The sequence below is a fragment of the Chiloscyllium plagiosum genome, unplaced genomic scaffold, assembly GCF_037043375.1.
Source record: "Chiloscyllium plagiosum isolate Xiang-an unplaced genomic scaffold, Cpla_swu_hap1 HiC_scaffold_6, whole genome shotgun sequence".
NCBI lineage: Eukaryota > Metazoa > Chordata > Chondrichthyes > Orectolobiformes > Hemiscylliidae > Chiloscyllium > Chiloscyllium plagiosum.
The window spans coordinates 64,942,813-65,003,760 of record NW_028270144.1 but is presented as its reverse complement, the minus strand read 5'-3'; the positions used below and the strand labels follow the sequence as shown (position 1 = coordinate 65,003,760).

The following is a 60,948-nucleotide window of genomic DNA, read 5'->3' as shown; positions in this document are numbered from 1 at the left end:
GTGGCAATCAGTCTGGGAGGGGTCTGTCAGCAGTTCTATGTAAGGGACAGTATCAGAGAATGGAAAGTGAAAGGTGTGAAAAGGGAATTTTTTTGCAATAATTATTCTATCATTCAGGTAAAAAGCTGAAAATTTTGGCTGGAATAAATAGTGTTGAACAGACTTGTTGGGTGGCTTAAGACAGAGTGAAATAAAATGTTGTGAAATGTTAAAATCAAGACTTAAATATTTAAGAAAGAACTGGCTGGTTCAATAGTATATTGATACAGAGACACCTGGTGGACAGGAAAGCATTACTAATGTTTCTCAAAATTTTAACCCAGAAAATCCCATTATTGTAACACTTTTACATAGAGTATACACAGAGACAAGCCATTTGGCCCGTGGACCAACAAAGTACATTGAAAACCCATGTCAACTGATTTCATATTTGTCCATGACTGTCATGTTTGTGGTAATCTGGGGAGGTATTGGCCCAGTGGTACTATCGCTAGACTATTCACCCAGAAACTCAACTAATGTTCAAGGGAATGCAAATTCCAATCACACCATGGCAGATGGTAGAATTTGAGTGGTCTATTGACAACTATGAGACCATTGTCAATTGTCAGAAAAACCTAATTCCCTAGAATCCTTGAGGGAAGAAAATCTGTCATCCTTAATAAAAACTGAAAGAACTGTGGATGCTGGAAATCAGAAACCAAACAAATTGCTGGAAAAGCTCTAACATCTGTGGAGAGAAATCAGAGCGGACATTTCAGTCTGAGCCCTGAGGAAGGGTCACTGGACCAGAAATGTTAACTCTGATTTCTCTCTCCAGATGCTCCCAGGCCTGCTGAACTTTTCCAGTAATTTGTTTTTGAATCGGTCATCCTTTCCTGGTTTAGCATACGTGTAACTCCAGACCCATGGTCCTGTGGTTTACTCTTAACTGTTCTCTGGGCAATTAGGGTCGAGCAATAAATGCTGGCCTAGCCAGTGAAGCCCTCATCCTGTGACCGAATAGAAAAAAAATCGAATGGATATATGTTGTGAAGGGAATTGCAAGAGTTTTAGAAATATTTTATTGGTGGACGGGATTTGGTTTTGCATGGGTAGGGTTGATTGAGGATTAATGCCTAAATGCCACTGGAATAAATGTAAAACTAATCTTTAAATATGTTTTGGAATTTGATTCTGGCAATGATGTCCATCTTCCCAGACTGAATAAAGAGTTGCATCAGAAAGCAAGTATGACTCAACTAGAAAATCCTTGGCACAATTTAGGTGTCTTTATATCTCCTATGACTGCGCAAGGAAAGATGATCAAATGTCAATTTTACAGGGAAAATATGGTTAGAGGGAAGGGAATAATTAATTAGGCTCTGCAGCATAATCCAGACTCTGATTTAAAATCTTAAATTTGCCTTAACTTTGTATTGCTGTTTTCAAATGTCTACATCTATACCTGGATCTAGTTGTTATATTGGACCAAATAATAGACAATGCATAAAATAAAGTGGTCTAAATATAGTGAACAGTAAATATACTGATCATTGTTGCCTTGGCCATGATTATGTGGTACTTAAACTGGAGCCAAATACTTTCTTTCACTGATCATACTTTGATCTACAAGTGACATTTTAACAATTGAAAATAAATTCTTGTTACTGAAGTAGCAAATGCTGCTGATACATAAAGTGCAAACATGATCATCAGCTTTAAAGCTAACTTGCACAGGCGTAAAGCAATGAACAAATTCCCTTTAAGGCATTCTGTATGATGACTGATGGTAGTTTGCACCACTTACAAAGTACAAATCAACTTCACTCTATGCATGCTACAGCAAGCAGATATTTTCCTTGTTCACTTCTCACAATGATGCATATGTGGCAAGTCAATAATTTTGTGACAATCTACACATCTGTAAATGCAAATCTAAATTCAAAGTCATATTTGTACTTGAATGACGTAGATGGTTGGTCTGTGCATTCAGAGCTATTTAAGAAAAGTTTGTGTATCTATAGAAACAAATTAGAGCTGTTGCTCACTTTTTTCTGTTTGTTTTTACAGTAAATGTGCATGAAAATAACATGAAAATGGTGTGGAGCTATGATTGTGAGAAAAGGGAACAGATGAGATTACAGAGAGATCATGTAGGGTAGAAGCTGGTATTGAATTAACCTGAGCTATCTTTCTCATATCTGAGTCCGAGTCCATCACACAGGAAATTGGTAGAAGACCAAAGGGGCAGTAGTCACTTTCAGATTTTCATTGCTTAAGACTGGCTTGTGCAAGATCCTTAAACAGATTGAACACACTACACATATAGATGGGAATTGATGCTAAAACGACAACTTTCTTTAATTTTTATGAATATATAATACAAATATTCCTTTTCAAAAAGGAATATTATCTTTGTGACAACGTTCTCATCTGATGTGATCTTTCAAAATTGACTTTACTTGGTGATTTTCTTTATACCAGGTGACTTTTAGAAATTGTTATTAATTGTTTATCCTTTAATTTTCCAGAGAATAAATGGTTTAATTGCTACCATTTTTCAGCACAAACAGTAACAGAAATATGTGGACGAAATAGTTGGCTATCTAGTTCCTCATATCACTTTACATAATTACCTGGACACTTGCCACATCCATCACTTCCAACTTTCATCAATTTCAATCAATATTGCAAGTAAAAAAAAGTTCTGTTCAAGATTACATTATTTGCTGAACAACCAAGCAACAGCATAACAAACTCAGCTGTACAACACTCCAGAGGCCAGAAACAGAGCCTTAAAGCAGCACGAAATGCTGAATATCACAACACATTCCATGTGCATAAAGAAGCTGTTGAAGGTTAGTTTTGCACCATGATCCCACTCTCACCAGCAATGGGTTAAGAACAGCCAAAGTCAGTTCGTATGAGAATGTTACAACAAATAAAGAATAGAATTGTGTTTCAACTCACTATCCAGTTTTTGGAATCATTTGTAAACACAATTAACATTAATGGAACATAACTGACTTTCCTAAAAACATAGCAGATCAACAATCATTCTTTCCAGAAAAATCCCAATTTTTTTAATGGAATTATCTTCAAGATAGTTAAGTTCCACTAAGTTGCTTGTTGCTGAAGATCATCTTTCATTTGCTATTTTTGCCACAATCGATAAAATCCTAAGGCTATTGCTAGGCAACTGAACACCGATGCTGTAGAACGATAAAGCAGAAAATAGAATTAGATAAATGCTGACTTTTCTAAAATGCTGAACTTGTTTCTCAAGTTTAACGACCCCACTTTCACAATCTTACCTGCAAGATACCTCATTGTTTCTAGTTTAAGTGATTCCAACATGGTCTTAAGTGAAGCCACATCGGTGTCAATTTTTTTGTTTGTTTCGGTGATGGCACGGTCTGTGTCTGAGTTCTGAAAAAGTGAACAAAAATCACAAATCAATCTGCAAGGAACAATTATATTGCATTTAGAGGATGTTGTATTTCTGTGCCCAAGAGATAGGTAATAGTAGACAATGGTAGACCACTAAGATAGACGAGTGAGTCATTAGCTTATTGTGGTTGATGGGATCTTGATTTGTTAGCATTTGCTGATAGGTTTTACAACTTTTATGTTTCAAAACTTAATTAACAGTAAATAATTTGAGGTCTGATGTTGTGAAAGGGGAGTTATAAATGCAAATCCTTTTATCATTGACATTTTCAGGTGGTTCTACTTTTGCTGACACTGTACTTGCAGAAAAAAAATGCAGAATTCCTGAGTTGGAAGAAGGAATTGTTTAATGTTAGGTGGGAATTAGGGCTTACATAGGGAAGGGGAGACTGTGAACACAGTTGGTGTGGGGACTAACATTTTCTGCAGATGTACTAGCAGCAGCAGCCAAACTCTGAATAGAGGAGGTACTGAGAAAGAAGGAACATGTAATAGCTTCTGTGAAACCTAGAAGCAATTTGTTTTCCTCAGATGATTGTTAGCTTATGACATTTTCCTCCCTTAATGTAGTGGAAATGGCATATTTTAAATTTATTCAGGGCTGAGTTAGATTGATAACAAGGGAGTTCAGAGTTATGGGACCAAACAGAAAAGTGGAGATGAGAGCACAACAAGATTAGCCACACTCTTAATTAAAGGTATAGGAGGCTGAAAGGCACGGATTTGGATTCTCAGTATTGGTGTAGACTTGGACTCAGTGTGGATGTGGTGAGGCATCCTCTTACCTTGATGTCATGGTCTCTTGGCCTGGTGTGGCCTCACCTTGGACTTCCGGCCTGGGGATGATTCCAGGCCTGGCATTGATGAGAGGCTAGATGCCAGTGTGGACTGGATTGGAAGGACTGTTATTCTGAGCTTTTTATTTCTCTGATGTGTAATGCTGGATTTTATATTTCTTTATTTTTCTAATTTTTGTTTTCCCTAGGAACGTGTACTGAAGAATCTGTACCTAGGTATCTTGTATCTAAGATGGCACTACAGGTGGCAGCTTGTAAACTTTTCACTATACTCAATTTAATATACGTGACAATAAAGCTTATTCAATTCAATTCAATTGAAAGGCCAAATGGTGGACTCCTGTTCCAAAGTTCTCTTGTCCTATAAATGTGGGCACATGATGAAAGGGCGTTTCACTGGTGATAGGAATACATAGAGACTGAGTATTTTTACTGGAAGGATCTTAAATGGAGTGTTGTTATTTCTAATATAAAGATACAGGTAAAGACTAGAGGATTTAAATTGGAATCCTGTAGGTTAAACATTTAAAAAGAAGAAGGAACATAAAAAGCAGAAGAAATTGACATTACAGCCACTGAGGACCAAATGGCCTTCTCTGATTTTGCTACTTCTATCATATGGAAACTATGTGCTGGAGCCCAAGATATGATTAGAAGTCCTGTGATCAGCTCATGTGGTCAGATCTCCAGGAAAGCCTTTAACCAAAATTAGCAATCCTCTTCCTAACAAATAAACTATCACTCTCTCCTCCTTTTGCTGCTCTTTCAGACTGGTCATTAGATTTCATAAATTAAAATAATTACTTTCACATAAGTCAAATAATTTTAATGTACTTCTATATCATATGAGTAGCCACTTGAGTCAACATTTAAAAACATTGGAACATTGCCCTTATGTTCTTACAGCAAATGTTGCTGAGAATTAAGATATTGCAGATCATCAGAATCTAGTCATCAAGCTCCAGAAAATATTTAAGACCTTCTTCTATCACAAGATAAAGAGCATGTTTAGAACCTTTAGTCCAGCTGAATAAGATAGCTTTCACTTGGCACCTTCAGCAATTTAAAATTGGAGACCAAATTACTTTCACATATGTGCTGTTGTTATTTTCCTGTGGTGGTTTACATCAATAGTGATGGCATCATATGTTTAAAAAACAAAGAACTTAGGATGCTGGAAATCTGAAACAAGCACAGAAACAGCTGGAGGTCTGGCAGCATCTATGGAGAGAAAGCAGAGTCAATGTTTCAGGTACAGTGAAGAGAAGCACAGTTGCTCAGTGGTTAGCACTGCTGTCTCATAGCACTGGGGACCCGGGTTCAATTCCAACCTTGGGTGACTGTCTGTGTGGAGTTTTGCACATCCTCCCTGTGCCTGTGTAGGTTTCCTCGGCCAGGTGGATTAGCCTTGGGAAACGCGGGGTCACAGCGATAGGGTGCAGGTCAGTCTAGGTGGTACGGACTTTAGAGGGTCAGTGCAGACTAGATGGGCTACATGGCCTCTTTCTGCACTGTAGGGATTCAATGAATTGATGCCTTGAAGAAAGGTCACTGAACCTAAAACACTGACTCTGCTTTCTCTCCAAAGGCAATTAAACTGAATCACTAGTCAACCTTCTGTTGCACATTTAATGGGCAATTAACATGCAGGTGCAGGATCTCCACTGGGAGAATTAAGGTGGGATTCTGTTAAAAACATTATTTTTAAATAACCTGCTCAGACATGTCATGTTACACCTCTAGGGAAGGTGGGAATTGAACACAAGCTTATGGTCCCGAGGTAGAACTGCACGACTCCTAAAATTTGTTTTTCTGAAAACAACGCAAGCTGTTCAGTCAGCTCGTTTGGACACGTTCTGACACACCTCCATGGCAGGTAGGGCTCAAACCCAGACCTTGCAGCCCAGGGGTAGGAGCAATACCACATTGCCACAATAATCCTAACATTTTTTTTTGGTTTAAGAAATGTGTTTGAACATGTTATAACACTTTCTGCACAGCACTGTTCCCAACAGGTTACATCTGCAGCCATTTTAAAGTCCCACACACAGTCATTGGCGTGCTGACATGAATCACAGCAATAACTTCTGGTTCTGAAAGATCCTGACCTCTGAAGTCCATACAGAAAAAAAGGAATGTTAGAGGAAACACTGCAGCACAGATTCGATTTGAATAGAGACCTTCTGGCTGTACACACTACTACTTGGCCATATAACCAAGTGGGTGGCACAGTGGTTAGCACTGCTGCCTCACAGCGCCTGAGACCCGGGTTCAATTCCCGCCTCAGGCGACTGACTGTGTGGAGTTTGCACGTTATCCCCGTGTCTGCGTGGGTTTCCTCCGGGTGCTCCGGTTTCCTCCCACCGTCCAAAGATGTGCAGGTCAGGTGAATTGGCCATGCTAAATTGCCCGTAGCGTTAGGTAAGGGGTAAATGTAGGGGAATGGGTGGGTTGCGCTTCGGCGGGTCGGTGTGGACTTGTTGGGCCGAAGGGCCTGTTTCCACACTGTAATGTAATCTAAAACCCTTATTATTCTGTTACCATTAAGCTAATGGTGGATCAGCTCAAATTGGCTGTTAGACTATAGTAAAAAACAATTCACTGTGCGTCCCCTTGTCACAAGTTCCTACCTACTTGCACATTAATTCGTACACCATGCTTTTCAATAAATTCTGGACTATCATTACTTTATTTTACAAATCATTCTTTGGACAGCAGTGATTTTAGTTACTGAGGAGAAGAAAAGACCATTGAAAATGCTTCAAAAAAGGTGATTTTTTTGATTAGAAAGACTTTTTTTTTCTAGCTAGGTTCTCCTGACTGACCTTTCTGGAATGGCTATTTCTATAATTCTTCAATAGTTTCTTGTTAGCTTTCTTATCACTTTCCTTATTTCTGTTTTGTATGTTTTCTGTTAAATCACTTTGGATTTGCAACAATTTTAATTTGTACAATTGAGTATAGCGTGATAAAAGGAAAAGTTCTGTGATTACTCCAAGTGCGAGAACATTCACACCAAATATTGCAGCATCAGCGTTATAGATTTTGAGTGATAATTCACATTTCTTTGCCAGAATCTAAAACCTGGCATATATATGGATTAATAATGTTATAAATACTTACCAGTTCAGTAAATTCATTTCTAGATGTCATTAACAACTTCTCTTGCTCTCTAAACTGATAAAAAATTAAATTATTATAGATGTGAAGTATTAATACTTGCTTAATAAAAAGATCTGTTAAGCTGGTTACATTTGTTTAGATAACTCCATTATATATCAAAACATTTATTGAGGGAGCTCAGTAGATTTGTTCCATTTCAAAATGTTTAGAAGGTTATTATCCCTCAAAATATTTTTCATCCCAATTATGCTTGTACAGAATATCCTGTAAAATAAATGTTAAAGAGGCAGGTGACACAGGGATAGATGGTTTCAATATTAACTGTTTTATTATCATTACTTACTGAGACAATTGGTTGCATGTTTTAGTGGTAGTATAGTCATTAGGTGGTTCCTGGGCAAATTTTTCATTTCAGTTGATGTCTGAACAGATGTATTTTTGCGATCACATTAAGTGAGAGTGATCAAATTGCATTATTTTAAAATTCCTTTTCTTGATCTGAAAACTTTTCAACTTCAATTAAATCTTTCCTTGGTTTTTGGAATATGGTCTCTTTTTGTGTCTTAAGTGAATTTTTGATTTGTGAAACATTTTAAACTTCAAATTCAGTACCCAGACCAAAGCCCATTTTTGATTTGCTCATTATCCACAACAGAACATTTCATCTTCCATCAATGGAATTTCAAAAACACTTTGAACTTATGACCACTGAAGACTGCTCAGGAGATGACCTCTGCCAAACATAATATTCTTTGCCATGGTTTCCTCCCATTGACGTATTTTACTACAATTGTCCCTGGCCAATATTAGATTAGATTACAGTGTGGAAACAGGCCCTTCGGCCCAACAAGTCCACACCGACCCGCCGAAGCGAAACCCACCCATACCCCTACATTTACCCCTTACCTAACACTACGGGCAATTTAGTATGGCCAATTCACCTAACCTGCACATCTTTGGACTGTGGGAGGAAACCGGAGCACCCGGAGGAAACCCACGCAGACACGGGGAGAACGTGCAAACTCCACACAGTCAGTCGCCTGAGTCGGGAATTGAACCCGGGTCTCTGGCGCTGCGAGGCAGCAGTGCTAACCACTTTGCCACCGTGCCGCCCACGAATATGTTTCCATAATATGTTTCACACCTGCAGCTAATTGGTTCTTCTCTCACAGTTGTTTTACCCACAGTTAGTTACCCTGCTTCCTTCTTCCCTCTGCCCAACTTCTTACTCTTGCCTTCATTCAGTTCTCTCTCCACCTCCAACTCTATTGTAGTTTGCCCACATGCCATCTATGAAAAATGGATCAGTAAAATTTGAAGGAACTTCAAGCAAAGTTGATAGCACATAAACAGTAGAATAGCAACAGCATAACTGAAGTATCAATGATGCTTTACCGTATCCATAATTCTGCTCTTCTCTAAGTTCATGTCCAGCTTTGTATCGTTTCTGATTTTCTTAACTTCATCCTGCAAAACCAAGAGTACATCTCAGCTCAAATTAAATTTGGGGAAAGTGTTAAAGAAACAGACAAATAAAAAGAAAATATTGCAGATGATGGAAATCTAAAGCAAACACAGCATTCTGGAGAAGCTCAGTAGGTCTGGCAGCATCTGGAGACAGAATACCAGAGTTAATGTTTCAAGTCTGCTCCAGATGGCTGCATCCTTTTCTCTCCTTTGTGTCTTTCTCTTTTCTTGCTTCATCTTCAAGGCCAGAGCAGGTTTGGCAGGCCAGTGGCTACAATGTGAATCGGAACTCCTGGTGGCGGTAGGCCTGAAGCCTGGACTTGTAGTGGTGCCTGGAAGGGCAAGACCTGGCTGCAAGGACTCTCGGCAGCGGTGGGGATCGGGTTTGGCTGGGTCTCCTGGGGCACTGGTATTGTCACTGCTGTAGCTGGAATGGGGACCCCTCGAGTCCCAGAACACCTTACAGAAGCCGCAGAGCTGTGTTTAAGACCCATATTGTATGGAAGATGAACTCTATTTAAGTGATTTCTTTTTAGTCTTTTTCGCAACTCAAAATGGTGCCAGATTGTGGTGACAAAACACTTTTCATTGTACTTTCCTAGATATATGTGATAATAAAAATCATTCCATCTTCTTTAGAACTTAGATGGTTCTGAATAAATGTCATATTGGACTCAAAACATTATCTCTGTTTCTCTCTCCACAGATACTGATCAACTTGTTGAGTTTCTCCAGCATTCCGTTGGTTTAAAAAACAGAGTGATTATTGTGATTATTCAAGATCAATCCATGTAACAACTTACCAAAAGCTGTAGTTTTAGGTGCTCCAATTCAATTTTTATTTTCTAGTAAAAGAACAAAGAACTGAGTTGAAATGAAATATACTTTTAGCATTTCAAAGTAAAAGAATTATTTAGGTATAAAGAAACTATTTGTTTCATTTAAATGATATATAATTGGTGGCATGCTGATATTCGGTTAGAAAGAACAAACACACAATTAAATCAATATTTGATCTTTTTAGTTGCTGGGAACACATTATTTATCAGATTAGAATAATATATTTTAACACTACTCATTCACACATTTTGTAACCAAATTAGGAAAGTGGGATTAGCTAGAGGAATGCCAGAAAAAAATAATCTGATGATGCCACAGAATATCTGACATCCTTTTATGCAGACAATTGGTCAATGACTCATCTGATAGCACAGCTTTCCAATGTAGCATATCCTCAGACTTTCAGATTGTAGCATAACATGTTTTGAAATATTCAACTTCTGAAGTGCAACAGTAATGTTAACTGAGGGAAGTTTGGGATTTAGATTAGATTAGATTACTTCGTGTAGAAACAGGCCCTTCGGCCCAACAAGTCCACACCAACCCTCCGAAGCGCCACCCACCCAGACCCATTCCTCTACATTTACCCCTTCACCTAACACTATGGGCAATTTAGCATGGCCAATTCACCTAACCTGCACATTTTTTGGACTGTGGGAGGAACCCCATGCAGACACGGGGAGAATGTGCAAACTCCACACAGACAGTTGCCTGAGGTGGGAATTGAACCCAGGTCTCTGGTGCTGTGAGGCAGCAGTGCTAACCACTGTGCCACCGTGCCGCCCAAATTTAGTACTGAACCACCTCAAATTAATTCTGAGATTTTAATCTCCAACATTAACATCCTGCTTTATATAATTAGACATCTGGGAATGTTGGGAAAACAGTCCACTGACTGGAGTTGTAATAAACACAAAAGGACATCACTGCAGGAGCTTGTCAAGAGTTCCGACCATCTTCAGCTGTGGCTCATAACTGCACAATGTTCAATTCCACTCACAATTTCACAGATACTGAAGTAGTCTATGCCAACATACATCAAGACTTGGACAACATTCAAGGTTTGGCTGGTAAATAGTTAGCGACATCCATATGCCAAACATGTACCAGGCAATGATCACTTACGAGAGAGAATCCAACCATCTCCCCTGTCATTTAATGGTGTTATCAAATCCCCCATCAATATCCCAACAGTCAACAGTGACTAGAAGCTTAACTGGACCAGTCACATTAACAATGTGATTACTAAAACAGGTCAGGCTTTGTATCCTGCAATCTGTAATTCAGTCCAGACTCCGGAAAATCTGTCCATCATCTGCAATGACAGCAGCGTGATAGAGTATACTCTATGTGCCTGGATGATTGAAGCTCCAATGATACTTAAAATGGTTGACATTTCCATACTGAAGCAGGTGACTTTATTGGTACCCAATTCCCTATCTTAATTAGTTGCTCCCTCCACCGTTGGTGTACAGTAGTAGTAGTGTACCATGAAGATACACTGCAGCAACTCAACCAGGATTCTTGGACAACACCTTCCAAACCTGTGACCATGCAATGTAGAAAGTCAATGGGAAAAAGCAAATGGAAACACTCTAAACTATAAATTCACCTCCAAGTTACCATCTGATTTGGAAATATGTCACCTTTCTTTATTTGTTGTTGGGTCAAAATCCCGGAATTTAAAAGCACGGAGTTTGTAGCTACATCCGTGGACTGCAATGGTTCAAGAAGGTAATTTTCCAAACCTTCTCATGGACTATTAGAGATGGGCAATATAACCTGGTTCCAAAGAATGAATTTTTAAAAAGGAAATAAGTTGGTTGCTTTAATTAGCTTGTAATATTGCCTCAACATTTATTTATTCAAGATCTCATTTGACAAAAACCATGCAGTGTTCCTTTATTGCCACTGGAGGTCACCGAAATCAGTATAACACAAAAGCCAGCAAACTAGGCAGTCTTACAATCCTAAATAGGTTCCACAGTAAACTCGACTTCTTTTTGCCTGCAAAATGTTACCAATCCAATAAATGGTTTGCCATATTGATGGGAAAATAACACAATGAGACAAATAATCCTACAATTTGTTTCAGTGACATTGCTCGATTGGATATATAGAGGTTGATGATGGTCACTGGTGAGAAATGTCCTATTTTTAAAATATAATGTTACAGAATGTTTTTACATTCAATGGGCAAGGTTTATCTTTAACATCTCATTTAAAAATCTGCACTTTTGAAGTTCAGCATTCCCACAAGACCATGTGGAAGTATCAGCATAGATGTTTTCATTTCAAGAGGACTTGAACCCATAACCTTTTGACTTAAAAACAAGTTACAACTGACTGATGGCCGAGACTAAGAAATGGGCTGAGCGTAGGATCACTAGAAATATTTTAACACTAATAGATTGATCATACTATAGGTAGCATAGCTGAAAATGTGTTGCTGGAAAAGCGCAGCAGGTCAGGCAGCATCCAGGGAACAGGAGAATCAACGTTTCGGGCACAAGCATTTCTTCCTGAAGAAGGGCTTATGCCCGAAACGTCGATTCTCCTGTTCCCTGGATGCTGCCTGACCTGCTGCGCTTTTCCAGCAACACATTTTCAGCTCTGATCTCCAGCATCTGCAGACCTCAATTTCTCCTATAGGTAACATATGTAATGCTGTTGGACTACTCTCTCTGAGTCACACCAAATGTGTTGAAAGCACTGCTTTGAGCAAACTGAATGAGGCAGTAACAATATTTAAAAATTAAACTTAGCAGCAATGGTCTCATGGCTGGACAAAATAAAAAATCATGGATAATATTGTTTGCACTTGGGAGGTGAATTGCCCTGGACACTATTTGGTGCAGCTGCTAGTACACAGAGTAAATCTCATTCCCATTCTAAGATAACATAGAAGAGGACTCCTTAGCCTGGGGCTTGTTCGCTCCATCTGCTTTTCCTTTCATTCTGTCTTTTTTACCTCTTGTACCTACCTCCTGTGAAGAGCTCGGTCATGGCGACAACATCGACAACCGAGACAGCCCAGCATGGACTCAACTGAGCCCAGTGTGGATTTGAGTGAGCCAACACAAAAGATCTTCATAGTAAACAAATTCGGAGGGGCAAGCATGGGACCCAGCACTGATATCAGCAGCTGCTACAGCGGCGAGGTAGGCTCAGTGGCGAAGGATGGCTGATGATTGCTGACTTCACTGTTAGTTGGGTCCAGTGCTGGTGGTGGAATGGCCATCACAGTGACATCGGCGGAGAAGACGGCATGTGCAGTTGGCATTGAAATTGGAGATGTTGGCCTTCAGCTGCGGTAGGCCCAATTGGTATTCCTGGAATGGACCTTGATGTGGAGGCATTAGTGGGCCTGCAGCCCATTGTGGAGACTCTCTCCCTGCCACCGGATGTTGAGTGCAGCACAAGTGAGGAGGATGAACTCTGTTTTTACTTATTTTTAAATCATGTTTTATTTCAGACGTATAACTTAATATCTGCAATAGGTTAAATTGGCGCTGGAGCATGGTGGCATATTACACTTTTCATTGATTTATTGTCACTTGTATTTAACAAACAAATTGAATTTAACAAATTCAATTCATATCTTTGCTTAAATGTGGAGGGCGGACAAATTGTGTTGTCAGTCAGTGGTAGCGTTTTGGAGCTGAAAACGCTAACCTTGTACAGAATAGCAGCACATTCTTGTATATTCAACAGCCCACAGAATCATAGAATCCCTACAGAGTGGAAGCAGGCCATTCAGCCCATCAAGTCCACACCAATCCTTGGAAAAGCATGCCACCCAGACCCATCCCCCTAACCTATCACTGTATTTTCCATGACTATCTCACCTAACACTATGGGACAAATTAGCATGGCCAATCCACCTGACTTACACATCTTTGGATTGTGGGAGCACCTGAAGAAACCCATGCAGACACAGTTGCTCAAGGCTGGAACTGAGGCAGTAGTGCTAACCACTGAGCCACCCCTGGCTGGAATACGAACCAGCACCTACTTAGAAGGGAGAATCATCTGCTCCTAGGTTGTTGTTAGCTCACTTCTCCCATCTGATGCTACAATTCTACAAATGTCTGAAGGGAACGGTGTGGCTAGGCACTCAAACTATTTTTACTTCAAGCCAATTTTGGTCACACACTTATAGAACATAGAAAAATACAGCGCAGTACAGGCCCTTTGGCCCTCAATGTTGCGCCGATCCAAGCCCACCTAACCTACATTAGCCCACTATCCTCCATATACCTATCCAATGCCTGTTTAAATGCCCATGAGGGAGAGTCCACCACTGCTACTGGCAGGGCATTCCATGAACTCACCACTCGCTGAGTAAAGAATCTACCCCTAACATCTGTCCTATACCTACCACCCCTTAATTTAAAGCTATGCCCCCTCGTAATAGCTGACTCCATACGTGGAAAAAGGTTCTCATGGTCAACCCTATCTAAACCCCTAATCATCTTGTACACCTCTATCAAGTCACCCCTAAACCTTCTTTTCTCCAATGAAAACAGCCCCAAGTGCCTCAGCCTTTCCTCATACGATCTTCCTACCATACCAGGCAACATCCTGGTAAACCTCCTCTGCACTCGTTCCAGTGCCTCCACATCCTTCCTATAGTAAGGCGACCAAAACTGCACACAATACTCCAGATGCGGCCGCAGCAGAGTCTTATACAACTGCAACATGACCTCAGGGCTCCGGAACTCAATTCCTCTACCAATAAAAGCCAGTACGCCATATGCCTTCTTCACCGCACTATTTACCTGGGTGGCAACTTTCAGAGATCTGTGTACATGGACACCAAGATCCCTCTGCTCATCACTTATATACTAGTAAACATTCGCCTAGGAATGCAGCTTGATTGGAGAATGAACAGAGGCTAATAGAGTAGGAGAAGGTGTGGTAAATGACAGAAGAAGGGGGAAGAAAGGCGCGTGCCAGGAGGCCTTATATCCCAAGGGTTGTTCAAGATGATCAACTCATGAAGAGTCCTGCAGCACAGATTTATGGTGGTCTGCTGCTTGTTGCATAACCTGACCAAGTTCAGGGAAAAAAACCTTTGCCATCAGCTAGATGGTGGGTGTCTTTTGTGCATGAAAAGGAAAAGAAGCATCGGGAACATAAGTAATAGAAAATTCATGAAGGAGGGTACATAGTCCATTGTGTCAGTCCTGGCCGAAAAAAAACTTAATCCTACTTTCCAGCTCTTGGTCCATAGCTCTGTAGTTTAGGAAACATCAGGTGTGTATCCGAGTAAGTACAACAAGGGTTTCTACAGTTTTTTTTTCTTTCAGTTTCCAACATTCAACATCTGCTGGGTGAAAGAATTTCTCAATTCTTTTTCTAATTTTTCTGCCAATTCCTTTACATCTATGCCCCTGCTTATCGAACACACTACTGAGAGAAACAAGTCCTTTCTTTTCACACTATCGCAGCCCTTTATGATTTTATACATTTCAATTAAACCTTCCCATTGATCACAGTTGTCTAATTAAAACCACCCTAGCCTATCTAAATCTTTGCTCAATGTTAAAATTTTCCACTCATGGCAACATCCCCATAAATGCTCTCTGTACTAAAGAGAGTACAATCATACTCTTTCTATAATGTAGTGACGAGTATTGTACACAATGCACTAGTTACGGTCTAAGTGGTGTTTAGCTGTAGCATAGCTATTCTTTGACTAATGTAAAAAAAATCCTGAATGTTTTCTTCACCAACAGATCTACTTATCCTGTGAATTTCAGGGGTGTGTCCAAATATGTTTGAATAGGTCTCCTATACTTCAGTTTCCAGTTTCTTATCATGTAATACCTGAGTGGGAGTTGAAGCATGTGAACATTTGGAATGAATTCTGAGAGATTGTTGCTAAGTGCGTAATAGTAATAGGAAAATGAGAGGTGCCTGTAGGTGGTAGTAGAATGGGTTAAGATGTGGCATTTGTAAACCTTGTCCATTCACGTAAGATCTTTGACTATCTGGCCACACTAATGGACTTCCACATTCATTTGCTTGCACTGCCTTTTGAGTACGTCTGGAGGGTCTCCTGATACACTTCGATCCTTTCTAACTCCTTCCTCAGTGTGGAAAGTCCTTGAGCCTGCCTTCCCTCCCCTGATATTCATTGTGCTTCATTGTGCTCAAGCTCAAAAGAGGTCCTGTATGATCCAGTGCCTCAAAAAATGAGCAATCCTAGCATGATGATTTTGGACCCCCTGCTCATGTATGCAGCTATTGATCTATATAGTTAACAAAAAAGTGCTTTTGACAAAAGGTATTATTTCACAGGATATGGGCATCACTGGCTGGGCTATCTTTTATTGTCCAATCCAAATTGTCTTGGAGGTGTTGCCTTCTTGAACTGAAACAGTCTTTGGGGAGCAGGGACACCCAGAGTGCTGTTTGAAAGGGACCTAGTAAGAGTGAAGGAATGGTGATATAGATCCGAGTCAGGATGTTTTTGTTTGTGGCTTGGGAAGGAATGTGCAAGCGGTGATTCTCTCATGTATCTGTTGTTCTTATCTTTTGAGGTGGTAGCGATCGTGATTTTAGAAGTTGTTTTTAAAATACCCTGGGTGAGCTTCTTCATTTCAATAGTGTTGAGCTTCTTTGGTGTTCTTGGAGCTGCACCCATCCAAGTGAATGGCGAATATTCTATCAAACTCTTGTCTTGTACTATGTAGACAGTGACAGACTTTAGATCTTCAGGAGGTTAGTCACTTGCTGCAAAATTCTTAGCCTTTGACCTGTTCCTGTAGCTACAGTATTAAAGCTGGAGCAATTCAGCTTTTGGTAAATGATAATCCCCAGGATACAGGTAGTGGGCAGTTCAGTGACGGTAACCTTATTGACAGCATCAAGAGGTGATGGTTAAATTCTCTCCTACTGGAGATGGTTATTACCTGGCTTCTGTGTGCCATGAATATTCCTTGTCATTCTCATCTGAAGTAGGAATGTTGTCCAGTTTTTGCTGAATATAACAGGCTGCTTATAATCAGGCTGCCTCACAGCGCCAGAGACCTGGGTTCAATTCCCGCCTCAGGTGACTGACTGTGTGGAGTTTGCACATTCTCCTGGTGTCTGTGTGGGTTTCCTCCCACAGTCCAAAAACGTGCAGGCTAGGTGAATTGGCCATGCTAAATTGCCCATAGTGTTAGGTGAAAGGGTAAATGTAGAGGAATGGGTCTGGGTGGGTTGTGCTTCGGCAGGTCAGTGTGGACTTGTTGGGCCGAAGGGCCTGTTTCCATACTGCAAGTAATCTTAAAAAAAATATCGGAGGAGTCATGAATGATGCTGAATATTGCTCACTGATGACTGCCTATTGCTTATTTGGAACTTAGGTTGGATGAAAAGTCACTGGTGAGGCAGCTCAAGATGGTTAGACCCAGGGCCGTACCCTGAGGAACTCTTGACTGAGATGAATGTCCTCCAACAATCACAACCATTTTCCCCTGAACTAATGACAACTTAAAAAGTGGAAAGCCTCCTCCTCACGAATTCCCAACAACATTGGTTTTTCTAGGGCTTCTGATGCACTTCGTCAAATGTTACCTTGACTGCCTTTGACATCATTTTCACCTTACTTCACCTCTTGAATTCAGCTCTTTTGTCCATGTTTGGATGAAGACTGTAATGCGGTCAGGATCGGGAAGAACCTGGTGTTGACTGCAAACGTACTAACCTTGCCTTTCATATTCTCATTCAAATCATTTATATAAATGACAAACAAAAGAGGACCCAGAACTGATCCCGGTGGTACACTGCTGACGACAGGTTTCCAGTCTGAAAAGCAGCCTTCTACTACCACTGTCTGTCTCCTGCCATTAAGCCAATTAAGTATCCAATTGGCAAACTCATCCCAAATCCCATATGACCTAAATTTACTAATTTGTCTTCCATGCAAAATCTTGTCAAAGGTTTTACTGAAGTCCAACAAAATGTCCACTACTCTGCCCTCAAACGTTTTGGTAACCTACTCAAAAACTCAAGCAAGTTTGAGAGACAACTTTTCTCACACAAAACCATGCTGACTATCCCTAATCAATTTTTTGCCTCTCTAAGGCTTTATAAATGCAGTCTTTTAGAATCACCTCCAACAACTTACCCACAACTGAAATCAGGCTCACAGGTCTATAGTTCCATAGTTTCTCCTTGTAATCCTTCTTAAAGGTATAACATTGGCCACCCTCCAATCATCTGGCACCTCACCCACAGTTATAGATACTGCAATATTTATGCAAAGGATGCTGCAATTTTCTCCCTTACTTTTTACAACATTTTGGGATACATTAGATAAGGTCCCAGAGATTTATCCACCTTTATAATGTCCAAGAATGCCAGAACTTCCTCTTCTATAACATGAACGGTTTTTAAACAATGATATTTATTTCCCTGATTTTTCAAGCCACCATTTCTTCCTCCATAATAAACATTGACGTGAATATTTATTTAATATCTTTCCCATCTCTAGGGGTTCAATATAAAGAAAACTATCCAGTTTCGTTGCTTTTATTTTTAACCAGTTTGATTCAACAGAGCAGTTTGCCCCACCATTTCAGAAGGCAGTGAAAAGGCAACCATTTTGTTGAGGTCTGAAGTCACGTGTGAAGACAGCAAAATCCTTTCCCCGAAACACATTCACGTTCCAGCTGGGTATTTATGACAATTGACAAAGGTTTCATGATCACCCTGATCAAGAATAGCTTGTAATTCCAGGGAAAGTTTCCACCACAGCTGACCACACATTCAGCATGCAGCAATCTTTCTATTGCACAACTGTTAAGGAGTTGCCATGCAGTCTGTTTTTACATTGAACGGGCATGAGTTAATCTCACAATGCAACCACTGTGCCCATATTGGGAGCTCTTCAATCCAACCCTCAAAGCTGTTAATTTCATTAGCTACTCGTATTTTATGTATTTTGGAGTCATACCTCATTTTCCATCCTCAGGTTAGAAAATTCACTTTTCTCCAGAATAACCATATCCTTTCTTATGGAGTCTAAATGGGCCATGATTTGTTGCAGCATTATTTCCTGAAAGAAACAGACATTAGATGATCCAAAAAAATAACATTATGTAGTTTTTAAATTCTATACAATGAGAACAATCTTCTTGTTTTTCCACTCTGCTTTGTCCTGTGCAATTTAGTCAGCCCTGCCAATAATTGAAAGCATTTATTGGCAGTGAGGAGCAATAGAAAGCAATTCAACATCATTGATTCCTTTTTTTAAGAAAAATCCCAGTTGGCTGGATGATTGGTTTCCGATACAGAGTGATGCCAAAAGCATGCGTTCAATTCCCACACCAGCTGAGATTACCATGAAGGACTCTCCTTCTCAACCTCTCCCCTCGCCTGAGGCATGGTGACCTCAGGTTAAACCACCACTGGTTGTCTCTCTTGGGTGACAGAGCAGACTACGGTGGTAAGACAATGGTAATTTTCCCTTTTCAGAAAATGTTCCTGTTGCCATCTAACGCTAACAACCTTCTGCTACTAGCCTTCACGTTTATTTACAGGCAGCTACCCCTCTCAATTGGCCTACTGAAAATTGCTTCATAGGGGAGGGGCTGGATGACTGAGGCCTCCTCCCAAACGTTAGTATAAGAATGAAAGGAGTGCTAGTAACAATGGTGTGGGCTTCACTCTACAGAAGACATCAGAATGGAATATCAGAGGAGAGGAACATTACGTAGCCCTTATCATCATGGCAGCATCCAACTGAGTATGCTGCCCTATTAGTGAATACAGAAATGGAATAGAGAAAATGAACCTGTTGCTGAAGAGATAGTGTAGGATGGAGGCCTTTAAAGTTCTGGGGTACTAGAATTGGGTCTGGGACATAGAACCTGTACAAGGAAGACAGGATTTACCTTGGTAGGAGAAAGTGAGGACTGAAGATGCTAGAGATCAGAGTTAAAGAATGTGGTTCTGGAAAAGCACAGCTGGTCAGGTAGCATCAGAGGAGTAGGCGAGTCAACATTTCGGGCATAAGCTCTTCATCAGGAATAAGGCTTGTGGGCCAAGATGGCGGAGAGATAAATGGGAAGTGGGTGGGGAAGTGGGTGGGGAAGTGGGTGGGGAAGTGGGTGGGGAAGTGGGTGGGGAAGTGGGTGGGGAAGTGGGTGGGGAAGTGGGTGGGGAAGTGGGTGGGGAAGTGGGTGGGGAAGTGGGTGGGGAAGTGGGTGGGGAAGTGGGTGGGGAAGTGGGTGGGGAAGTGGGTGGGGAAGGCAGCTGGGAATGTGATAGGTAGATGAAGGTGGAGGCGAAAGTGATAGGTCAGAGGGGAGGATGGAGCAGATGGGTGGGAAGGAAGATGGACAGGTAGGATCGTTCAACTGGGCAGTGCCAAGTTGGGAGATTAGGACTGGGATAAAGGGGGGGTTGGGGGGGATGGGATGGGACAATGGGGAAACTGATAAAATCCACATTAATCCCATGTGATTGGAGGGTCCCAAGACAGGTGGTTAGGGTTTGGCAATGGGGGAGGCCCAGGACCTGCATGTCCTTGGCGGAGTGGGAGGGGGGTTAAATTGTTCAGCTACAGGGCAGTGGAGTTGGTTGGTGCGGGTGTGCCAGAGATGTTCTCTGAAACGATCTGCAAGTTGACGTCCCACCCATCTCGGCCTGCGTCTCATTCCTGATGAAGGGCTTATGCCTGAAACATAGACTTTTCCAGCACCACACTCTTTGACATTTACCTTGGTAGCACCATTATCATTACAGGGAGATTTGCTAGTGCTGTTGGGCAGAGTTTAAGCTTGGCATAGGAATAGGAAGCTAAAATAGTATTCCGATAGAAGAAATGCACAGCTGGTAATAGTAGGAAGAAAGATGTTAAGCCAAACTGTTAGGCAGGAGAAATAAAGGCCAGTAGCAAGGGGGGTCAAATTTACTGCTTTATCAATGATGTTCCTTTTGTTAAAAGGGCAGAAGTGGGAGAAGCTCACTGATAATTTTACATTTCCACTTATAGTTCCTCTGACAGCAAAGTGTCAATGCCAATCTGCAGCAGGACAAAAGCTACATTTTGGATTTACCCTGACAAGGTGCAGGGAAACTTATTTTCTGCAATAAACTTATCCTCATGACCTTCATGCATATCAACTTCAACACCAGTGGGGAGATCGGAGTTACCATTAAGTTCAACTGGAGAAACCACCATGCTTCCGTGAGTAGCTAGGTCTTCCCCAATGAGTGGTTCACCTGCTGACTCCTTAAAGCCTTGCTACCGTTGACAAGCACCAAGCCAGAACTGTGATGGATTCCACACTACTCTGCTGGCTTGGTGCAGCCACAGAAACACTCCCAAATCAGAGAAACTCACCATCCACCCACAGTACCCCAAGGTCGTGTGGCTGAATTTTGTGGTGATCTACAATATGTACTGCAACAACTCTTATCAACATTATTTCATCACTTCCAAACTTTGAGCTTTGCCAGGAAGAAGAACAAAAGCAGACAAAATCACAGGACTACCATCTCCTCAAAATTTTCCTCCAGAAATGGATGTATCTTTACTACTGTATCAGCTGAAATTCTGGAATTTCCCCACTCCTTTCAAACACATTTTGAGAGAACAATTGAAAGGGCAATAGTGATAGGGAATTCAATAGTTAGAGGAAAGCAGACAGTATATCTGTGACTGTAGACGTGACTCCGGGATTAGTATGTTGCCTTCCTGTTGCCAGGGTCAAGGATGTCAGAGAGCAGCTGCGGTACATTCTAATGGGGTAAGGGTTTACAAACAGTAAACAAAAGGTGTGGTCCACATTTACATAGATGGGCAGAGGAGCTACCTCAAAGGCAGTAACCTCAGGATTACTCAAAGTGCCAACTATTAGTGAATATAGAAATGGGATAGAGCAAACAAACATTTTGCTGGAGAGAGTGCAGGATGAATGGCTTGAAATTGGGTCTGGGGCAGACAGAATCTGTACAAGGAAGACAGGATTTACTTTGGTAGCACCGTTATCATCACAGGGAGGTTTGCTAGTGCTGCTGGGCAGAGTTTAAATTTGGCAGGGAATGGAAAGTTAAAAGAGTATTTCAATAGGAGAATAGCAAAGCTGGTAATAGTAGGAAGAAAAGTGTTAATCCAAACAGTAAGGCAGGAGAAACAACGGCCAGCAGTAAGTAGGGTCAAAATACACAGAGGTAAAAGAGGCAAAACTAAAGGCTCTCTATCAGAATGCATGCAGCTTGCGACAACATAGCTGAATTATCAACATAATTAGGAGTAAGCTGATATGTTGTAATTGCCAATATAATGACACAGCTGCAGGATGACCAATGCTCGTTCTTTTATTAACCTTTTAAAAGTGCTAATGCATGGAAGCATCCTGTCCAACCTGTCTCCCAAGGAACCCTGCCACTCTGGAATGAAAACCTGAGCCAGTTTTTCCCAGGTTGGGTTTGTTGAGCCAGGAAATGTCCCTCTACACTCCTAACCCAGGAGCGAAAAAAAAAACAAAAACAAAATTGGGATCTTTGAGTCTGTCTTCATGGAGAAAAGTGCAAAACATTTGCAGAGAAACAAGGGTCCACTGAGTGAGGAATTGAAAGAAATTATTGGTTAACTAGTTTACTGGGGAAATTAATGAGACTGAAAGTAGGTCTGTACTAATGATGAAAAAGGTGGCTGTAGAGATAATGGATGCATTGGGTGGTTAATCAAAAGTCTACAGATTCTGGAAAGTTTCATGCTGATTAGAAGGTATCAAATGTATTCCCAGTATCTAAGAGGGGTGAAGGGGGAAGGGATAATGGGAGCACATATCTTCACATTAGCTTGACACTGGAAAATGTTGGAATCTATTATAAAGAATCTGACAACTGGACACTTAGAAAATAATGGTAGAATTAAGCAGAATCAACTTGAATTTATGAAAGAGAAATCATGTTTGATAAACCTTTTGGAGGTTTTGGGGATATAACTGGCAGAATAGATAAGGGTGATCCATCAAATAATATAAATTTAGATGACCAGAAGGTTTCTGACAAGATCCCACACAGAGGTTATTAAACAATATTAGGTCACATGGGGTTGGGGAATAATGTGCTGGCATAGACTGAGAACTAGTTAAGAAACAGAAAAGAGAGTAGAAATACACATGTCATTCTCAATTTGGCAGACTGTGGCCAATGGGTTACTACAAGAGTCAGTGCTTGGACTCTAGCAGTTCACAATCAGAATCAATAATCTGAATGTAATATTTCCAAGTTTGCTGACAACACAAAACTAGGTGGAAGTGGGAGTTGTGAGGAGGATGCAACATGGCTTCCTTGGGATATAGACAGGCTGAACAAGTGGGCAAAAGCACAGCAGATGGAATAATGAGAAATTATACACTTTGGTAGGAAAAACAAAAAAAAAGCATTTCTTAAATGATAACTAATTCAGAAATGTTGATGTCCAATCACCTTGCTTGTAAGTCAGTGAAAGCTTAATGCAAGGGCAGTTCACAATTAGAAAGACAAATACTACAATAGTAAGGGGCATGACTGGTCCTACCTGCCAATCTTCCTTCCCACCTATCCACTCCACCCTCTTCTCTGACCCTCACCTTCATCTCCACCCCCATCCACCCACTGTATTCTTTGCTACCTTCTCCCCAACTCCACTCCCCTCCCATTTATCTCTCCACCCTGGAGGCTCTCTGCCTTCAGTCCTGATGAAGGGCTTTTGCCCGAAATGTCGATTTTCCTGCTCCTTGGACACTGCCTGACCTGCTGTGCTTTTCCAGCACCACTCTAATGTAGAGTCTGATTTCCAGCATCTGCAGTCCTCACTTTTGCCAAAAGGGGCATGACAGTGCCTGCCTGCAAGGGGGCAGATGTTGTTCAGCAAGGTTTGCAAGGGAATGAGGAGTGCAGTTGTGGTGGGAGGATGGAGATGTGAGCAGGTTCAGTGGGCACCAGGGTACTGGGCCCTGGAGGCTCAGGCCAGCAGTGTAGTTCCTGGACAGGATACTGGTAGATGTCTTGGTGATGGCAGGCAGAAGTGGGGGACAGGTGTATAAGTTAGTGGATCATCTTACTCTTTACCCAGGAGCTAAACTTGGCATCCAATCGTCTACCTTTCCCTGGGTAACTATTAACCTAACAGAAGCAGAACCCTCTCAATTATCTACCTTTTAATGGATTCCTTTGGAGAGTTCCAGACACTGGGAAGTTGCCAGTTAGAATCATCAATTCCCACAGAGTCAGCTTTAATCAGAGATTCAATGGAATATCCAGGCCTGGGTTTCTAAAAAAAGGGGCAGTTATTTGTGATTTAAATGATCTAAATAATTGGTTTCCCAGATTCTCGTGTTTTATTCCTCTTATTTTAAAAAGATGGGCATTTTTCATCAAGTTGTGCAGTAAATTGTGATAATTTCTTCACCTTTCATGGGATAGTCAGAAGTAGATTTACCCATAAAGGTTCTCACACCATTCTTCACCATTTGTTTTCATTTTATCAGAAAAATGAGATTTAAAAGCCAGTTTCTAGTACAAAAGCTCCACCTACCTGCTGTGCCTTGGTTACCATGTCCCTGTACGTGGATTCCATATTAGCACAAGTTAAATTTGCTAATATTGTGACTACAGCCTCTGCTTGTTCTTTTTGAAAACCTTATCGTTAAAAAAGAATTTAAAAATAAAGATATCGTTAAAATATTTCTATTTGTAATTGACCTACTTCTTTTGCTGCCTAAATGACTGCTCATTGATAGGCTCCTTATCTGAACTGAGCAGTCAGGTAAAAGGAAGATTTGCATTTATACAGGTTGTTACAATGCCTCAGGATGCCCAAAAAGTGGTGAGGAGATGATGGTGAATTTGATGTTGTGATTGTTGTAAGGTACAGAAAATATGGCAATTTATGCACAGGGAGTGAAATAACTCGACAGAGATGGTATCCTGTCTCCAACTCACCCTTTATTTACACATGGCGAGTCCTTGACACTGATCCAGTTCCCTCAGAGCGAACAGAACGTCTGACATTCACGTTCTTATTTATCAGACAGGGTTCTCAGATTGGAACAGATTAACAGCCCCAACCAGGGAATTCATTATGAGGTCCACTTGGCTGACCTTGTTCCAATCACTACATCCCTCCCCCAGAGTCCGAGGACATAGGCTGGTTCTTTTTTTTTGCTCCTCCCAGGGCATTTTAGCACCAGTTCAGGTTCCTCCAACTCTGCCTCTGATACAGGCAGCATGTAATGCACAGTGGCTCGCCTCTTGCATTTGGAGCAGCTCAAAAAAATTAATTCTCTCCTTCAGGTGACAAAGGCATTGGGATAGTGATATCCGCTATGTCCATCTCAGATTCTGAGGTGTCGTTAATACCGGATGGACAGGGAGAACCCATGGGTTCCAGAACAGTCGGAAAGGCCGTTGAGAAGCCAGGCACATTTTGCTCCCACACCGTTTGCGAGTTTTGCAGCTTTCATTTGGTCCACGTGCTTGTTCAGGACCGCTGCACCTACCTGACCTTTCGTTGATCATGCCTCTTACCCATGCAGGACCATTCCCACAGCTTCTACAATACAATTTGGCCCAAATAGTAAACGGTCTCTCTCGCTTTGAGGTGTCTTGTGACCATTATTGTGTTCTTGAAGTCATTTGCAGTCCAGCCATTTTGAGGAGGCATCCACAATGACTAAGAACAATAAGCCCATGAAAGAGCCTGCATAGTCGACTTGTAACCAAGTCCAGCGTTTACCTGGTCATTCCCATGAATGTGGCGAGCTGCCAGTGGTAATTTTTGTCCTTGATGGCTCTGAGGACATTGCCCCACCAATGCTTTTCTGTATCAATACTGGTCACCAGGCATAGCATCTTCAGTTTGGAAATTCCTGGATGTCTCTGGTGTAGTTCAGCCAGTATGTGGCAGCAACCTTTGCTCAGGACAATCACTCTTGCTCCCCATAATATGTGATCTGCTTCTCAGAGTCCAAAAAAGCTTCATTTGGTTTGCGACAGCCCTTTGGTTTCCCCCATCACCACCAGCCATTTTAGTTTTGCCAAGACTGGATCTTTCCCCCATCACACCAGCTGTTTCAGCTTTGCCAGGATCGGATCTTTCTGCATCCCAAGTCTGATGTTGTCAGCTGTGACTGGAAGTGTGACCAGAAAATTTAAAATCATTATAGACTCTTCCAGTGGTATCACTAGTGGTGTATCTGCCACTGGGAGGCAGCTCAGTGCATCCACATTTGCTACTTGGTTTCCTGGATGGTGTTCTAACTTGTAGTTATACGCACTCAGTATTAGAGCTCACTGCCGAATTCAGCCTGAAGCTACGGGCAGCACAGCATTGTTCTCCTTAAGTAGACCAAGCAGGGGTTTGTCGTCTGTTATCATTACAAAGTTACTTCCACAAAAAAGCTATTGCTGGAACTTCCCAACTCTAAATATGACTACCAAACATTCCTTCTCTTTCTGGGCATATTTATGCTCTGCATTAGCCAAAGTTCTGGATGCATACGCTATGGGGCGTTCCTCTCCATTGAGCCACCTATAAGCTAATACTACCCCAATGCTATACAGGGAGGCACTGCATGCCAATACCAGATCTTGCTTGGGATCATAGTGTGCCAACATCTTAGACAAAGATAGTTGCTTTATCTCTACCATGAAAGCTGTGGCTTGGCCATGCAACCATTTCAGAATCTGAACATATTTCAGAGATTGAAACAAAAAGGTGTCAGATGGAGGCCAGGCAATGTATAAACTTTCTATTATAATTTACCAGCCCAAGGAAAGACCTAAGCTTGGGAGACATAGGAGCAGGGTAACTTTAATTGCTTTCACTATCTTTCAATGGGTCTAGTCAACTCTGGTCACCCAAATAGGTCATTGCGGTGCCTGTGTACACACGATTTTCCCTTCTAAGGCATACGCCCACTTGGAAGAAATGTCTAAAAACTATGTTCAAGTTCTCGAAGTGTTCCTTAGATTAGATTAGATTAGATTACTTACAGTGTGGAAACAGGCCCTTTGGCCCAACAAGTCCACACCGACCTGCTGAAGCGCAACCCACCCAGAGCCATTCCCCTACGTTTACCCCTTCACCTAACACTATGGGCAATTTAGCATGGCCAATTCACCTAACCTGCACATTTTTGGACTGTGGCAGGAAACCGGAGCACCCGGAGGAAACCCACGCAGACACAGGGAGAGTGTGCAAACTCCACACAGACAGTTGCCTGAGTTGGGAATTGAACCCGGGTCTCTGGCGCTGTGAGGCAGCAGTGCTAACCACTGAGCCAATGTGCCGCCCATTGGTCTTCCTGTTATTAGCGACGCATCTAGATAAACGGCAATCTAGGGTAGATCTTGTAAACTGTTCTCCATCATCTACTGAAAAATTGCACAGGCTGAAAATACCCCAAATGGCAGTTTCGTATTTGGTACAAACCCATACGGGTATTAGTTGTAGCATACTTCTGGAAATCTTCATCTAACTGCAAATACAAGTACACGTGGCTCATGTAGCGCTTTGTGAAGGGCAGCCCCCCCACAGCTTTGCGCATAAATCCTCCAGGCAAGTGACTGAGTATTCATCCAGCTGCAAAAAGCTGTTGACCATTTGTTTAAAATCCCCACAAAGGTGAATCAACCCATTGGGCTTCATAATTAGTTCAACCAATGCTGCCCATTCATGAACAGGACTGGTTTAATGACTCCTTCGCTTTCCAGTCTTCTGATTTCTGCCTTGTAAGGCAAACAGCACTGAGCAGGCATTGCAGAATCATGGAATTGCTTCCTGCTCAACATGCAAGGTTGACTTGGCTCCTTGGGTAGTCCCAAGATCTTCCTGAAAAACGTCTAGATATTTAATAATTACTGGATTCTGGCAGCCATTTTCTAATCAGAAAATGTTACCTCAATTGAGGTGAATCTTTTTTGTCCAATTTGTTCAAGCTTGGGCCCAAACCTTTTATTACAATCTCTTGTAATTGAACCAACTGCTTCTCGCATTAGAACAGAACTTGTACACTTAACCTGGTTCCCTGGCATGGGTTCTCAGTCTAGCCAAGGCCTTGTGCAAAATTAAGGGTTGGAATCCAGAGCGAATTTTGTAAAAGACTTGTTCTGCCGTCACTAAAATGGCCATACTGCTATTGACCTCCATTAGACCTGGGTGACCATTTAACCAGATGTTTATTTTGATTGGTTCTGATTTGGATGTTGCTAAGCAATTTAATTGTTCCAAACCAGATGTAGGTGGACTTCACAGAATGTGCACTCCCCTGACAATGGGTTTACGATCTCTTACTCCATTTAGATCCAATGAAACTCATTTGCTATTTTGAGTCTTTTTTCTGGCAGCAACTACAACGGCTTGCCAGCCCAGATCCTGAAGAAAATTTTAACCATTTGGCCAAGGCTTGGCTTTGTTTTTGGATTTTGTTCAGGATATGTCCTGAGTAAGGCTATGCAATTGCCTTCTCTCAAGTGGTGTTCCCGATGCTCAGTCGGACTGACAAGGTTGTCCACTTCCATCAGAATACCCTGCAACTCAAATGCTCAGCTTGCTACATTTTCTAATGATAAAAACTAGCTGTAGTACCTGTTTGAAGTCCAGCTGGGCTTCAGCTAGGTGGTGTTTTTGCATGGGTGCATCATTAATCCCACGTAGCAAATGGTCTCTCAGCATCTCATTAAGGGTTAACCAAAATCACATGCCTCAGCCATTCATCTTAATCTGGTTAAAAATTTGATACAGATTCCCCTGGTTCTTGAATTGCTGAGTATAGCTGATAGGGTTTCAGAATTAGAGGCAACTTGGGATCATAATATTCCTGAACTACATCCATTAACTCTTGATAGGTTTTACTAACTGGTGCCTCAGGGAAATGTAGGCATCTAATAACTGAAAAGGCTCTGGGTCCACAAGCTGTCAGGAGAATTACTTGTTGCTTTTCATTTGCCTCAATGTGGAAAAATAATGCATTCTTTCCACATACTGAACCCAGTCTTTGAAGGGAGGATCGAACGAGTTGAGCTTTCCAAATAACAGCATGATGCGAGAAATGCTTACCCCGACTCAAAGAAAACTGAATTTCTTCAGGAGCATGCTTTTCTCCATTGCCACTGAAATAGCTCCAAAGACCAGTATCCCATCACCACATCACCCTTTATTTACACACGTAGAGTCTTTAACACTGATCCAGCTCCCTCAGGGCCAGCTCTCAGAGTGAACAGTATGACCGAAACTGTTGTTGTTATCTGTCAGCCAGGGCTCCCTGATTGGAGCTGTTAATCTGGTACAATCAGGAAACTCATTCTATGAAGTGGACCTGGCTGACCTCATTACAGAGAAGTACCACAAACAACAATATGATAATTCCCAAATGGTTTGTTTATTTGTGCTGGTTAGTGGATAAATATTGATCCAAATCCAATGGAGGTCTTTTTAAATTAGTTTTTTTATTAGCATCCATCTGAGGGGAATCAGTAGATCCTTGATTAAATGTCTTTTGCACAGGATAGAGTTGCAGAGTGAAGACTAATCACTTCACATCAAGTAGGGAGTGGATCGCAGCAGAGCAAGGGCAGGGCACGGGCGGTTGGAGCTCGCGTGTTCACCGGTAGCGACCAGCTGGCTTGCCGGATGGAGCCTAACACTGCTCTGTGCCCTGTTTGCCCGGCTTGGTATGGCAACAGGGAGGTGGGTCCGCAAGTAAGCCTCAGGACATGGATCTGGGACAGATGCAAGCGCTGTTCAGGAAAAGTGGGGACAAGAACGCCGCGGAGCGGGCAAGGATTATCTGGGAGAAGGAGAAGCACGGAGACCGGGACATGGCACAGGCTCTGATGGAGCTCAAATCCAGGAAGACGCAGCTACTCTTCTAGCACCATAAAACTGGGGCAGAATTCCTGGGGCTGCTCTGGATAAAAGTCTTTAATAGACTGCGTATCAAGGATGGAGAAAAGGGTTCTGAGTACGAATCCAGCGGCAGTGTGGAATGATCGCAAAGGAGCAAGATTAAGTGAAAAAGACCAATTGCTAAGAAATCCTTCAGAAAACTGCTATAAAACAAGGATTCTTGTTTATGGAAATTGCTGCAAAAATCCCCGTCATTAATTTGCACCAAATAAATCAAACAATTGACTGCAACTTGCTGGGAGATGAATCATCTGCATTTGTATTAATGTATTTCGTTTCGGATATGAAATGTCTGTCTGTTCTGGCTTTGTAACTTTTTTATTATTTAAAATTGAAACACTAAAAAAAAAGTATCTTTTGGATGACTGATTACGTTCCGTTATATGTTTTCTGCATTTCAATAAATTTGTCAGAAAAATTTTTTTAAAAAGGGGCATAGATAGGATAAACAGGCAAAGTCTTTTCCCTGCGGTCAGGGAGTCCAGAATTGGAGGGCATAGGTTTAGGGTGAGAGGTGAAAGATATAAGAGACCTAAGGGGCAACTTTTTCACGCAGAGGGTCGTACGTGTATGGAATGAGCTGCCAGAGGAAGTGGTGGAGGTTGGTACAGTTGCAACATTTAAGAGGCATTTGGATGGGTATATGAATAGGAAGGGTTTGGAGGGATATGGGTCGGGTGCTGGCAGGTGGGACTAGATTGGGTTGGGATATCTGGTCGGCATGGATGGGTTGGACCGAAGGGTCTGTTTCCGTGCTGTACATCTCTATGACTATGCCTCTGGTTGAAAGAAAGAGAAAGATAGCTGACATATTGCTTAGGCAGGTCACAGTTTGGTATAGAATGCCAGAGATAAAACCTTAGAGTTGCTTAACTGCCCATCCTCTTGGATAGGTACTGTAAACCAGAGGCAAAATAAATTGGTTCAAAGAATTTTTATTTTTTAAAAACATGGATGATCATAACCACTCGAACAGAACATCAAGTTCCCAGAGCTATTTCAGCTTCTTAAACTCAAAGACCCTAATGGCAGGAACCTCTCAAAACACAGGAAACATGCCAGACTAGAGTATACAGTATTACATGTGTGGAGCATGAAACTAGTTTGAACTACTTTTCTTACATCGATATTCTGCTTGCAGGTGGTGGTAAAGACTACATTATCACCCATTTTGTTTAAGGTTAGTTTGTTAATGTAGTTAGGTGGTCTTAAAATACTTACAATTTGAACTGGTCACCGACAACAATTTGTGTTTACATAATGCCTTTAATGTAATAAAATATCAAAGATGCTTCACAGGAATATGATCAGACAAAAAATGAGACTGATCCAAAGAAGACCTTAGGATAGGTTAGTCAAAGCTTAGTCAAAGAGGCATGTTTCCAAAGGTGTCTTAAGAGGAAAGATAAGCTGAAGAGGCAGAGAGGCTTAACGAGGGAAATCCATGAACAGATGAAAGCATAGCTACTAATCTGGGGTGAAACAAGTTTGTGACAAACAACAGTGTGTGAATTCTCAAACGGTTGTAGGGCTGGGTATAGGAATAAGAAATGATGTGACCGTGAATGGGAGGATGTGAATTTTAAAGTTGACTGTTTCAGCACTGGCACCCAACATGCGATAGCCAGCACAGGGGTCAAAGACTAATGGGAAACAATGAGAACATAGGCAACATATACAAGGAGGATATTAGAGATAGGGATTTGAATAAACCCATTAAGGCCTGGATTTTCTGTGGAGCCAGGTTGAGTGAGAAGGCTTTAAAAAATATTTGACAAGGCATGATTCCTGGACTCCTGCCTCAATTCTCACTTGCAGCGAGTTTTGTTAGTGCAGGATAAAGGTATGGGTAGCAAACCCACATGCAGCATTTCCTCCCTTGCCAGATTCATCATGGAGGTATTTCAATTACCTTGCAACTTTGATGGAGTAGGGCCCATTTTGAACGTAGACATGGTTCCTGGCACTCCAGATGAGTGGCGAACCACAGGGGAAGCATTCTCTTGAGTGAGGAACCAAGAGAAATTAATATTCCCTTTGGAATACATTGCCTTACATTGTCTAAGTTGTCAATTAATTGCATCATGGTATGAATGAAAAAAATTGAAAAATCTTCAAAGATCGATTAGCTTATTAGAAGGTAAAAAATGTATTTAATCAAACTAAGTACCCCAGTATCATTTCCGTGCAAGCTTTGTCAACAATGCATTTTAGACTGAGTGTATTGGCCAGTCAAACATCCATTCTGAGGTCATGTTAGTAAACACATGTCTGGCTATCTTTGTCAACCGATTCTACAGATACAATTGCCAAAGTGCCTGGCAGTCATTATTACAACTGGTTTGATATTCCAGTAAACAAAGTCGGATCTTATAGTTTGCCAGCCGCACCCTACTTCCTTTGTCAACTTTTCCCACTGCCCTGGAACAAAACTATGCTGAGCAGGATTAAAAATAGAAAGTGCTGGAGAAATTCAGCAGATCTAGTAACATTCGTGGAAAGAGAAACAGAGTTGATGTTTTGAATTCAATATTATTCTTCTTCAGAACAATTCCAAGTGACATTATAGAGATTTATAAAATCATTTGGGGCACAGATGGGGTGAATAGCAAGTCTTTCCCCCAAAACTAGAGGGCATAACTTTAAGGTGAAAGGAGAAAGATTTAAAAGGGGCCTGAGGGACAACTTTTTCACACATAGGGTGGTTTGTATGTGGAATGAACTGCCAGAGGAAATGGTAGATGCAGGTACAGTTACAACATTTAAAAGGCATTTGGACAAGTATAAGAAGTGGCAGATGGAGTTTAATTCAGATAAATGCTGCATTTAGGGAAAGCAAATCTTAGCAGGACTTATTCACTTAATGGTAAGGTCCTAGGGAGTGTTGCTGAACAAAGAGACCTTGGAGTGCAGGTTCATAGCTCATTGAAAGTGGAATCGCAAGTAGATAGGATAGTGAAGAAGGTGTTTGGTATGCTTTATTTTATTGGTCAGTGTATTGAGTACAGGAGTTGGGAGGTCATGTTGCGCTGTACAGGACATTGGTTAGGCCACTGTTGGAATATTGCATGCACTTCTGGTCACCTTCCTATCGGAAAGATGTTGTGAAACTTGAAAGGGTTCAGAAAAGATTTACAAGAATGTTGCCAGGGTTGGAGGATTTGAGCCTCTAGGGAGAGGCTGAACAGGCTGGGGCTGTTTCCCTGGAGCATTGGAGGCTGAGGGGTGACTTTATTGAGGTTTACAAAATTATGAGGGGCATGGCTAGGGTAAATGGACAAAGTCTTTTCCCTGGGGTCGGGAAGTCCAGAACTAGAGGGCATAGGTTTAGGGTGAGAGGCGAAAGATATAAAAGAGACCTAACGGGCAACTTTTTCACACAGAGGGTGGTATGTGTATGGAATGAACTGCCAGAGGAAGTGGTGGAGGCTGGTACAATTGCAACATTTAAGAGGCATTTGGATGGGTACACGAATAGGAAGGGTTTGGATGGATATGGGTCAGGTGCTGGCAGGTGGGACTAGATTGGGTTGGGATATCTGGTTGACATGGACGGGCTGGACCAAAGGGTCTATTTCCGTGCTGTACATCTCTATGACTCTATGTCTGGCAGCATTTGTGGAGAGAAATCGGAATTAATGTTTCAGGTCCGATGACCCTTTGACACTTCAGACCTACTGAGATTTTCCAACAATTTCTGTTTTTGTTTCAGATTTCCAGCACTTGCAGTGCTTTCAGTGTTTTTGTTAAGGATTATAAAGTCATGAGGGACTAGACAGGAAGACCACCTGTAATAAAAATTTAAAACACGTGGAAAGTATCATAAGGAAGTGGACTAGGTAAGTAAGCTAAAAGGAATCTTTGCTATGGAGAATTAAGGAAATGGTAGAGATACTAAAGAAGCCCTTGACCTCAGTTTTTACAATGTACAAGGCTGTGAAGCTGTAAGAAAAGAGCATATGAGGAGGAGGAGAAGGTAGCAAGATGAGAGAATATACTGAGGAGGTAACATGTAAAAACTTGGTGGAGATCTTCCATTAAGCCCCTCAGAAAGTAAACAAAACAAAATCACCAAAAATTCAAGTTAAAAGGTTGTGATAACTTAATCTATTGTTGCCTAAGAGTACAGAACACAAGTGGAACTTGACTTTTTCTGAAAAACTAACATACTGTCAGATTTTCCATGCCATGCCCAGAAGATGTGTTTCAGTACTGAGTGGGGAGAGGTAGGAGAGGTTCAACATTGAATAGGGCATGTGAACAGCCTACCACCTTCCAAGCCAACCCCTAGATGACCGCGAACCCCCAAATAGAGAGGGTGGATGTGTCAAATATCATCAGCCTTCTTAACATATATACATAAATAATTAAAGATCCTTTGAGCTTGATCTGATTGACCCCAATAATACACTACTCCTGCCATTAAAATGGATGGCATGGAGGCATGCAGCCAATTCTGTGCAAAACATTTTTAAAAGTCAAGAAGTGGTATACTACTATGGCATCAGGAGCACCTGTCCAGAAGATAGCACCCAATACCCTTCCTTCTTCCAACATGGAATTTAAAATTCACCTCTCCATCCCCTCCCTAAGGTCATTAAATCTTCCCACCCAATGCCTCTTTTTACCTGGTATGCAATCCATGGATCTTTCTTCCCGGCCCTGCCTACATTCCAGATAGTGCCCAGTACCAAGATCTGGTGCTGCCAGAACTGTTGCACATTGATAAGCAACCCCAGAAAGGGTGAGATTTCCTCCCACTGAGGGACAGAAGGCCCAGTTTCTACCAATTGAGCCCATCTTCAGCATGTCATGACTATCCGTAGGCATCTTCAAGGAATGTTGGTTGGTTGTCTCCCCCCAACCTTCGCCCCCACCCTGCAAAATTCTGTTTCATGTTATTTAAGCTTTTCATCTTGCACTCATCAAGACAGATATCAGAATTTCAAAGGGAAGGATAATTTACATTGTAAGAGAAATGGTGTTTGGGGATGGGGGTGGGGGTGCTGATTTGTGGGTAAATGGACTCTGTTTCCTGGTGCGTTCTCCATAGCACTGCCTCAACTGATTACCACCTCAGCTTTTTTTTAGAAAGTTAAGAAAAAAAGCAAATGCACCCTGGTTGGGTGAAACACCCCATGGAGAATATATCAGGAAAGTGTCACCCATACAACTGTTTAATTGTAAAAGTACAATAACTAGGCAAATTCATTCTTCTAGCACAAGCCCAGCCCCTACAAATCAATATATGTAGCTTTTAGCAAATGTAAGTGAGCAGTGTTGTAAGCTTGTCAGATAATCTTAAATTGGTTATTAGTATAATTCTTGGCTCACTCATGATTGTTCAGTCAGTGCTGCCCAATCACAGACTCACATCTAATGTTGGAGAGCATGTTCTGAATTTTGAAAGCACATGTTTGGTTGAGTACGCTGCCTGTTTCAAAGAGCTGAAGGGACGTGATGTCTGTTACTCATTTGTGTGGTAGGCAGAATGACTTTTTGGATTGACAGCAACATCCATATAGTGGGGAATACCACTTCTGTTGCCACTGTATAGTTCCAGGGTGAGACAGACTGGACAATGTGGAGGTCTGAAAGTGATGGGCTTAGGCAGATTCATGAGTTTAGAAACTTATTCTTCTTCTGTTTGCCCTAATTTAACTTCTTGTAATTTATAAAAAGAAAAACAAAATATCAAGTCCCATCTGCACAGAATGAAACAGTTAGTTTTGATCATCAGCAGAATATTGGCAGCACAGTGGCTCCATAGTTAGCACTGCAGCCTCACAGCCCCAGGGATCCAGGCTCAACTCCCATGTCGGGCGACTGTCTGCGTGGAGTTTGCGCATTCTCCCTGTGTCTGCGTGGGTTTCCTCCCACAATCCAAAAGATGTGAAGGTCAGGTGAATTGGCTAAATTGCCAAGTCAGGGATAAATATAGGGTAGGGGAATGGGTCCGGGTAGGTTACTTATCGGAGGGTTGGTGTGGACTTGTAGGGCCAAAGGGCCGGTTTCCATTCTAGGGAATCTAATCTTGTCTAATTTTAAGTTGGATACAATAAAATTCAAACATTTAGCAGGAGTGCTGTGTTTTACTCACCATTATTCTCCAGCTCCAGAACTAGAGCGCGAGTATCGAAACATAATCTCCTCTGCTCCTTGGACAACGGTTCAGCCTTGCTAATATCGTACGTGCGCATCACAGCAGCAGTGGAAAAACCTACAAACAAGCAAAAAAGATCAGCTTTGTGTGACTTATTTCATCTAGTGTTCTAGATAAGTGACCAGAAATATATAAAATATGTAATCAATTTACTTTTGAAACAAAGGTCTTGTATGACTTCTGTCTGCTCTATAGTATGGCAGAATTGGTTACATTAGGGAAAGAACAGCCTTTAGGAATTCTATTTTGTTGAAGATACATCGATTGTTTACTGAAAATAAAATATATAGTAGCCATAAAAAGATTCACTACCCTTTAAAAAAACTAAATTACTGAAAATAGAGAGCAGAAAGTTGATTTTTTTCATCTTTTGTTCTTTTTAAAGGTGTCAGCAACAGGGATCTACTCCATTTACAGCAGAAGGATTCATACATTTGCACAGGCCTGACAGTTGATTGCTGCTGAATGATACAAGGAGCACTTTCTAAGCACAGTGCATTCTGCATCTTCAGCAGGTCCCACATTTCCTTGAGGTGAAGCGGCATAAGATCAGCTCTCAGGGCAAATCCTCAAATGGAGCCAGATATTCTGCCATACACACCTTCCCCTGAGCATGCCTGCAGACAAGGAGAGGCAGAAAAGCAAGCCTCTTGTGTCTAAAAAGAGACACAGTGTCATAGTCTTGGGCTGTACAGCAAAGAAATAGACCCTTTGCTCCAACTTGTCCATTTTGACCAGAAATCCTGAATTAATCTAGTCCAACTTGCCAACATGTGGCCCATATCCTTCTAAACCCTTACTATTCATGTACCCATTCAGCTGAATTTTACATGTTCTAATTGTACCAGCCTGCAACACTTTCTCTGGCAGCTTATTCCATATACGCACCACCCTGTGTGTGAAAAGTTTGCCCCTCAGGTCCCTTTTAAAGTCTTTCCCTTCTCACCGTAAACATATGCCCTCTAGTTCTGGACTCCACCACTCCAGGAAAAAGACCTTGACTATTCACCCTACCCAGCTCTTCATGGTTTTATAAACTTCTATAAAGGTCACCCCTCAGCATCTGACCCTCTAGGGAAAATAGCCCCAGCCTGATCAGACTCTTGCTATATAGCTCAAAGCTTCCAACCCTGGCAACATCATCGCAATTTTTTCTGAACACTTTCAAGTTTCACAATATCCTTCCGACAGCAGTGAGGCCAAGATTGATCGTAGTATTCCAAAAATGGCCCAACCACTGTCCTGCACAGCCATAACATGATCTTCCAACTGCTTTACTCAATACTCTGACCAATAAAGGAACGCAAACCAAACACCTTCTTCACTAGCCTATCTACCTGCGACTCTACTTTCAAGGAACTATGAACCTGCATGCCAAGGTCTCTTTGTTCATCAACAATCATTAAGTCCTGCCCTGATTTGTCTTTCCAAAATACAGCATCTCACATTTATCTAAATTAAACTCCATCTGCCATTCCTTGGCCACCCGTCCATCTGATCAAGATCCCATTGTACACTGAGATAACCTTCTTTGCTGTCGACTACACTACCAATTTCGGTGTCAACTGCAAACCTACCAACTATACCTCCTATGTTCATATCCAAATCATTTAAATAAATGATGAAAAGCAGTGGACCCAGTACCAATCCTTGTGGTCACTGGCCTTCAGTCTGAAAAGCAACCCTCCATCAATACCCTGTCTTCTAACTTTGAACCAGTTCTATATCCAAATGGCTAGTTCTCCCTGTATTCCATGAGATCTAACCTTGCTGAACAATCTCCCATGCAGAACTTTGTTGAACACCTTACTGAAGTCCATATAGATCACATCCACCACACTACCTTCATCACTTCTTCAAAAAACCCAATCAAATTAATGAGACCTGATTTCTCATGCACAAAGCCATGCTGGCGATCCCTAATCAGTCCTTCCCTTTCCAAATATGTGTAAATCCTGTCCCTCAGGATTCCCTCCAACAACTTGCTGACCACCGATGTCAGACCCACCAGTCTTTAGTTCCCTGGGTTTTCCTTACCACTTTTCTTAAATAGTGGCACCACATTAGTCAACCTCCAGTCTTCCGGCAACTCACCTGTGGGTATCGATGAGACAAAATATCTCAGCAAGGGTCCCAGTAATCACTTCCCTAGGTTCCCACAGAGTTCTAGCGTACACCTATTCAGGTCTAGGGGATTTATCTACCTTTATGCATTTTAAGACATTCAGCAACTCCTCCTCCTCCTCTGTAATATGAACATTTTTCAATCCATAGCTATTTATTTTCACAAGTTCTCTTGCTTCCAAATCCTTCTCCATAGTTTTGGAACTTTGGAAAAAAAAAAGTCAAAACAACAGCAGTTTTATAAGGGAGAAGAACTGACAAAGGAAGCACATGGTGAGGACAGTGCAGGAGAGAGAGAGAACCTGCACAGTTACTGCCTTTACTGTTTTGAATTCATGTGTCGCCGGACATTGGAGTGCATCTGGGAAAATTAACAAACAGTGAAATTCACAACTAATCTTGGAGGAACCGGTTTGAGCGAAGTTCACAGCACAGAGTCAGATAATTTAATCGTTGTTTTAAGTGTGTCCAATAGAAAGGCTGCAGTAGTGCGTAGAGTGGGTTCTTTCTTGATTATATGTTTTTGGAGATATGTCTCTTGATTAAACTTAAAATATAAGCTATAACTATTAATTTAACCTGGGGCAGTGTTTTGTACAGGAATAAGGTAGTGTTATTTTCTGGGTCTGTAGATTGTGAAGGAGCAAAAATGGCCTTTAGTACAGCGATATGTACTTCTTGTCAGATGTGGGAGTTTAAAGAGAGTTTAAGGGTTACTGCGGATTATATCTACCATAAATGCTGCTGGATGCGAATCTTATCAGATCGAATGGATCAGTTGGAAAGAAAGTAAGAAGCAATGAGGAATTTGCAACAGCAACAGTATGTGATGGATGGCAGTTGGGAAGTCTCAGATACAGTCACATAGATGGGTTAACTCCAGGAAAGGTAAGAGAGGTAGGCAGCTAGTGCAGGAGTCTTTTGTGGATATACCCATTTCAAACAGGTATGCTGTTTTGGAAAATGTAGGGGGTAATGGATTCTCAGGGGAACAGCCAGGTTTCTGGTATTGAGACTGGCTCTAATGCAACAAGGGGTATGTCGGCTTCCAAGAGATCAATTGTGTTAGAGGATTCTGTAGACAGAGGTACAGACAGACGTTTCTGTGGCCCACAGCGAAAAATCAGAATGGTGTGTTGTTTCCCTGGTGCCTGGATCAAGGATGTCTCAGAGGGTGCAGAATGTTCTCAGGGGGAGAGGGGCCAGTAAGAGGTCATTGTCCACGTTGGAACCAATGATATAGGAAGGGAAAAGGTTGAGATTCTGAAGGGAGTTTACAGAGAGTTAGGCAGAAATTTAAAAAGGAGGTCCTCAAGAGTAGTAATTTCTGGATTACTCCCAGTGCTACAAGCTAGTGAGGGCAGGAATAGGAGAATCGAGCAGATGAATGCATGGCTGAGGAGCTGGTGTATGAGAGAAGGATTCACATTTTTGATCATTGGAATCTCTTTTGGGCTAGAAGTGACCTGTACAAGAAGGACGGATTGCACCTAAATTGGAAGGGGACTAATATACTGGCAGGGAAATTTATTGGAGCTGCTCGGGAGGATTTAAACTAGTAAGGTGGGGGGGTGGGACCCAGGGAGATAGTAAGGAAAGAGATCAATCTGAGACTGGTACAGTTGAGAACAGAATCAAACAGTCAGGGCAGGCAGGGACAAGGTAGGACTAATAAATTAAACTGCATTTATTTCAATGCAAGGGGCCTAACAGGGAAGGCAGGTGAACTCAGGGCATGGTTAGGAACATGGGACTGGGATATCATAGCAATTACAGAAACGTGGACCAGGATGGGCAGGACTGGCAGCTGAATGTTACAGGATACAAATGCTACGGGAAGGATAGAAAGGGAGGCATGAGAGGAGGGGGAGTGGCATTTTTGATAAGGGATAGCATTACAGCTGTGCTGAGGGAGGATATTCCTGGAAATACATCCGGGGAAGTTATTTGGGTGGAACTGAGAAATAAGAAAGGGATGATAACCTTATTGGGATTGTATTATAGACCCCCCAATAGTCAGCGGGAAATTGAGAAACAAACTTATAAGGAGGTCTCAGCTATCTGTAAGAATAATAGGGTGGTAAAGGTAGGGGATTTTAACTTTACAAACATCGACTGGGACTGCCATAGTGTTAAAGGTTTAGATGGAGAGGAATTTCTTAAGTGCGTACAAGACAATTTTCTGAGTCAGTATGCGGATGTACCTAATAGAGAAGGTGCAAAACTTGACCTACTCGTGGGAAATAAGGCAGGGCAGGTGACTGAGGTGTCAGTGGGGGAGCACTTTGGGGCCAGAGACCATAATTCTATTAGATTTTAAACAGTGATGGAAAAGGATAGACCAGATCTAAAAGTTGAAGTTCTAAATTGGAGAAAGGCCAATTTTGACGGTATTAGGCAAGAACTTTTGAAAACTGATTGGAGGCAGATGTTCGCAGGCAAAGGGACGGCTGGAAAATGGGAAGCCTTCAGAAATGAGATAACAAGAATCCAGAGAAAAGTTATTCCTTTCAGGGTGAAAGGAAAGGCTGGTAGGAGTAGGGAATGCTGGATGACTAAAGAAATTGAAGGTTTGGTTAAGAAAAAGAAGGAAACATATGTAAGGTATAGACAGGATAGATCGAGTGAATCCTCAGAAGAGTATGAAGGAAATAGGAGTATACCTAAGAGAGAAATCAGGAGGGCAAAAAGGGGACATGAGATCGCTTTGGCAAATAGAATTAAGGAGAATCCAAAGGGTTTTTACAAATACATTAAGGACAAAAGGGTAACTAGGGAGAGAATAGGGCCCCTCAAAGATCAGCAAGGTGGCCTTTGTGCGAAGCTGCAGAAAGTGGGGGCGATACTAAATGAGTATTTTGCATCAGCATTTACTGTGGAAAAGGATATGGAAGATATAGACTGTAGAGAAATAGATGGTGACATCTTGCAAAATGTCCAGATTACAGAGGAGGAAGAGCTGGATGTCTTGAAACGGTTAAAGGTGGATAAATCCCCAGGACCTGATCAGGTGTATCCGAGAACTCTGTGGGAAGCTCGAGAAGTGATTGCTGGGCTTCTTGCTGAGATATCTGTATCATCGATAGTCACAGGTGAGGTGCTGGAAGACTAGAGGTTGGGAAACATGGTGCCACTGTTTAAGAAGGGCGGTAAAGACAAGCCAGGGAACTTTAGACCGGTGAGCCTGACCTCAGTGGTGTGCAAGTTGTTGGAGGGAATCCTGTGGGACAGGATGTACATGTATTTGGAAAGACAAGGACTGATTAGGGATAGTCAACATGGCTTTGTGTGTGGGAAATCATGCCTCACAAACTTGAGAGGATAGTGAAGAAGGCGTTTGGTATGCTTTCCTTTATTGGTCAGAGTATTGAGTACAGGAGTTGGGAGGTCATGTTGCGGCTGTACAGGACATTGATTAGGCCACTGTTGGAATATTGCGTTCAATTCTGCTCTCCTTCCTATCGGAAAGATGTTGTGAAACTTGTAAGGATTCAGAAAAGATTTACAAGGATGTTGCCAGGGTTGGAGGACTTGAGTTATAGGGAGAGGCTGAACAGGCTGGGGCTATTTTCCCTGGTGTGTTGGAGCTGAGGGGTGACCTTATAGAGGTTTACAAAATAATGAGGGGCATGGATAGGGTAAATAGACACAGTCTTTTCCCTGGGGTCGGGGAGTCCAGAACTAGACAGCATAGGTTTAGGGTGAGAGGGGAAGAATATAAGAGACCTAAGGGGCAACTTTTTCATACAGAGGGTGGTATGTGTATGGAATGAGCTGCCAGAGGAAGTAGTGGAGGCTGGTACAATTGCAACATTTAAGAGGCATTTGGATAGGTATATGAATAGGAAGGGTTTGGAGGGATGTGGGCCGGGTGCTGGCAGGTAAGACTAGATTGTGTTGGGATATCTGGTCAGCATGGACATGTTGGACCGAAGGGTCTGTTTCCATGCTGTACATCTCTATGACTCTAAATAACTGATGCAAAATACTCATTTAGAATCTCCCCCATCTCCACACATAGGTGGCCTTGCTAATCTTTAAGGGTTCCTTTTCTTTCCCTAGTTACCCTTTCATCCTTAATCCATTTGTAGAATCCTTTGGATTCTCCTTTACCCTACTTACCAGAGCTCTCACCTGTCTCCTTTTTGCCCTCCTGTTTTCCCTCTTCAGTAAACTTCTCCTGTTTTTATACTCATCTAGGGATTCACTCAACTCTACTCTTTATACCTGACATATGCTTCCTTGTTTTTCTTGACCAAAATCTCAGTTTCTCGAGACATCCAGCATTTCCTGCACCTACCAGCCTTGCGCTTCACGTGAGCATACTGTCTCTAGACAGATTATCTTATTTTTGAAGGCTACCCATTTTTCAGTCATCCCTTTATTTGCAAATATCTACCCCCATCAACTTTTGAAAGTTATTCCCTAATACTATCAAAATCGGCTTTTCTTCAATTTAGAACTTTATCTTACAGATCCCACACCCTTTTCATAAATAAATCAGTTTTTTTGAAATTCTGTTGTCAGGAATTACCATTTTTTATCAGAATCTCTTACACACACTTATTGTTATAGATTTTTATGAGATCACTAATTACAAGCATATTCACAGAGATGTTTAAATTGTTGTGACCTGCAATTAGGGATGTGTCCAATTAGTTTGTTTTGCCCTGCGCTGAAGGTCAGTGGGGAAAATCCTGATTACTTTGGTGGAACTGTACTGTAATTAATATTTTTATCATCATATTTTTTCACTGGACAATGGGAAATCAATAAATCCTTCTGGGTTTTCTTTCTGATTGTGTTTTCAATGAAATTGGAGATTTTTCAAGACAAGTATAACGACTTACAGATAGGATCCCACTCGCTTTGGACCTGGCAAAAGAAAACAGAACTCCCTACCTGGTAGGACTGACAAAATATATCCGGGGTTACCTGAGCGATTGAGAGTTTTATCGAGAATTTGACCACGTCACTTTAATTGCATGGAGTAGGATAAACCTTTTAAAATGCCGTTCAGTGTGTCTGGAAAATGAACTTATTGACCCAAATGACAGATCAATATGCTGCGCTATGTTTATTGTAAGCAGTCATACTCACCACGTTTGAACAGCGCTCCAACACTATGATTTAAACGATGTTGCAGGGCGTGAACTCGGAAGTGGCAAGTTTGTAACAAACTCTTGCAATGTTGTATCCGTTTCATATCCTTCCTTTCTATCTCAGTACTCAGCTCTTACCAGATATTTCTACTGAAAAGCAATAAAGTATTGCTACTATTTGAATCCGAATGAGTGCTAAAAGCTTATTTAACATAACATTACATTTGATGTCATTTCCACTCTTGAAACTACAAGCCTCGCGATCACTTCCGGAAATTCTTAGAGCTCGGTTTAGCGTCACCCTGTGGTCTGAAGTGAAAATTGCATACCGAGAAATGAACTATATTGTGTTTTTGGACCTTTACCCCCTGTGCCCCGAGAACTGAACTATATTGTGTATTTGCACCTTTAGCCCCCCCCCCCCCCCGTGCCCCGAGAACTGAACTATATTGTGGAATTGCACCTTTAGCCCCCCGTGCCCCGAGAACTGAACTATATTGTGTATTTGCACCTTTAGCCCCCCCCCGTGCCCCGAGAACTGAACTATATTGTGGAATTGCACCTTTAGCCCCCCCCCCCCCCGTGCCCCGAGAACTGAACTATATTGTGTAATTGCACCTTTAGCCCCCCCCCGTGCCCCGAGAACTGAACTATATTGTGGAATTGCACCTTTAGCCCCCCGTGCCCCGAGAACTGAACTATATTGTGGAATTGCACCTTTAGCCCCCCGTGCCCCGAGAACTGAACTATATTGTGAAATTGCACCTTTAGCCCCCCGTGCCCCGAGAACTGAACTATATTGTGTATTTGCACCTTTAGCCCCCCCCGTGCCCCGAGAACTGAACTATATTGTGAAATTGCACCTTTAGCCCCCCGTGCCCCGAGAACTGAACTATATTGTGTATTTGCACCTTTAGCCCCCCGTGCCCCGAGAACTGAACTATATTGTGTATTTGCACCTTTAGCCCCCCGTGCCCCGAGAACTGAACTATATTGTGAAATTGCACCTTTAGCCCCCCGTGCCCCGAGAACTGAACTATATTGTGTATTTGCACCTTTAGCCCCCCGTGCCCGGAGAACTGAACTATATTGTGTATTTGCACCTTTAGCCCCCTGTGCCCCGAGAACTGAACTATATTGTGTGTTTGCACCTTTAGCCCCCCGTGCCCCGAGAACTGAACTATATTGTGTGTTTGCACCTTTAGCACACTGTGCCCCGAGAACTGAACTATATTGTGGAATTGCACCTTTAGCCCCCCGTGCCCCGAGAACTGAACTATATTGTGTATTTGCACCTTTAGCCCCCTGTGCCCCGAGAACTGAACTATATTGTGGAATTGCACCTTTAGCCCCCCGTGCCCCGAGAACTGAACTATATTGTGTATTTGCACCTTTAGTCCCCTGTGCCCCGAGAACTGAACTATATTGTGTATTTGCGCCTTTAGCCCCCTGTGCCCCGAGAACTGAACTATATTGTGTAATTGCGCCTTTAGCCCCCTGTGCCCCGAGAACTGAACTATATTGTGTAATTGCGCCTTTAGCCCCCTGTGCCCCGAGAACTGAACTATATTGTGTAATTGCGCCTTTAGCCCCCTGTGCCCCGAGAACTGAACTATATTGTGTAATTGCGCCTTTAGCCCCCCGTGCCCCGAGAACTGAACTATATTGTGTGTTTGCACCTTTAGCCCCCCGTGCCCCGAGAACTGAACTATATTGTGTGTTTGCACCTTTAGCCCCCCGTGCCCCGAGAACTGAACTATATTGTGTGTTTGCACCTTTAGCACACTGTGCCCCGAGAACTGAACTATATTGTGGAATTGCACCTTTAGCCCCCCGTGCCCCGAGAACTGAACTATATTGTGTATTTGCACTTTTAGCCCCCTGTGCCCCGAGAACTGAACTATATTGTGTAATTGCGCCTTTAGCCCCCTGTGCCCCGAGAACTGAACTATATTGTGTATTTGCACCTTTAGCCCCCCGTGCCCGGAGAACTGAACTATATTGTGTATTTGCACCTTTAGCCCCCCGTGCCCCGAGAACTGAACTATATTGTGTGTTTGCACCTTTAGCCCCCCGTGCCCCGAGAACTGAACTATATTGTGTGTTTGCACCTTTAGCACACTGTGCCCCGAGAACTGAACTATATTGTGGAATTGCACCTTTAGCCCCCCGTGCCCCGAGAACTGAACTATATTGTGTATTTGCACCTTTAGCCCCCTGTGCCCCGAGAACTGAACTATATTGTGGAATTGCACCTTTAGCCCCCCGTGCCCCGAGAACTGAACTATATTGTGTATTTGCACCTTTAGTCCCCCGTGCCCCGAGAACTGAACTATATTGTGTATTTGCACTTTTAGCCCCCTGTGCCTCGAGAACTGAACTATATTGTGTAATTGCGCCTTTAGCCCCCTGTGCCCCGAGAACTGAACTATATTGTGTAATTGCGCCTTTAGCCCCCTGTGCCCCGAGAACTGAACTATATTGTGTATTTGCACCTTTAGCCCCCCGTGCCCGGAGAACTGAACTATATTGTGTATTTGCACCTTTAGCCCCCCGTGCCCCGAGAACTGAACTATATTGTGTGTTTGCACCTTTAGCCCCCCGTGCCCCGAGAACTGAACTATATTGTGTGTTTGCACCTTTAGCACACTGTGCCCCGAGAACTGAACTATATTGTGGAATTGCACCTTTAGCCCCCCGTGCCCCGAGAACTGAACTATATTGTGTATTTGCACTTTTAGCCCCCTGTGCCCCGAGAACTGAACTATATTGTGTATTTGCACTTTTAGCCCCGTGTGCCCCGAGAACTGAACTATATTGTGTAATTGCGCCTTTAGCCCCCTGTGCCCCGAGAACTGAACTATATTGTGTATTTGCACCTTTAGCCCCCCGTGCCCGGAGAACTGAACTATATTGTGTATTTGCACCTTTAGCCCCCCGTGCCCCGAGAACTGAACTATATTGTGTGTTTGCACCTTTAGCCCCCCGTGCCCCGAGAACTGAACTATATTGTGTGTTTGCACCTTTAGCACACTGTGCCCCGAGAACTGAACTATATTGTGTAATTGCACCTTTAGCCCCCCGTGCCCCGAGAACTGAACTATATTGTGTGTTTGCACCTTTAGCACACTGTGCCCCGAGAACTGAACTATATTGTGGAATTGCACCTTTAGCCCCCCGTGCCCCGAGAACTGAACTATATTGTGTATTTGCACCTTTAGCCCCCCGTGCCCGGAGAACTGAACTATATTGTGTATTTGCACCTTTAGCCCCCCGTGCCCGGAGAACTGAACTATATTGTGTATTTGCACCTTTAGCCCCCCGTGCCCCGAGAACTGAACTATATTGTGTAATTGCACCTTTAGCCCCCCGTGCCCCGAGAACTGAACTATATTGTGTGTTTGCACCTTTAGCACACTGTGCCCCGAGAACTGAACTATATTGTGGAATTGCACCTTTAGCCCCCCGTGCCCCGAGAACTGAACTATATTGTGTATTTGCACCTTTAGCCCCCCGTGCCCGGAGAACTGAACTATATTGTGTAATTGCACCTTTAGCCCCCCGTGCCCTGAGAACTGAACTATATTGTGTATTTGCGCCTTTAGCCCCCCGTGCCCCGAGAACTGAACTATATTGTGGAATTGCACCTTTAGCCCCCCGTGCCCCGAGAACTGAACTATATTGTGTATTTGCACCTTTAGCCCCCCGTGCCCCGAGAACTGAACTATATTGTGTAATTGCACCTTTAGCCCCCCGTGCCCCGAGAACTGAACTATATTGTGTGTTTGCACCTTTAGCACACTGTGCCCCGAGAACTGAACTATATTGTGTAATTGCACCTTTAGCCCCCCGTGCCCCGAGAACTGAAATATATTGTGTATTTGCACCTTTAGCCCCCCGTGCCCCGAGAACTGAACTATATTGTGTGTTTGCACCTTTAGCACACTGTGCCCCGAGAACTGAACTATATTGTGTAATTGCACCTTTAGCCCCCCGTGCCCCGAGAACTGAAATATATTGTGTATTTGCACCTTTAGCCCCCCGTGCCCCGAGAACTGAACTATATTGTATATTTGCACCTTTAGCCCCCCGTGCCCCGAGAACTGAACTATATTGTGTAATTGCACCTTTAGCCCCCCGTGCCCCGAGAACTGAACTATATTGTGTGTTTGCACCTTTAGCACACTGTGCCCCGAGAACTGAAATATATTGTGTATTTGCACCTTTAGCCCCCCGTGCCCCGAGAACTGAACTATATTGTGTATTTGCACCTTTAGTCCCCTGTGCCCCGAGAACTGAACTATATTGTGTATTTGCACTTTTAGCCCCCTGTGCCCCTTTAGTCCCCTAAGCCCCGAGAACTGAACTATATTGTGTATTTGCACCTTTAGCCCCCCATGCCCCGAGAACTGAACTATATTGTGTAATTGCACCTTTAGCCCCCCCGTGCCCCGAGAACTGAACTATATTGTGTATTTGCAACTTTAGTCCCCTGTGCCCCTTTAGTCCCCTGAGCCCCGAGAACTGAACTATATTGTGTAATTGCACCTTTAGCCCCCTGTGCCCCGAGAACTGAACTATATTGTGTATTTGCAACTTTAGTCCGCTGTGCCCCGAGAACTGAAATATATTGTGTGTTTGCACCTTTAGCACACTGTGCCCCGAGAACTGAACTATATTGTGGAATTGCACCTTTAGCCCCCCGTGCCCCGAGAACTGAACTATATTGTGTAATTGCACCTTTAGTCCCCTGTGCCCCGAGAACTGAACTATATTGTGTGTTTGCACCTTTAGCACACTGTGCCCTGAGAACTGAACTATATTGTGGAATTGCACCTTTAGCCCCCCGTGCCCCGAGAACTGAACTATATTGTGTAATTGCACCTTTAGCCCCCTGTGCCCCGAGAACTGAACTATATTGTGTGTTTGCACCTTTAGCCCCCCCCGTGCCCCGAGAACTGAACTTTATTGTGTGTTTGCACCTTTAGCCCTCCCCCGTGCCCCGAGAACTGAACTATATTGTGTATTTGCGCCTTTAGCCCCCCGTGTCCCGAGAACTGAACTATATTGTGTGTTTGCACCTTTAGCCCCCCGTGCCCCGAGAACTGAACTATATTGTGTTATTGCACCTTTAGCCCCCTGTGCTCTCTTATTTTGACTTTGCTGGGTTGTGTTGTCACAGTTGCAGTAGTCCTTCATGGGTGAGCTCAACCAAAAATACCAGAGTCTCCTCTCAGCAACCCAAGTCGCTGGTCTATTTATACAAACATGTGAAAAATGTGGGACTGGCAAACAAACAAGAGGAACATCTCCGCCTTAGTAGCGTGTGATTGATCGATAGGCCCCTCACAGCTCAGCCCTATCATGGCCTTACCCATCTGGGGATGGGATTTTCCTATAGTGTAGATCGTTACCTAGAAACCAAAACGAGTAAATACATTTAAATTGTTTCCTCTTCGTGAAGGACAGCAGAGGTCAGCTGTTTCCGATCCCACCATGAACACAATTACTCTTTGTTATAGTTATTATAACCAAACTGTTCTGAAATGATACATCTGAGAGAATTAGAAGATGAACTGAAGGCAGATAGAAAAGGATCTTGTAGGAATGAAAGTGATCAAATAATTATTCAATGCACTGTAGAGAATTGGAAGGAAGGAAACCTAAAATTGGGGTGTCACAACTGGAATTAGTGAAGATACAAGTGAAAATGAAAAGACTGGAGTGAGTGGAGTGAGGAGAATGGGAAACATAGACAAAGGGAAAGGGAGGAGAAAGAAAAGTCAAGAGTAATGGAAAGGGACATAAAATTAAGAAAACTTGAAATGGAAAGGGAGGGAAAAAGAACAGAAAGCGATAGAATTAATAAAAATCAAATTCCAAAAAGACAGGGATCACAGAAAACATGAGTTTGCCAAAAAAATGTATTGAATAAAGAAGAAAGGAAAAGGTTAAAACTTGCAGGATGATTATGATTCCAACAAAGCATTTGATTTAAGTAAGTTCCTAAATTTACTGAGAATAGAGTTGAAGGTATTTTACCTCATTTGGTAGGTGAGTTGGACAGATGAAGTGGCCAAAAGAGGTTTGAACTTTAATGTTAGAGTATTTTGACAGGTACCACTGTGCCTGTGTATGGCAGTTTGTCAGAATAACTGCACAGTATGAAGCCACTAAAAGGCCACTACTCAATGTTTGTGAGCTTGTCACTGAAGCTAGGCAACTAAAATTTAGGAGTGCAAGGAAGAAACCTAATTAGACATTTGTAGAATTTGGAAGGGACAAAAGAAAAGTGTTATCAGTGGGTTAGATCATTAAAGCTAAAGAAAAAAATCAGGAATGTCGAGGTAGTTATCATGGAGGAGTTCAGGAATAGTGTTCCTGCAAACTTAAAAACCTGTTTAGATGAGCATGAGGTGTTAAAGATCAGTAAAGTAGCGGCTTTGTGGATACTTATGATAGCTCACACAGACAATTGACTTGGGTACTATTTATCTAGATTGTTTCACTGACTCAAAAAAACAAAATTTGATTGAAAATCTGGCAGGGTGAATTTGTCAAATCAAAATTGATTTATTTGGGCCACATTCTGGGAGAAGGCCAAGCAGCATATAGAAAACTACAGGCTATTTTGGATTTTCCTATGCCTAGGACAAAATACTAAATTTTGTGTTATGTTGGCACGAATGGATTTTATTGCAAGTTTCTTCCAAATTTCAGCACTGTCTTTGAACCTTTAATGCATTTGTTGAAGAATGATGGAAAGTTTGAATAGATGTTAGATTGTCAAAGTGTCATTGAAAACTTGAAAGCTGTGCTGACATTTTCACCAGTTTTAGCTGTGCCAACCATGTGACAAACCATTCAAATTGACTGTTCACTTGGTCATATGTTCCCCTTCGCAATGTGGGGTGTGCTTTACTGCAAGATGATGAGATGGGGATCAAATAGCCTGTTAGCTGCATTTCAAAGAAACTGACTGTCAACAAGAATATTCAACAGTTGAGGAAAAAAAACAAAGTTTTACATTGACTTTGGTGATTTTTATTTCAAAATTATGCAACAATGTAGAAGGAACTGTATTGATTTTTGAGAAGATTTGTAGCTCAGGTCGATGATAAGTATGTAAGTTAGCTTGCTGAGCTTGAAGGTTTGTTTCCAGATGTTTCATCACCATACTAAGTAACATCATCAGTGAGAGTCTCCGGTGAAGCGCTGGTGGTATGTCTATTTACCATTTATACTCTATTTATAGGTCTTGGTTTTTTAAGTGGGCGAAACCAAGATCCATAAATAAAGAGGCGAGACATACCACCAGCACTTCACCGGAGACTCTCACTGATGATGTTACCTAGTATGGTGACAAAAAGTCTGAAAACAAACCTTCAAGTTCAATGAGCAAACTTAGACTTATAATCCCTTTATTTTCTTGGAAAGGTTTTGGGCCGGACTATTTATTTTGGTGAAGCTTAATCAGAGACAACCATAGACTTATTCGGCAGAAAACAGGCCCTTCAGTCCTCTACATCAATGCTGACTAACAAATACCAAACTACACTAATTCCACTTACCTGCACTTGGTCCATAGCTTGCTAAGCCATGGCATTTTAAGCACTCATCCAGATGCTTTTTAGATGAAGTGAGAGCACTTGCCTCCACCGCCCTCTCAGGCAGCACATTCCATATTATCTACCACCCTCTGGGTGACAAACCGTTTGCTCACATTTTCTCTAAACCAGTTGCTTCTCACATTAAATTCATGCCATCTGGTCTGCCATGGGGAAGATAGTCTTATAATCTACTCTGACTATGTCCCTGATAATCTTGTATACCTCAATCAGATCTGTCATTGCTTTGCCCAATTAACCAGCTGATCAATTTCAGACTGCGCTGACCTTTCTCTTCACTGTCAACAACACAACTAATTCTTGTGCCAATTCTCCAAACATATCATTTGAAAATCATTCAGTGTGCCTGAAAAAGAAAATGTTATATTGGATACTTTAAGAGCATGTATTGAGGGCACCCTCTGCGTGAAGAATTTTCCCCGTAAATTTTTCCCATCTCACTTTGAACTCATGACCCCGAGTAATTGAGTCCTCCACTCTGGTAAAAGTTTCTTACTAACCACCTTGTCTACATCTCTCATGATTTTGTAGGCCTTAATCAGATCCCCACTCAACCTCCTTCTTTCCAATGAAAATAATCCTAATCTACTCAACCTCTCCTCATAGCTAACACCCTCCATAACAGGCAACATCCCGGAGAATCTCCTCTGCGCCCTCTCCAAAGCATCCACATCCTTTAGGTAATGTGGTGACTAGAACTGTAAGTAGTATTCCAAATGTGGCCGAACCAAAGTCTTATACAATTGTAACATGACCTGCCAACTCTTATACTCAATACCTCATCCAATGAAGGAAAGCATGCCATATGCCTTCTTGACCACTCTACTGACCTGCTTTGCCACTTTCAGGGAACAATGGACCTGAACACCCCAGATCTCTCTGTATATCAATTTTTCCCAGGACTTTTCCATTTACTGTATAGTTCACTCTGGAATTGCATCTTCCAAAATGCATCACCTGTCTGGATTGAACTCCATCTGCCATTTCTCTGCCCAACTCTCCAATCTATCTACATTCTGCTGTATTCTCTGACAGTCCTCTTCATTATCTGCTGCTCCACCAATCTTAGTGTCATCTGCAAACTTGCTAATGAGGCAACCTACACCTTCCTCCAAATCATTTATGTATATCACCAACAACAGTGGTCCCAATACGGATCCCTATGGGACACCACTGGTCACAGGTCTCCATTGTGAGAAGCTCTCTTCCACTACTACTCTCTGGCTCTTGTTACCCAACCAGTTCTCTATCTATCTAGCTAGAACACTCTGGACCCCATGCAACTTCACCTTCTTCATCAGCCTACCATGGGGAACCTTATCAAAGGCCTTACTAAAGTCCATGTATATGACATCTACATCCCTTCCCTCAATCAACTTTGTCACATCTTCAAATAATTCTATTAGATTTGTAAGACATGAACTTCCCAGCACAAAACCATGCTGCCTATCACCGATAAGTCCATTTTCTTACAAATGGGTATATATCCTATACCTTAGTATCTTCTCCAGTAGCTTCCCTACCACTGATGTCAGGTTCACAGGTTTGTAATTACCTGGATTATCCTTGCTAATTTTCTTAAACAAGGGGACAGCATTAGCAATTCTCCAGTCCCCTGGGACCTCCCCCATTTTGAAGGATGCTGCAAAGGTATTTGTTAATGCCCCAGCTATTTCCTCTCTAGCTTCCGTCAGTAACCTGGGATATGTCCCACCTGGTCAGGCGACTTGTCCACCTTAATGCCTTTTAGAATACACACTTCCTCCCTCCTTATAATCAAAGATCTATCCCTAACCTCAACATCCACTATATCACTTTCCTCTGTGAATACCGAAGCAAAGTACTCATTAAGAATTGCACCCATCTTCCACGTATAACTTTCCTTCTTTGTCTTTGAGTTGGCCAACCCTTTCTGTTGTTACCCTCTTGCTCCTTACATATGAATAAAAGCTTTGGGGTTTTCCTTAACCCTGCTCGCTAAGCCTGATCCCTTTTAGCCCTCTTAATTCATCGTTTCTGATTGATTCTACATTCCTGGGATTCTTCCAAAGCTTCATCTGTCTTCAGTCACCTAGACCTTATGTACGTATCCTTTTTTCTCTTAGCTAGTCTCACAATTTCACCTGTCATCCATGGTTCCATAATCCTGCCATTTCTATCCCTCATTTTCACAGGAACATATCTCTCCTGAATTCTAATCAACTTTTCTTTAAAAGCCTCCCACTTATTGAATGTGGATTTCCCTTCAAACAGCTCTCCCAATCTGCATTCCCCAGCTCCTGCTGAATTTTGGTATTGGTGGCCTTCCCCCAATTTCGCACTCTTTCTTTAGGACCACTCTCGTCTTTGTCCATAAGTATTCTAAAATTATGGAATTGTGATCACTATTCCCAAAGTAATTCCCCCACTGAAACTTCAACCACCTGGCCGAGCTCATTTCCTAACACCAGGCCCAGTTTGGCCTCTTCCCATGTTGGACTACTTACATACTGCTCTAGAAAATCCTCCTGGATGCTCCTTACAAATTCTGCACCACCCAGATCACTAACACTAAGTGAATCCCAGTCAGTGTTGGGAAAATTAAAATCTCCTATCACACCACTCTGTTGCTCCTCCATCTTTCTATGATCTCTCGACATATTTGTACCTCCATCCCACGCTTGCTGTTGGGAACCTGTAGTACAGCCCAACATTGTTACCGCACCCTTCCTATTTCTGAGCTCTGCCCATATTGCCTCACTGTTCGAATCCTCCATAGTGCCCTCCTTCAGCACAGCTGTGATATCTTCTTTGACCAGTATTGCAAACAAATGCACCTGAGACCACCAGTCCCATTGTGTTCATCTGCCACTTCCTGCCTACTCATCCCCTTAGTCATGCTGACTTCATTATCTAGTTCTTTACAGACTTTAGTTACTACCTCCTTCCTGTCCACTAACCTCCTCATTTGGTCCCCATTCCCCTACCACATTAGTTTATCCTTCCCCAACTGCGTTAGCAAAAGTACCCCCAAGGACATTGGTTCCAGTCTGACCCTGGTATAGACCATCCGATTTGTAATAGTCCCACCTCCCCCAGGACTGGTCCCAATGTCTAAAAAATCTGAACCCCTCCCTCCTGCACCATCTCTCAAGCCATGCATTCATCTTGAATATTCTATCATTCCTACTCTGACTAGCACATGGCATTGGTAGCAATCCTGAGATTACTACTTCTTTTTAACTTGGTTCCTAACTTCTTAAATTTTTTGTAACCTCATCCGATTTTCACCTGTATTATTGGTGCCTATGTGCACCACGACAACTCCACGTTCACCCTCCCCCTTGAGAATTTTCTCTAGTCGATCCAAGACATCCCTGACCTGTGCATGTGAGAGGCAACATACCATTTGGGAGTCTCGTTTTTGACCACAAAAATGCCTGTCTACACCCCTTACAATTAAATCCCCTATGGCTATAGCCTTTCCACTCTTTCCTGCCCTTCTGTACAGCAGAGCCAGCCATGGTGCCACGAACCTGGCTACTGCTGTCTTCTCCTGGTGAGCCATCTTCCCCAACAGTATCCAAAACGGTATACCTGTTTTGGAGGGAGATGACCACAGGGGACTACCTACCTGTTCCTTCTCTGCCTTTTGGTCACCCATTCCCTTTCTCCCTCAGCAATCCTAATCTGCGGTGTGACCAATTCACTAAACATGCTATCCATGACTGGACACCAGCTGCGTCCCCGAGCTCTCACATTGAACAAGAGGAGCAATACACAGGTCTGAGATCTCCTGCCATTTTTAATCTTAACCTTTATCTAAGTTGAGACTAAAGTTACAAAAAAGGAAAGAGAACTTTTTTTTAACCAATCACAAGATAAAATAAACAATAACAGAAATACCCTACCTTATCCACACACCACCGTCTTTATTTGGTTAGAGGAGGAGGACGGGTGGGCAACACTCCACAGGTAGTGTCTCAGGTTCAGCTGCTGCCTGAATATATCAGCTTTTAAATGGCTTGTTTACCTTCCCGGCAGCCCCCTGGTCCTCGTTCTCTCCGCCCTTGCCCTGCAATTAAAATGGAGCATCAAGCTGCAGTTATTGGGCTCTTGTGCATCCTCCTGTTGGGCCCCTAATGGAACCCAAACTGAGCTTTGATTTTGTAGGTTATTAGTGAAAGCGTCATTAGATAACATTGTTAATGACCCCTTCCATCAATGTCTTGTTGATTAAGAGTAGGTTTATGGGGTGGTAATCAGCCAGATCACATGTGTTCGATTTTTGGAGGCCAGAAAATACCTGGACAATTTTCACTAAACATAATTCAGAAGGGAGGGTGATGTCAACTTGTTACATTTGTATGCATTGTAGCTGACTTTAAACAAATCACCAAAGCTAAAAAATAATCTCAGACACTGCAGGTTAAATAGTGCAGGTAGCATCATTACTGATTGGTCCTTTGAAGAAACCCAGTGTAATATGTGTTGTATTTGCTTCCCTTTTTAAATGTCAGAAGAGAAAGGTCATTGACAACTGTTGTGGCACAACAGCTGTTGCTTTGACAAATGACATTACAATGCATTTTCATCCTATTCCCTTACACGGTAAATCCTCATCTCCCACCATATAGTAGAACAGCACAAAGAAAGTAGAAATTAATTCAAAAGCAGATAGACAAGCAAAGTGAGAAACTCCATCTACGTACATTGCTGTTGTGCATGACTTATTCGTATGTTGACAATATACAGTCATGAGAGTATGGATGGCCAAATGATTGCGGAATGCAGCCTCAGAGGGAATTCAGCATTCGAGCGATTTCCATCTTGAGATGCTGTTAGGCAGGATTAAAAAAAAAATATGATTAATAATCATATAAACTGCTTAAGAAAGTTTCTAATTTTTATAAGAGTTAGAGACAGGTGGGATTTAAGGCTACAATTAGAATTTAACAAGGAAGGAATGGCAGTGCAGTGGACTCTTACAATGTATAATGTTATGATTTCTGTAGCTACCAATAATTTAAAACAATTCTAGTTACTTGCTGAAAGGGTGACAAAGGAAGTATGTGTTTTAAAGCTCCTGCTATAAAAATGATTAAAAAAGCATTCTTAACCAAGCTAGTGTTTTGTCTTTGTGGGCAACTTGTACATTAAACTACAGAAGATGACATTATCCTATTATAATTATCAAACAGCACAATCTCCATGGAGTTACAGTCCTTTTAGCAAACAGTCAACACTTGCTTCCAGTTTCTATTGTGTTCCTGCATCACTGTTTCACTAAGTAGTAACTTAAAGTGACCATGTCGAGTTATATTCCTCAGTTTTAGAGAGGTCCCTAAATCTACAATCAGTGGTCATTCCAGGATCAGTTTCCCAGAATCCTAAGGAGGCTAGAAGATTCATCACTTTGAGTAGAGATTATCTCCCTGCTGCATCTGGCTGTGGTTGCTTACACAGCCAAACAGCCTTTTCTCTCTGCTGACCACACTGTCTGTGATATTCATTAACTTATTTGAAAGTCTGCCATGTGACCTCAAAAATGGTTTTCTCTTCCTCTTCCTTATGGCAATCTGAAACTGCTTGACCTTACATCCATTTCCAAATAAGATATACCTATTCATGACCATTCACTCTCTTTTAGAAATAAATAAACAGAGAAAAACTGTTTACAACCTGGAACAAAAAATAAATAGAATTGCAAGAGAAACTCAGTAGGTCTGGCAGCATCTAGGAAGAGAAAGCAGAGTTAATGTTTCATGTTCAGTGACTCTTCTTCAGAATGGTTCTGAGTTCTGAAGAAGGGACACTTGACACGAAACATTAACTCAAGTTTCTATTTGCAGATGTTGTCAGATCTGCTGAGTTTCTCTAACCATTTCTGGTTTGTTTGTTTCAGATATTCAGCAGCTGTAATTCTTTGTTTAGGAACAGAAGATCACTGTGCTTGAGCGGAGGATCTCTGTGCTTGAGTAGCAAGCAACTCCATTCTAAATCAGAGGGTGTGGTTGATTTCTGGATTCCATTCATGAAGAGTGTCTTAGTTTAACATGTTATCGAAGTAATATAGATTGAAGGAAATAGGTGAACATCCTCAGAGGCAGCAAAACGGAATCAGGGTTCTCAGTATCAGTCACCACTGAGTTACTTGGAGAGAATTTTCACATGCCAGGTTGGCGTGGATCATCTTGGTCAGAAAGTTGTGGGAAACCCGTAATTTCGTGAACAGTGACAGTAACCTACAAGGGGATGATTTGGAGCCATGTTGTGATGGAATGGAGCAGGGGTCTTATTCAGGGGGATAAAAAGCAAATAGACAATGACTATGAGATTGACACTAGTTGGAGTTATGAACAGAGCTTTATTTTAATTCACAGAATCACAGTGTGGACAAAGGCTATTTTGCTCATCATGCCTGCACTGGCTGTATTATCTAATGATAATCTTCTACTTTTTTCATGTATTCCTGCTAACCATAACTATTCAAAAAGCCATCCAATTTCCTCTTGAATACCTCAGTTGAAGTTGCCTCCACCACAAGACTCTTTGTTTTCTATCACTTAGCCAGTTTTGTATCCACATTGGCACTGCCCCTTTTATACCATGACCTAGAAATTTCCTTATAAATCTGTTGACTGGGACTGTGTCTAGAGCTTTCTGGAAATCCACGTATACCATGTCAAAGGCATTACCGACTTTCCATACCTCTTTAAAGAACGTCAGCACATTAGTTGAACATAATTTCCCCTTTAGAAACCATGCTGGCTCTTCCTAATCAACCCACCTTTTTCCATTCGACTACTGATTCTATCCTGAATAATTGTTGTTGAACATTTCCTCACCACTGAAGATAAATAAGAGTAGGTATTTGTGAAATAGAGTCTACAAGATGGAGCTGCTTGTAGTGGAGTCCACTAGGGAACAGGCAATTCTGGTTTTAGCATTGTGCAATGAGGCAGACATGTTAAGGGAGCTTAAGGTGAAGGATCCCTTGGGAGGCAGTGATCATAACATGATAGAATTTACTCTGCAACTTGTAAGGGAGAAGATAAAATCAGAGATTACAGTTGAATAAAGGCAACCACAGAGGCAGGAGGGAGGAGCTGAGAAGAATTGACTGGGAGAAGAGCCCAGCAGGAAAGACAGTGGAACAGCAATGGTAGGGGTTGCTGGGAGTAATTTGAAAGACATAGCAAAAATTCATCCTGAGGAAAAAGAAGAATATAGAAGGGAGGGTGAGGCAAGTATTGCTGACCAGGGAAGTCAGATACAGCATAAAAGCAAAAGAGATAACATATAATGTGGCAAAGGGCATTGGGAAACCTACAAAGACCAACAGAGGACAACAAAGGAAGAAATAAAGAGGTAGAAGATTAAATATGAAGGTAAGCTAGCTGGTAATATTAGGAAAGACCGCAAGAGTTTATTTAGATGTAGAAAGGACAAAATAGAGAGGTAAAAGTGAACATTGAGCCTCTAGAAAATGGTGCTGGAGATGTAGTAATGAGAAAGAAAGAAATGGCTGAGGAACTGAATAAGTTCTTTGCGCCAGTCTCACAGTGGAAGACTCCACCACAAGCTGCTCCAAAAAGACATTTCACAAATTCCTACTCTTATTTAGCTTCAGTAGTGAGGAAACTTTTAGCAACAATAATATCCGAAACATTCAAGAAATTTGGGAGGAGGGGTGGTGGGGGGCAGAGCTGAGTAGGGTGGCCATCACCAAGGAGAAGGTGCTAGAAAAACTGAAAAGTCTGAAAGTAGATAAATCACCTGGACCATATCAGCAACACCCAGAATTCTGAAGGAGATAGCTGAAGAGATAGTGGAGGCTTTCGTAGTGATCTTTCAGGTATCATTGGAATCAGGGAAGGTCCCAGATAACTGAGATATCACTAGTGTAACTCCCTTATTTAAAAAGGGAGTAAGGCAAAAGATGGGACATTATAGGCCAATTAGCCTGACCTTAGTCGTTGGTAAAATTTTGGTGTCCGTTGTGAAGGATGAGATTTCTGAGTTCTTGGAAGTATATGGTAGAATAGGGCAAAGTCAGCATGGTTTTGTCAAGGGCAGGTCATGTCTGACAAATCTGTTAGAAATGTTTGCGGTATTGAGCAGATTAGACCAAGGAGAGCTAATGAATGTTATCTACCTGGACTTCCAGAAGACCTTCAACAAGATGCTGCACAGGAGGTTCTTGAGTAAGATAAGGGCCCAAAGTATTAGAGGCAAGGTGCTAACATGGATAGAAGATTGGCTGTCTGGCAGAAGGCAGTGAGTGGGGATAAAAGGGTCCTTCTCAGGATGGAAACCAGAGATTTGAGATGTTGCACAAGGGTCAGTGTTGGGACCACAATCTTTCACTTCGTACATTAATGATCTAGATGAAGGAACTGAAGGTGTTCTGGCTAAGCTTTCAGATGATACAAAGATAGAAGGAAGGGCAGATGGTACTGAGGAGGCAGGGAGGCTGCAGAAAGACTTAGACAGGTTAGGAAAGTGGGCAAAGAAGTGGCAGATGAAATACAATGTCCGAAAGCATGAGATCATACACTTTGGTAGGAAGAGTGGAGACATGGACTATTTTCTAAATGAGGGGAAAATTCAGAAATCTGAACTGCAAAGGGGCTTGAGAGTTCTAGTCCTGGTTTCGCTTAAGTTAAACTTGCAGGTTGGATTGGTAATTAGGAAGGCAAATACAATGTTGTCATTCATCTTGACAGGACTAGAATATAAAAACAGGGTTGTACTTCTGAGGCTTTATAAGATCTGGTCAGACCACATTTAGAGTATTGTAAGCAATTGTGGGCCCTATACCTCAGGAAAGATATATTGGCTCTGGAGCATCCAGAGGTGTTTCACAAGAATTATCCCAGGCTTAACATATGAGAAATGTTTCAGCACTGTGGGACCATACTCGATGGAGTTAGAAGGACAAGGGGGGATCTGAATGAAGCTTACAGAATACTGAGTGACCTGGACAGAGTGGACATTGGGAAGATGTTTCCATTGGCAGGAGAGACGAGGACCCGAGAGCACATCCTTAGAGTAAAGGGAAGACCCTGTGGAATTCATTGCTATAGAAGACATTGGAAGCCAGGTAATTGAGTACATTTAAAACAGAGATAGCTGTGTTCTTCATTGCCAAGGGGATCAAAGGTTATGTGGAGAAAGCAGGAAAATGGGTTTGAAAAACCTATCAGACATGGTTGGATGGCAGAGCAGACTTAATGGGCCAAATGGTCTAATTCCTGCTCCAATGTCTTACAGCCTTACGGTAGTGAGGAGGAAATAAGCTAAGATGGTAAAAAATGGAGAATGTCTGGTTTGATACTGGAAAAGGAGAATGGGATTGGCAAAGACATTGAAATACAACCAAAGTTGAAAGCAAACTAGAAATTATGAGGTCATGAGAGATAAAATTAATATTGTTGTGGAAGGTGTAAATGATATTAAAATTTAAATAAATTCAGAACAAGATTCGGAGTCACATTCTAAAGTTCGAGAAATAATTGGGTGTGAAACTGTGAATGAAAATGTATTCAAAATAAGATGAAAGCATTTGGAACAATAGTAACTATGGAGAAGCATCATGTAGCATCTACAATGACAAAGCAGTTTAAATTCGGACCGGATTGTGAAATTAATATTTGTGTTTAGAACATTTCCAAGAGCAATAGGGAAGAGAACAGGCATCTTATTAAAACAATCCATTACTGTGTCAGAATGTAGGAATGATGTCTTGGTGGTGGGTGAGGAAGGTGTGCATAGTGATTATAAAGATGGGATAAATGTGGATATCTGCAGATAGTTCAGCAAGATTTGTAAGAACAATTGGATGGTGATATTAGATAGTTTCAACTATTTAAAGATGGAGTGGATTAAAGAAAGGTGACGATCCAACCTGGACTTCTCCTGAGTTTGTTTCTAATCTATCAATTGTGCGGTTGTGGGTGCCCCATTATAGAAAGAAAATTAAAATCAAAGACAGCAAGCAGTTTTAATTCACAAATTAAGGTCACGGTTGATAAACTAATTGTGTTGGAATATTTGTAATACAGGAACCATTTACACTGGAACACAAAAATCTAATAAAAGATTTTTTTCAACCGTTTTAAAATTCTGAAGCATTTTGGCAGCATGAATTGGAAAAAAAAAACCTTTTTCACTGGTTTAGGAATCAACCAAAAGGAGTCATCCTTTTATAATTATTTTTAAGTGACAGAAGAGGGAGTTTGGGAGAAATGTCTTTAGACAGATGGCAGTTGAAGCACAGAAAACATTTTGTCAGTGGCTGATTGATGAAGAAACTGTGCATTCTGGAGGAGAAAATTTGATGCATATTCAGAATCATATATGTTGTTATATATTTGGAAATCTTCCA

At 42.0% G+C, this 60,948-nt stretch overlaps 1 protein-coding gene across 2 annotated transcripts; it reads right to left on the bottom strand.

Moving 5' to 3' along the window:
- Nucleotides 1-241: 241 nt before the first annotated feature.
- ccdc90b (coiled-coil domain containing 90B) lies at nt 242-43,192 on the bottom strand. Of its 2 annotated transcripts, XM_043691639.2 has the most exons (9): nt 42,950-43,192; nt 35,663-35,782; nt 24,190-24,293; nt 18,610-18,711; nt 9,623-9,664; nt 8,748-8,819; nt 7,353-7,406; nt 3,297-3,411; nt 242-3,194 (listed from the first exon to the last, which is right to left on the bottom strand). In XM_043691639.2, the coding sequence occupies exons 1-9, from the start codon at nt 43,053-43,055 to the stop codon at nt 3,136-3,138; spliced, it is 774 nt and encodes a 257-aa protein (XP_043547574.2). In that variant the 5' UTR covers nt 43,056-43,192; the 3' UTR covers nt 242-3,135. The 2 variants fall into 2 exon arrangements, with proteins under 2 accessions (XP_043547574.2, XP_043547575.2); XM_043691640.2 differs by lacking the exon at nt 7,353-7,406.
- Between the last annotated feature and the right edge of the window lie 17,756 nt (nt 43,193-60,948).

Bases quoted from the DNA above. Each gene is read 5' to 3' on its own strand.
- ccdc90b (XM_043691639.2), bottom strand. From the start codon at position 43,055: ATGAAACGGATACAACATTGCAAGAGTTTGTTACAAACTTGCCACTTC. The intron at 24,294-35,662 runs GTGAGTAAAACA...TTTAACGATAAG, and splicing joins TCTGGAGCTGGAGAATAATG to GTTTTCAAAAAGAACAAGCA. The intron at 3,412-7,352 runs GTAAGTATTTAT...TCACTTTTTCAG, and splicing joins GAAATGAATTTACTGAACTG to AACTCAGACACAGACCGTGC.